The sequence below is a fragment of the Pyrus communis genome, chromosome 12 (assembly GCF_963583255.1).
Source record: "Pyrus communis chromosome 12, drPyrComm1.1, whole genome shotgun sequence".
Lineage (NCBI taxonomy): Eukaryota > Viridiplantae > Streptophyta > Magnoliopsida > Rosales > Rosaceae > Pyrus > Pyrus communis.
This window is the reverse complement of record NC_084814.1, coordinates 24,629,641-24,690,588: the sequence shown is the minus strand read 5'-3', so window position 1 is coordinate 24,690,588 and position 60,948 is coordinate 24,629,641. Positions and strand designations below refer to the sequence as shown.

Genomic DNA, 60,948 nt, shown 5'->3' with positions numbered 1-60,948 from the left:
AAATGAAATTTTTTAGATATTTTCCTTTGTAGGCTTGTGCTAAAACAAGAATATTATTATTTATTTATTTTCTAGTATTATTACAGAAGAAAGGGGGCTGGAGATCCCGACCACGTGGACCAAATCGGGCTCCTCCAACACCAACCTCAACCTCATCCAACGGTCCACAATCTAGATAATCCTCTGTTTCCTCTCTCTCTGTCCCCTGCTTCTTTGAATGATAAATACTCAGCCCACCGACTCGTTTCTCTCCCTCTCTCTCTCCCTCTCAGACGCCCCGGAAAATCTCTGTTTTGCAGACCCTTTCTCTTCTTCCCCTTAAATCTCCTCCTCCCTGAGGGGCCTCCTGTGGCTGCAGCTCAAGGTTCTTAGTTCCTCCCTGTCTTTTTTTCCTGGGGTTTCTGCAACTTTTCTATCGACAGATCTGCAAACTATATGTAAATCATGAAGAACAACTCTTAATTTCGCATCATTTTTCCTTCTGGGGTTGTTTTATTTTCATGCTTTGTTATATTTAACGTCTTTCAATTTATTTCTGTCTCGTGATTTTCTTTTGATTTAATTCGTTCAAAGGCCTGAAATTTTAATAAACAAGGTGTACGAAAATCACTCCCCCCCCACCACCCCCCAAAAAAAAAACAAAAATTATATTTTATATGAAATCTTCATGCAAAAGTTTGTATTATTTTATTTTTAGGGTTGATATTGATGAAATGAAATCTGGGTATGTGGGTGTGCAGGCTTTGTTGTTGGTGATATCACCCAACAGAGGAAGCAAGGATGATGAGCAGGTGCGGTTACGAGCAGAGCGCCACGGCAGGCTTCGAGGGGATGGATTCAGTTGTGTGCCCAAAACCACGTCGTTTCAGCCTTCTAAATCGTTCCTTCAACGACAACATCAGACCCTTCAGATACTTCAAGTACGTACCTTTTTTTCTTCTTCTCACACTTGTATTTTCTTTTAAGGTTTTAATTCGTAGGTAGAGTCAAAGGTTGTATTTTTTTTGGGTGTTTGATTTTTGTTGCTGCTGCTGCAACAGTCACAACCAATCGGAGAATGGAGATTCTGAAGCTGGGTCTGAGATTCTGGATATTATTCTCGCCAAGGTTCCTCTCTTCCCCTTAAATTTATAGTAAAACTAATGAAAAATAGCTTGAAAACGTTGAGCTTCAACGAAAATGACATAAAGGGTAAAATAAATAGTAACATGATTGAATTTTTTAGCGTAAAAATGTGATTTTTCGTTAAAATAAACAGTATTGGAAGCTTTCCGTTGAAGTTCCCTAAATTGATTGAGCTAATATTCGGAGAAATGATTTCCTCGCATCCGTTTTCGTCGAAGCATCCACTCGAATCAAGGGACATAAATAAACTGTGGTTTGTTGGTTTTGTAAAGAAAAGGGTGTGCGGAAATCATTTCATGTTTTCGTTTTATATTTTCTAATTTGGGGTTTCAAGTTTGTTTTTATTGGCATGAATTAGTTGATTTTTAATTTTGTTATCATGTTTTAGCTCACTCTTCCACTTATGAAAAAAATTCCAAGAACAAAGACTAATTATGTTCTCCTGTTTTGTGGTTAATTTATGAAAACAGGGGAATTATGATGATAGATTCAGTAATAAGCAATTGGCTTCATCGCCGCCCTTTTTCTGCGGGTCTCCGCCGAGCAGGGCATCAAATCCCGTAATCCAAGACGAGCATTTCGGCAACAGCGGCAATATAGCTCCATTTTTGCCGGCACAGCCTATGTTGTCATCGCGCAACGGAGGCTGTGTCCGGATGAAGTCTGGGGACAAGCCAGTTGCAGTGCGGATCGAAGGGTTTGATTGTCTTAGCAGGGACCGCAGGAACTGCAGCATCTCTGCTGTAGCTTAGACACAGAGTTAGGGTGTGGAACAGAGCCCTCTCTGTTTTGGAAGAAGCAGAGTTTTGTGAGAAAAGGAGAGGGCTTTGTGCTTTGGGAAAAATATCAAGAGGAGGAGGAAGATGATGTTTTTTGGGGGGTCTTTGAGATGGAGAATGTAATTTTTGTACATACAAGTCAAGTGAGTTGATCTTAATATGTTTAATTTATGGTGAGTCTTTTTGTGTAAACTCAAAAGATGTATATGTAAATTAAGGTGATGGAGATTTTCCATCTTGAGGAATAAAAGGGAAGAGGAGAGAGAGTGGGAGGCTTAAAGTCTGTCTGCCTGTCTCTCTCTCTCTCACTCTATGTGGATAGAAGTCTGTTTTCGTTTCCTTCATAGAAGTGGCCATCTCTATTAGGAGATGGTTTTGTGACATTGGGGGAGGAGGTTTCATGGGACAAGTATGTAATCTTCTACTAAAGACTTTGTTTGGATTCTCATAATCCTCCCTTTGTAATTGTATTTTGGAGGAAATGAGGATTGGATCTATTTGGAATTTGCTGTGTTATTGCACGATTTATGATGGACTTGGTATATTGTTACAATTCAATCTTCAGAATTTTTTTCTCGAAAAGTATGTGGATGTCAGTGTAGAATTGTGACAAGTCATTCACACATTGACATATGTTTTAACTTTCTCAAACAATAATTGCCATGGGTTTAGAATGTTGTCACATTTGCATCTTTAGAACTTCTTGAGATGTTATTGTGTTGTTATTAAACGTTAAAACTTTCTTACATAATAACGTGCTGACGTAACGAATATTTTTCATAAAATACACGTGGTGTTTTGATCCTACAGTCATAAGTATAACGTCTCAAATATTACAGAACAGCATGTAATACGACGAGAGAGAAAGTTTCAAATAAATTGATGGGTCCGTAGTTGAGTAAAACAAGTAACATAATTGAGAAGTGGTGGTCTTACGACCCCCTCTTAATCTAGATTAAGTTGAGATCTTAATCAAATCAGATTTCCAAGTTGTTTTGTGGAAAAAGCAGGATTAGGAAGGTAGGTGGGAGAAAGGTTGGAGGGACAAGTGTGGGGTACTGGGGTTTCTGTCTTTAGAAGCATCGCGGAACATGTGGTAGGATTTGGCCTCTTTTGTTTGTTTGTTATTGTTTGGCCTGCCTGGCTTCGGCTGACTTGGTGTTGGCGTGGAGGGTTGCTATTAGGGATTTGCACTTTTGAATGGGCCAACTCCAAAGGGTGACTAGTCAAATCCTTGGGCTCCTAGTTTTGGGAAAGGAATCATCTTCAGATCATTTCTACCAAATTCACCAAGTCAACGAATTCGGACTTTTAAATTTTGATCAAACAACAAAAAATAAGGGTTTCCTTAAAAAGTTATAATAACTTTAGTCATTAGATCAAATTTCAAAAGTCTGAATTCATTGACTTGGTGAATTTGGTGGAAATGAACTAGAGAAAATCCCTTTCCCTAGTTTTGTACGGACATGAGTTTCAGTGGTTGAAATGTCTGGTAGCAAACGCTGGCCTACGCACTTGTGAAGGATAAAATTTGTGAAAGGCACCCTAATCACGGATATTAACTTACATAGCACAGTTACACTGTTGCAACTCTTTTTAATTATGAAAGACTATGGTTTGTAGTTAGCGTATGTTTTCTCTATGTAGGCAGAGGGGGATATACCCCAACTCAAGATTTTGCTCCTCACTACGAGAAAATCTTAGGTATAGTCAATTTGATCAGAACGAGTACATTGAAAACCTTCATAGGATAAGATTGTGTACCTAAATATAACCCGTTCGTTTGTGGAGGATACATGACTATTTGGATTCTAGATGATTAGGTTGCTTTAAAGGTGTCAAATGGGTCGACCCATCACAACCCAACTCACGTGGACTTGACCGGTCATGGACTAGCCAACATATTCCACTTACATAAAATGTTAAGCTCATGTGCACATCAAAAGTGCACATTTAAGTTACACATCTGAATAAAAATCGTGGACCAAATCAACCTTTATCAATATCACCAAAATTAGTTGTGGACTAGGTCATGGAATAAGGTTAGTACATTGCTCTTATGTTAATTTCAATAAAATGATTTTTAACTCAAACAAATCAGTTGTATTAACGAAGTTCTTATCATTTTTTAAAAAATTTGCTGACTTCGACAGTGAGTGTGAGCGATGTGACATACAATGGTTTTCATGGAACTTCTGCAACCGAAGAAGCGATCGAGTTTGATTGCTCGGCGAATCCAGGTTGTGCCAACATTAATCTGCACCAGATAAAAATCACATCGGCAATTGCTGGGAAGGAGATCCGTGCCTCTTGCCCCAACCTAAGTAGCGGAACTTCTAATGCAAGTAATGTTCCTGATGTCCCTTGCCTGCAAAAGAAGAACATTGCTCAACCGATCAACTTCTTCAACAGCTTAGGATCCGATTAAAAATAAACAATGAGGGACACAACATATTGTCATGTTTCCTGATTAAACTTTGTTTCATTTCTTTTTCGTTTTCGATTTCAAAGATACAATTTGTGTATATAATTAAGTAGGGAAACTAATTATATTATTGGTTTTAAATTTTATATCTAAGTTGGATTATTGGTATCTTAAGGTGTAATTTTTGTAACATTATTGGTGTTGCATAACCTAAGTCATAAACTACACTGCACAAATCATGACAGAAAAATTTATCAGATGAAGGGGAAAAATTGTAAATTCATGAAGACATATAAAAATCTCTTAAACCTCTTAAAAGAATGAATTTTGAACCACCAATTTCTTGCAATTAAACACGATTGATTTTGTTCCATGTTTCCCAGCTTGAACATGCATTTACTGGGCTGCAATACATGACTTTTTAGCCAGAAATAGTCCTTAAATGACAAAAATACCTTTGATTTTTGTCAAATTACTTTGGCACATTGCTTATTAAATTGAGGGCATTTTGGACATTGTAAGGGATTTTTAAGACGAGCTAGACTTGGGCTTGCGAGTACCTTTTCATTCCCTTGGTTCACTTTCATTCCAAGTCCTGAAATATCTCGAAAGAATTAGCGGGTCTTAGGAAATATCCCGGTTGGATCAATGACTTAAAGATAGTATGATTAAGCAAATAATAACTTGCTTGAGTGAGGCGTGGTGTGGAAGCTAGAAGTTTACCAGTTTAGTGTGAGAGAGAACTTTGCATGATTGCATGATGTGTTTAGTTGGGTGATTTGGGTTTCCTACGGTTCTAAGAAGGCTCCCCTTGACTGAGCGGATTGAAGGAAGCTTAAAGAAACTACTAAGGTTGCAGGAAGGTGATCCTCTCAAAAGTTCAAGACTATTTGCACTTAGAAAGCGATTTCCCTTACTTGGTGCAGTACAACCTTGAATCTCTATCTCTCTAACGTTATGTCTTCCACTATTCAAAACCTTTGACCTCTCTTTTGTAGGTGAATGGTTCCTTTTTTAGGCTTCCTAGAAAAGCTCTAGTTATAGCTACGTCTTCCCTCCCATTTCTCCTAGCATAACTCTAACCTTCCCATTTAGTGTAAGACAGATGAACACCATTGCTCTCATGAAGACTGCATTGGTCTCTCTTTCCAAATAGCTCATTTCCTAGGTCAACTTCCACGTGCATTAATTCTAGTAATGCGTTTCATGACTTTCATTCATCATTCTTCTACATGAACTAGGAAGGGAAAGTCTGCCTCTCTTTTCATTAAATGCAAGCTTTATTTGGTTTTCACGTGATTTTTAAGGCCTTGAGTTTGACTTTTTTCTAACTGGCTTAGTTGTCTAGCTAGGGAAAAAAGAGAACTAGGTTTGTTCTCTCTCAAACTCACCTACGTAGACTTCAAGGATTGTGGGTTTGGATCTTTGGGCTCCTAAGCAGCCCAAAGTCTTTCATAATCTTGACTCTGCGTATGCCCGACAAACTTCCGTAACCATCCACACCACGATTCACTTGGCAAGCCCTAGACATATGGATTGGACATATTTTAGCATGAATGGTAATTAGCGAGATATAACATGGCATGATGAATGTGAATGGATTTGCATGGCGTTGCGTGATTAAACAAACGTCTGGTTCGTTCATCATTATATTAATGGCATGATTGTGAATGTTTTCCCTTCTTGATTCCGTACCTTGACATGTGTTTAGGCTTGACTCGAGGTTTTACAACAATTAGGCCTACTTGATTGGGTTTACATGTGACATTTTTGGGCCCCAACAATTATTATTTAACAGATATTTTGCATAGTAGGATGAAAATAATTAATGGTGGACAAACTCAGAGACCAGTTCTATTAATTTCAAACCTCAGGGACAAATAGATGAGTTATGTCAATCCCAGAGACCATTTTGGCTAAACTACCATTTATGTTTCAGGAAGAAAAGATTCAACCTTTGAAATTAAGACATGAAAGCAAGCTTTTTTATTCAAATGAAAAAAAAACCAACATGAATTAATTAAAAATATAATTAATTACAATATTTGTCTTTAAACTTAAATGTGTTATGTGACTCACGTTAACTTTGAACCATTTGCACGTGCTTGCCAAGCAGTTGTATGGTTTGGAGAGGCTTACTTGACATAATGACTGAAGCAGGATATATGATGCAATTATAAGGTCATAAAATTTAAAACTGAGGTTAAAACTAAAGTGAAAACACGAATTTAAATCTGAAGATCACTATCGTAATTAACCATACAATATTATCAATAAAAATAAAAGAGGTTGAATGCTATAAAATATCAAAAATAAATCATAAAACTTTTATCAATCCACAACGTTTAGAGTGTTATAAATAGATCAAAGTTAGAGAGATAACCTTTTAATAGTAGGTACGAGGTAGATGTAAAATGTCACACTTAAAACTATAGCACAAGAGGATAACAAATAAAAGACGGAGGAATAGATGATGTTATTGATCTTTTTCTCTTGTTCTCTTATTTTATATTTTTCTGTATCTTTTGATTGCAGTCGAGTGCTCTATTTATAGAGCAACTCGTATTACTATATTTGAAATTTACAACATACTTTTGACAATATGATATCCTGCATTCCCAAAGTCAGTTTTCAATTTGTTATAGGAATTGACAATGTGTGCGTGTAGTCATAAACAATAACAATGTTAAAAGCCAATATGTGAGGGCATTGAAAAACTCCACCAAAACACTGTGGGCATTCACTACCCATCAACATTTTCAACACTCCCCATTGGATGCCCACATATCAACATGAGTTGCCTCATTAAAACCTTGCTTGGAAACACCCAGTGGGAAAAAACTATAGTGAAGGAAAAAAAGTACAACTTTATCTGGATCGTTGATATAGTGTCAAGTATGCTTATGTTGCCTCGTTAAAACCTTGATAGGAAAAACCCGATGGGAAAAATCCTAATCGAAGGACAAAGAGTACAACAAGCATGTATCATGGGTGCTCCCCTTGATATGTATCTCCCTTGATTCCGCATTCTCCAAATTTAGCAGTTTGGTAAGTCGACGTAATCCGATACTTTGCACTAACTTCTGAAACGTGCACTTTGGTAGAGATTTGGTGAACAAGTCTGCTAGATTTTCATTCGAACGGATTTGTCTGACTTCAATAACTTTAGCCTTCTGAAGCTCATGTGCACTGAAAAACTTTGGAGATATGTATTTAGTCTTATCGCCCTTGATGAATCCTTCCTTCATTTGGGCAACACAGGCTGCATTATCTTCATGGATGACAGTTGGATTGTCTGTCTTCGAAGTTAGACCACATGAATTCCAGATATGATGGATCATTGATCTTAACTAAGAACATTCACGACTTGCTTCATGTAAAGCAAATATTTCTGAATGATTTGAAGATGTAGTAATTAATGTTTGCTTGGTTGAGCGCCATGAGATTGCTGTATCTCCATTCTTAAACACATATCCAGTTTGTGAGCGGGCTTTATACGGATCAGAGAGAAAACCAGCATCTGCATATCCAACAAGGACCTGGTCATTTGTGGAGTTTTTTTAGTAGAAGAGACCCATGTCTGTTGTCCCACGAAGGTATCGCAATACATCTTTGATACCCTTCTAATGGCGAATTGTTGAAGCAGAGCTATACCTTGCTAACAAGTTAACTGAAGCTATATCTGGTCTAGTACATTGTGCTAAATACAACAAAGCACCTACTGCACTCAGATATGATACTTCTGGACCAAGGACCAGTTCATCATCTTCTTTTGGAAGGAATGGATCTTTCTTAATGTCCAAAGAACGAACGACCATTGGCGTGCTGAGTGGATAAGCCTTGTCCATACCAAATCGCTTCAGAATTTTTTCAATGTAAGCTGATTGGTGGACCAAAATTCCACTATCACAATGCTCGATCTGCAGGCCAAGACAATATTTTGTTTTTCCAAGGTTTTTCATTTCAAATTCGCTTTTCAGATATTCAGCAGTTTTATTGAGCTCTTCAGGAGTTCCAACTAGATTTATATCATCAACATATGATGCCACTATAGTGAATCCAAAATTGGATTTCTTAATGAACACACAAGGGCAAATGACATTGTTGATATACCCTTCTTTAATCAAATATTCACTGAGACGATTATACCACATTCGTCCAGATTATTTCAGCCTATACAATGATCGCCTTAATTTGATCGAGAGCATACCTCGTGGGTTGTTACTTGTTTCAGGCAACTTAAGTCCTTCTGGGACTTTCATATAGATGTCAGTATCTAATTCTCCATATAGATACGCAGTAATGACATCCATAAGTCGCATGTCAAGTCTTTCTGAAACCACTAAACTTATTAAGTAACGGAACGTAATTGCGTCCATTATAGGAGAGTATGTCTCCTCATAATCAATTTCAGGTCTTTGAGAAAAGCCTTGTGCAATGAGTCGTGCTTTGTATCTTGCGATCTCGTTTTTCTCATTGTGTTTCCTTGTGAATACCTATTTGTAACCCACGGGGTTTACACTAGGCAGGGTTTGGACTACTGGTCCAAAAACATTCTGCCTTTCCAAGGAATTTAATTCTGCCTGGATTGCTTCTTTCCACTTAGGCTAATCTTATCTCTGTTTGCATTCATCAACAAAGCAGAGCTCAATATCATCATTTAAGATGATTTCAGTGGCTACTGCGAAAGCGAACATATCAACGATGATTATTTCATTTCAATCCCACAATTTATTTGTACATGCATAATTTGTAGAGATTTCTTTGCTTTTATGTACTTCTATCTCTTCAGGGGCATATGTCTCATTAAGGACATTTTCTTTTTCTGGAAGTCCAGAATCATGAATTATGAATTTATCATTCATTTTCTCTTCCTAAATGATTTCATTTGGATTCAGTTGTGCCCTCGACTTTCTCTTTCGAAGGGCTGAATCTTTTGAAACTGGGGGTCTACCATGCTTCAGGCGTGCACCAGATGAATCATTCGCTGCCACTTTATTTTGTCCAACAGGGACATCAATTCTTGCAGGTGCATTTGCAGCTGGTATATGTGATTTTGTCACTTTCATAGCATCATTAAATGTATCTGGCATTTGATTAGCAATGCCTTGAAGATGAACGATCATTCTCACTTCATTTTCACATTGAATGCTGCGAGGATCAAAATGAGACAAGGTGGGAACAACCCATGTCAGCTCTTTCCGTTCTTTTGGAACGGTCTTTTCTCTCCCTAATGACGGGAAGACTGTTTCATCAAAGTGACAATCAGCAAAACGAGCTGTAAACATATCACCTGTCAAGGGTTCTAAATATCTAATGATAAATGGTGAATCAAAATCCAAGTAAATTCCCAGTCTACGCTGAGGTCCCATTTTAGTGCGTTGCGGCGGTGCAATAGGCACATAAACAGCACAACCAAAAACTCGTAAATGTGAAATGTTTGGCTGATGTCCAAACATGAGTTGTACTGAAGAGTATTGATGGTTGGCTATAGGTCTCAATCGAATCAATGATGCAGCATGTAAGATGACATGTCCCTATGCAGAGATTGGCAATTTGGTTTTCATAAGCAGAGTGCGAGCTATTAACTGAAGCCGCTTGATCAATGCTTTTGCTAAACCATTTTGAGTGTGGACATGATAAACATGGTGTTCAACATCAATGCCCAATGTCATTCAATAATCATCAAAGGTTTGAGACGTAAATTCACCAGCATTATCAAGTCAGATTGACTTAATGGGATAGTCTAGGAATTGTGCTCGTAACTTAATTATTTGAGCAAGAAGTCTCACAAAGGTTACATTCCGAGTAGACAAGAGACAAACATGTGACCATCGGGTAGATGCATCAACCAAAACCATAAAATATCGAAATGGTCCACATGATGGTTGAATAGGCCCATAAATATCCTCTTGAATTCTTTGCAGAAATGATAGGGATTCAGCATCAACATTTAGTTGTGATGGTCTAATTACCAACTTCCCTTGAGAAAAAGTTTTGCAAGGGTTACCATTTGAGATAGCAATGTGCCTGCTCACTAATGGATGTCCATTAGAGTTGGTAATGATCCTACGTATCATGGTGGATCATGGATGACCTAGACGGTCATGCCAAAGCATGTAAACATTTGAATCAATGAACTTCTGGTTCATGACAGTATGTGATTCAATTGTCCTTATGTATGTATAATACAATCCACTCGACAAACCACGCAATTCTCCAATGTACGCTTCTGGGTATCATTGGAGGTAATGCATAAATATTCCACATTTTATGTACTTTTCGTTTTAATGTGGTATCCATTTAAATGTATGTCTTTGAAACTCAAAAAATTTCGAGTAGATCAAGTAGCATACAATGCATTCTGTATGAACAATATTGTTCCATTTGATAACATAATCTGGGCTTTCCCTGTGCTTTCAATTACATCTGAAGGTCAAGATATTGTTGTTACCCCTACTGTTTTAAGTATTAAGCTTGAGAAATACTTTCGATCACAAAGTATTGTATGTGTGGTTGCGCTGTTTGAAAGATAAATATCTCCGTCATTTCTCATGTTCTGAGAATAACCACAGTTTTTATCCATACTCTCTGAGTAAGAGAATTAGAGTTAAAATCAAGTTATAACAAGAAATTTACAAGCCACTTTTATTGAATCTGAAATACTACAAGTTCAGCATAATAAAAGTACATCAATGATTTAATCGGACCGGTATACTTCATTTCCCCTTTCCACAATAAAGTCTGGAACATCTAGGTGGGTTGTGTTCAACTGCCTTGATAAGTCAAACACTAAATCAGGTATATCCATTGGTCTAGCCTGGTCGAGAAAATTGGTCTCGACACCCTTCTCCTTGAGGGAGGCTTGATACAAATTCAACAGATGTTTTGGGGTACGACAAGTACGCGCCCAATGCCCATTGCCACCACATCTATGGCAGGCTCCTTCATTGTTCATGGGAGCATTGTTCATATGAGCTTTGCCTTTGTGGCGATTCACATTTTTGAAGCTCGGGCCTGAATTATGCCTCGGAACCTGGTTGTGAAACTAAACTCCATGGTTCTTGCCTTTCCTATTCCACCGACCTTGTTTGTGGCCACGTCCTTATTTATGATTATCACCACCAGAGGATGTGGCGTTCACTTCGAGGAAAGCAGCATTCACTTCTGGGAATGGTGCAGATTCAGTAGGTCGGGAATGATGGTTTTTCATCAGGAGCTCATTGTTCTGTTCAACTACTAAAAGCACAGATATCAGCTGGTTATACTCAGTGTAGCCTCGCGCTCTATACTGCTGCTGCAGGAGCACGTTGGAGGCATGAAATGTGCTGAGAGTCTTTTCCAGCATATGTTCCTCAGTAATAATATCCTCACAGAGCTTCATCTGAGAGGTAATTCTGAACAACGCAGAATTGTACTCTGCCACTGACTTGAAGTCCTGAATCCTCAGATGAGTCCACTCATAGCGGGCCCTTGGAAGAATCACCGTTGTCTGGTGATTGTATCTGTTTCTCAAGGCATTCCAGAGAGCTAACGGATCTTCAACCGTTAAGTATTCGCTCTTTAGCGCCTCATCAAGATGGCAACGAATGAAAATCATGGCCTTTGCCCGATCTTGAGAGGATGAGCTGCTCTCTTCCCTGATGGTATCTCCAAGATTCCCTGCTTCCAGATGGATCTTGGTATCCAGTACCTAGGTCAGGTAATTCTTCCCGATAATATCCAGGGCAACAAATTCAAGCTTCGCCAAGTTCGCCATTTTCTTTTCTGAAAGAAAATGAGATGTGTAAGAATTTGCAATAATATGTATTCCTGGAGGAATATGATGTTAGAACTTCTGATTCTTACAAATTTTTCATTTTGATCTTCAGGCCAAAATGATAAGCACTCGAAACTTCTGGCTCGAGATTTTCAGAGTGAATGAGGATGACGATTGTACCGCACCATTCTCATTGAAATAATGTAACATAGAATGGGTGAGTATTCCGCACCACTCAAGTAGCAGGAAAATTAAATACGCAGAGCATGATGGCTGATTATACCGCACCACCTAAAATTGCAATGAAATTAAACAGCAGACAAATTTAAATATGCAGGGTAGGGTGGGCGATTATACCGCTCCACCTAAAATTTGCAGTAAAATTAAATCTGCAGTCCAAGATAGGCGATGATACCGCACCGTCTTGGATCGCAGTAAGAATAAATTTGCAGTTCAAGATGGGCGATTGTACCGCACCATCTTGGATTGCAGTAAAATTAACATAAATAAATACTGGGTTAGTAATCGATCTCTAAACCAAACAAGAAATCAAAAATGTATGTAACCGTTAGGTTGAGAACTAAGAGCATGCATAAAGCAAACAGTTCGTCGCGAGGGTATACCGCGCAGTTGAGGCAAAGGAAGAAGATGAACAGTAAAAACTTTAGAGGAAACATTTTTTCTTTCTTTCGTTCGGCGAAGAGAGATGAGAGAATAATTATATTTAGAAACTCGTGCTGATAACGTGTTATAAATAGATTAAAGTTAGAGAGATAACCTTTTAATAGTAGGTACGAGGTAGATGTAAAATGTCACATTTAAAACTATAGCATAAGAGGATAACAAATAAAAGACGGATGAATATATGATGTTATTGATATTTTTCTCTCGTTCTCTTCTTTTATATTTTTTTGTATCTTTTGATTGTAGTCGAGTGCTCTATTTATAGAGCAACTCATATTACTACATTTGAAATTTACAACACACTTTTGACAATATGATATCCTGCATTCCTAAAGTCAGTTTTCAATCCGTTATGGGAATTGACAATGTGTGCGTGTAGTCATAAACAATGCAAATATTAAAAACCAATATGTGAGGGCATTGAAAAACTCCACCAAAACACTGTGGGCATTCACTACCCATCAGCATTTTCAACATAGAGTTCAAACTATCTTCCTCTCGTTTGAATAATTTAGAATAGGACCATCGAATGTATCAACAAAAATTTTAAATAATTTTGCTATGGCACACAATAACATGCCATAAAATACTAAAATATTCCACAAAATATTAAAATGTCTGCCTACTGTGTGAATCGAACCGGAACCCCGGGTTCGCAGACCAGCGCCTCGACCATTGGGGTGCAAAACTAAACCAAAAAGACCGCAACATTTAATGAATATAATAATTTCACTATTCATGAAAAAAAATTAAAAACATCAACACGACTCTGCTGGGGATCGAACCCAGAATCTCTGGTTTCGTAGACTAGCGCCTTATCCATTGGGCCACAGAGTCGTTGTTTGCTAAGAAGGCAACCTTTTTAGAAAATACATGAAAAAACCCTAAACCCTAAACCCTAAACCCTAAACCCTAAACCCTAATATTGTTATTAAAAAAAAAAAAAGATGAAGCACTTTCCAAGGCCAATGCTTTGAATTCTGAGACCACAAGCAATTCAAGAAATTAGCTCTCAAATTGATTTACGGTAAGAGGGTCTTCTAATGTTCAATCTAATATTGTTATTAAAAAAAAAAAGATGAAGCACTTTCCAAGGCCAATGCTTTGAATTCTGAGACCACAAGCAATTCAAGAAATTAGCTCTCAAATTGATTTACGGTAAGAGGGTCTTCTAATGTTCAATCTTTGTGATCAATTACCAGGTGGAGACTTGATACTTGAAACCATGGCAGATATGTCAACTTTAAGGAATTAGATAGGTCTAACGATTCTAAGCCCAGAGGTTGAATGTATTCGATCTCAGCCTTGGATACGATCTCTAACTTGGGATTTGCATTTGGAACAAGTTCTAATACTAGTGTTGAGGCTAGGCGAGAAATTTTTCATTGTAACGGGAATACAAATGGTACACCACATGTTTTAATAGAAGTGATGAAAAATTTTATTTTTTAAGTTATTAATATTTTAGCACACATATCCCACCATTTGTATAGTGACAAGTGGTGTATCACCTCGTGTACCGGCCACACTGAACAATCTCTCAAGGCTGGGCTTGCCGTGGGTGAGATAACTGTGGGAGAAGTTACTTTGCTGGAAAGTGCAATTAAGGAATCTATAAACATCTATGAAAAAGTGGCGCTAGCACAAGCAACAGTAGATGGAGTCAAAGTGGAACAATACAAATTTTGCAGTGATGAAGGTATGTGGTTATAATGTAAAATTATCAAAGAGAGCGTTGGCTTAAACATATTCTAACCCTAGTAAAATACGGAAAAATATAGCATGTGGAAAATAGTTACTGTATCAATTGGTGTTTTTGCTTTACAGTTACACTATTACATGGCTGTAAAGTGACACAATATAATGGGCTTTGAAATGCTTAAATGTGATGTTTCAGATGAAGATTTGTGCTTTGGATAAAGATTAATATGACCGTAATTTTAATGATACGAGTTGTGCTTCAAAGATTAATTTGACTGTAATTTAATGATAAGATTTGTGTCTCGGATAAGGATTATACACAAGGCTCGTTGGTTTAATTGTATACATTACATAATTGCATTAGAGCTCACACAACAAAAAGTTTGAGTAATTAGAAAGCTAGGGGTAGGAGCTGTTAAAATTTTCAGAAAATTGCAACTGAGAAAACTCTGTACATGTATATCAAAAAAATGAGAGGAGAAATTCTTGTAGTGACTGAGTTCTAATTATTTCCAACTGTTTGCAGCCGGCTTCAGCGACGAAGAACTGCTACTTTTTCTCATACCTGCACAAAGTGATTGTGAATTGTTGAGAGACGTAATACTGCTGATAAGTAGAAGGCAAACTGAAGTAATAATTGGTGCAGAGAGCTCTATTTTCACATACCTGATGGCACCTTCACAGCACTCGTTGATCCTGATGCCGAAGGTGAAGAAGTTGTTCCTGGTTTAAGCGAGGGTCGCGGAATCCTGCTAATCCTTTTAGGCCTGCAGAATATGAGTCATTAGCAGGTATTACCAATGCCATTACATATAGGCCTCGTTGCTGTGTCTGGATAACGCATTAGATTCAATGCAAGTAATGCTCACCTTTCCAAGGGATCGGATTTCATGCTTTCGGGATAATTCATGCTGTCAGCAGAGCCATCAGTTTCTGTTCCAGTGGAAAGACCACCGTCAGATAAGTCACTTAATTTCCCCTCAGAATCTGCATCTCCAGATGCCAAGTACTCAGCATATCTGCATGTTTATTCTGACCTATGTCATCACCTCCGGCAACCTTTGATGATTGCCGAAGAAAATAATTTTGTTGTTTAATGTCCTGCATGGAGTTTTGGAGCTTATGATACTGTACAAGAACACAGTTTTCAGGATCAGAAGCTGCCTTAAGCCCTAAGCCTTCATTCCGCCACTTAACGGTGTTTGGTTTCACTTTCCACCTCTAGAAACTCTGCTTGGCTGCGAAGATTCATACCTAAATGAGCTCGTCCCACGCTTCTCACTGTGGCCATCAAGTAATTGCAATCGCTCAATCTCGCCATCCTTCTTAGCAATCGTGTCTTTGAGAGATGCTACCTGCAGAGGCAAGAGAAATTTAGAAACAAAATTTTGTTTGTAGAACATTATTTGTACATATTTTCCCGAGCATATGTATACGTTGTATGTAATGAGAACCTGTTCCATTAATTCCCTTACATCCCGGCCCTCTTTGTTGCTTTTCGCAGCTCCCAACTCAACTCCGGCAACCCTCTCAGAGAACTTTAGAGTACTTAAACTTTCGGAAAATGAACTTGCATCCGGATTTAGCTGCACAAACATTAGCGTTTTCGCTTGCCCACCTGTTGTAAAACACCGTAAAAATTCTAGCATTGCTACATATCTTACAAAACTTCGCACAACAACAAAACTAACTAGCGAAGAAGTACCGAGAGAGCTTTGAAGGACTTGAGTGAGCTTGCTGTTTCTGTAAGGTACATGAGGGCTCTTTTGTGCGAGAGCAAATATGACGTCTCCGAGCGAAGACAATGATTTGTTTATATGTTGTGCTTCCTTGAGCCTGTCTCCTGTTACCTCTGAACGGTCTACTCTTTCACTTCCCGCGAGATCTACAAGATGAAGGTTACCAATCAACGCGGAACCAGTCTTCAAATCCTTTCCGCGTACATGAACTGTAACAACACTGTACATAGAGATTCACGCGTATATCAAACACACCAGAAAATGTGTAACATGTAGATATATATGAGATGAAGTTTTACGAAGATGAAATGTACAAACCTATGAGAGCGACTACTTCTTTCGTTTAACGCAGTGGCACCAACAGCTCGGTTCTTAAATCCGATTCCCATCAATCTTATTACATCTGAGGTTGCTTCCACGGGGTGCATGCTAGCATCTGGCACAGCTAGCCCGTTGGGTTGAGAGTGAGTCATAATCCCAAGTGTGTGCAAGTCAAGGCAAACAAAAGACTGTTACCAAAATTAACTCAGACAACACAATAGGAAGCGCATTTCATAACGACAAGGATATTTCTTCTGAGCACCATCGCTGGATAGCAAATCGCGCACTTGTTCGTTGTATATTTCAACAATTTGGACTTGAATTTCATACGTAATGGAGCTTTGTCTACGTTGAGATATGTCGAAAAGGTCATTCAAGGCACGGTAGTTGATCCCCCAGTTCTCTTTAGTTGATCCATTAGGACCAGTCTGAGAGGAAACAACGGACATAAAACATCAACAAATCAGCATCTTTTCAAATTATCGGTCTGTGCTGAAAAGGATATAAAGATGTTCCATACCATCGTGTATGTTTTCCCGGATCCAGTTTGGCCATAAGCAAAAATACATACATTATATCCATCAAGCACAGATCGTATAAGCGGTTGTGTGTCAGCATACACTTCAGCTGCCACAGTTAAATAAATTGCTCAAGTTCCGCATAGTAATGTATGTCACTGTACAATCATGTTCAAGGAGAATCAACAGATGAATCGAAAAATATCTATCCGACATTAAAGACACAAAATAGAGAACCTTGAGTTGCATCTGAACCATAGACCTCGTTAAACTTGAACAATCGATGACCCTCCTTCCCTGGTTTGGAGCGGTCTGCAACTACCAGTTCCCCATTTTCACCAATACGTTGTACCAACGTCTTCTTTTCTTTTTCTCCAGGAAGAAATGGTCTTATTCGACAGTAAACTCTGATGTTTCCTGTGCAAGAAAGTTAAGAAGTGAACTCTAACATTTTCGGCAAGATGTAACCACAGTAACGCTAATTTATTTTGTAGCACCTCTTAAATCCTGAATTTCGTTAAATAACTTCCTGTTTTCAGCGAGAAGTGCATGATAGTTCTCAGACGCGTCTGCTAATGCTTGAAGCTTCACTCCTGGAAAACAAAGTTGTAACTCATGAAACTCTTCTAGCAAAAACTGCACGAAACAGACGAATGCTTCCAATAGACAACCCTACCTAAGTGATTAAAGTCCACCGAGTAACTGTGTTCTGCCGTCAAAACTTCTCGCTTCATGGACTCCGAAGATAATCTTAATTCCTGAATATTTCATAAATTGATTTGAAATGCGTACTATTCATCATATACATTAAAGCTGAAAATACAATTTGATCTAAAGATACCTTTAGTGAACCAAGTTGAAGGTCCATAGAGTTCTCGTAAACACGCAGTTTCTTGCTCCAACTTTTATATTTTGACTCTGAATTCGTTGCAAGCTGCTTCGCCTCATTCCTTGAATCTGCCAAGAGGCGTTCGAGTTCTTTTATTCTCCCTTCAAGCTCTACTTTAGAAAACTGATATTTGGACTCGGAACTTGCCTCGAGTTCTTTCACTTTATTCCTTGATTCTGCCAAAGAACGTTCAAGTTCTTTTACTCTCTCTTCAAGTTTTGCTCTATTAGACTGATGTTTTGACTCAGAATTTGCCTGGAGCTCTTTCACCTTACTCCTCGACTCTGCCAAGAGACGTTCGAGTTCTTTTATCCTCTCTCCAAGCTCCGCTCTAGCACCTTTCGCTTCCATTTCCATTTGCAAGCAACGCAGGTCATATGTCTTTTTTGCTATATCCAACTCTTGCTTCAATCCTGAAATTTCAAGGTTGCTTTGATCCCTCTCTTTCATCAATCTGATCACATTCACATCCTCGTCATCGGTTTTCTTCTTTGCTTCCATTCGGGTTCTCTCATTCTGCCAATTATAAACTTTCCCACTTAATTATATTCATAAACTTATATAATGAGCAAATCCTCGTAAACGCAGTCTGCAAGTAAATTTATACGTATTCTTTGACTGCTTAAACACTTAAACACCGGCAATATGTCTTTTATTGTCTGCAAAATATACCTTTATTTGCTGAAGATGGTTCATCATAAGCTGTACGAGAAAATTCACACTTTGAAAATAAGACATCGGTACCACATTGAAACATGTTTACGAGAAGCTGTCAACTCCTGATCTAATCTTTCGAAAAATGTTTCATACCTCACTTTCCTCACTGGTTCCGGATGCAAGTGTTTCAAGCACTCTGATTCTGGACTGGTATTTCTCTTCACGAGCCTTAAAAAGGTTGTTTTGCTGCACAAAACCATAAAAAAAAAAAAAAAATTAACCCAATGCACTTCTTAATAAGGCTATCAGTGAAAAGTATTCATAAAAGCATATTACAGTTCTTAAATGCTCCGCCTGAGTTGATATTCGCCGCTCAATCTCCTGGACAACTCTTCGCAGAAGGCAAGACACGCGCTGTGCCACAAACGCAATGTGTAAGAGCAGATTTCAAACTCTATATTTCTAGAATATTGTACGTGATGAACTTATTTTTTAACAATCATGTGCTTTCGGATTTCCATACATGAGGTATTTCACCATTCTTTCTTTCAACACTTTCATCAAGGATTCCATTTACAACACTCAGAAGTGACTGCGTTGGAGCGTTCTGCAGCAAGAGATGCTGAAGTGCATTAAAAATACATTAAACTGAAGAGATCACAAAAGGAAAACCTGATTCAGTTTCAAGGTCCATTGATGACTTACATCTAAACTGTTCGGTTTCATCATTTCTGAAATTTTTGCAGCAGGAAGATCCGCGTAACCTCCTTGCTTCAACTGAAACACCTCGTGGAACTTATGCCCAACATGATGCATTCGTGAAGGCGATGTCTCTGCAGAAGATAAATTCGCGTCAAACACCCACTGTTTGAATGACGAAAACATCATGTAAAAGTTAATCAACTAAAACAAACAAAAGTACATTGTCAAAAATAAAGTTTGATCTGTACAAGGCAATGGCCAGACCTGCCATAACAGAACTATGCAATGCGCGCTGAAATTTTGATTCAGACAGGACCTTCCGCCTCTCATCCACGGATAATGGAGAAAGCTGGAAGCGGGAAGATTGGCTGCCAGATTTAGTCGTCGGACTAGTTATAGTAATACCATCTCCCATAACATTTGGCATAAATTTTTCTTTAAGTGTTAAAAGACAGTCGGTGACAGTCTTGATAGACCCCTGCATAATATTTGAATGTCAGCAAACGTATAGAAATTGTTTAATTTGATAGGGGAGCTGTATTCATACAAATTACATCGATAGATACCTTCTCTAGGTCGGACATATCAAACTTCGGCAGCCCTAATGCATCCATAGCTGCCAGAAACCTTGCAACATTTTCTGAGGTTGACCTCGAATTCTATGAACATTGAAGTTACAAAACCAGACATTCGATCACCAACTTGTCGAATAACTCTTCAAGTAAAAAAGGAGCCTATCAAGTTATCAACTAACCTCATTAACAAGACCGGGTCTAAGCCTGTTCAACATCCGACATAAAATGGTACCATCAATCAAGCAAGATCTCAAGTCCTCATACGAAGCATTTGTTGGTAAATCTAGATTAGGAACTAAAGTATTTAAACACTCCACTAAGCACGCTCTCCGCTTCCCTGCAAGATAAATTTCCATAACGCGAAAATTTTTAGATCGTTGACTCGCATTGGAGAAGTATGTCAGGAACAAATGGAGATGGCTAGATTTCCTTACCTTCAGTCTCACGATTACGATTTACAACTTGTTCGAAACCATTCCCGGTAGCAGGAACACTTGAGCTGCTGGTTCCTCCATTTCCTTTTCTGCTGTAATTCGATGTGGAATCCATGATCAGCTACTTGGGAGTGGCGTCTAGCTTCGGAGCTCAACTAAAACTCATGCTAAACAACATTATTCCTCTGTTTAAAAAGAGAAACCCTGCGCATTTGAAGCACATTAATGGTGTAAGGGTACTAACAATGAACTGCGCAAAGTGAACAAACAATCTCCACGTAGGAGAAATGCTATCGTGTTCCAAACGAAAGGTGATGAAGATTAAGGAGGGGTTGCACCAGCAATAATATACACACACAAACATATATATAAATATGTATTCATTTCATATTTCACTTCAAATTGTAGAGGTCATGCCCCAAGTCACTGCTTGCTGCATTCAAAAGAAACGAAAAACTTACGAACATCTGGTTAGAACTTCGAAAACCGGATATAAAAAAAAAAGCAAAAACAAAATGTGAGAGACAATTTGCCCGAGCTTCACACTAGCTACAAGAGAACGTATGTACGCATGTAAAGAGAAAGCGGAGAATGGAACAACCCAGAAGCATGGTTACGAAAATCAAAATGGTTATCAAACTGACGCTTTTAGCTTTACATATCGAAACCTAAAAACGAATTGGTTATCGAGCATGCTGCATGCCTTTAGCTGTTCATATGAAACGTAAAAACAAAATGGGCATCAAACGGCCGTAACTATTCATACACACATGAACAAATGTTGATCATCGTGATCAAAATGCAGCGAAGGAAATCCAGGAAAATGTGAATTAAAGAAAAGACATAGAATCCCACCTGAGAAAACTCAAAGAGACGTCAAGCGAATGCGGCGTTGATTAAGGTTAGACCAATTTTTTTTTATCATTTACTTTAATTATTTTTACTTTTAATCATGTTTTGTTCAGATGTTTATTGTTTGTAGTATTTTGCTTTCCTAGTAGTTTCCGTGCACGGTTGATCTTCCATGAGAGTTAAGAAAACAGTGCGCGAAATTAGGAGCACAACTCTCCACCCCTCCGTCTTCTGTGCTACCTATTGGTGGTCGTCAATGTCAGGTTGAAATTGGTCTTGAATTTTCAATTCCGTGGCCCAAATCCATCCTTGGCCCATGAAATTAGTTGGCCTATGAGTTAAGGATTTGTTTGGTATTGCGTTTGGAAGGGTTAAAAGTAAGGGCGGGCAAACGGGTCAAGGATCCGCGGGTCGGGATGAGTATACGCGGGTATGGGGCAGGTCTTTTTTTTTTTTTTATAGAAGAAACGGGTCGGGGCGGGCCCGGGTGGTGTTATTTATAGGGCGAAGCCGTGTCCAAATCCTTAGAATTACTGGGCCTCGAACTCGCCCGTTTCTAAAATGGAATGATCAACAATCATCGATCCAATCTCACTCGTTGGATTGGACTTGTTTCTCCAAGTGACCTAGTCTCTCCCTCATCTCCCAGACTCGCACTCGGCTCATCTTTTCCCACTCATCTCCTTGATGACATCACCAAACTTAGACCATCACCGATTCACCAAAACGACCTCTGGTCAACAAACCCCGTCTTCCCAACCTTCCTTAATCAACCATTTCAGTTACCAACTCGAAAGCCTCTTCCACTCCTTCTCCTTCCCTCCCAAGTCCCGAGTCCAAGATGTTGACAATATCTTAGATCCATCGCCTCTCAACACCTACAAGTCGAGAAACTATTAGATCCGACGAACTAAATACAAGAAAGTGTGAAGGAGTTAGAGATTGGGAAAAGGTGGAGACCTGTCACCAAATCATGAAGCGGCAGCGTTGAGGCCGATTAAAATTGCAAACAGAGAGACGATTGAAATTGCAGACAGAGAGACGATTAAAGTTGAAGACATCGACGATGGCAAAGCCCTAGGTGACACAATTATTGGGAAATGGTGATTGCTTCAATTTTTCATTTGGAATAGGGGAAGAGGAAGGAGAGAGATAGAGAGAGAGAGAGAGGAGAAAGAAAAAAGACACTGGCAGTATACCCAAAACCGGAAGAAAAAAAAAATTAAAAACAAAAAGTAATTGGTCTCGTGGACCTGCCCTGAACCAACCCGTTTCAAACAGTCAGGGTTAGGTCCGGTTCTCAAACTCAAAATCCCTCTACCCGGCCCATTACATTTTAAAATAGGTAGGTCTGGTTCCTCTAGATTTGGGCCCGATCCAGACCATGCCCAACCCTAGTTAAAAGTAGTTTTTTGACAACTAAAATTATTTTTGACTACATATTTTTATTTTTATTTTTTATCATATAAGTGTTTTTTGGTGAAGTACTCGTTCGAGGAGTTGCTTTAGGAAGCACTTGGATGCTAGATAAACAGCTCCGGCCATAACATTTTTGTGTATCGCAAATGTCGAAGAAATATATGAATAGTATATTGAGTTGCTCTCGAACCATCACATAAATTTTAAGCCTATTAGAAGGAGAAACAAATAATGATTGTCATACTCATTTCTTCTTTTGCACTTTTTTTTCCTCTGTTTCTCTTAATTAGGCAGTTGCATGTTAAACCAGTTGACTAAGGAAGTATACCTAATCACTTGCATTCAAGTTCAAATAAAAAGAGGTGTGTTTCCAAAAAAATAAAAAATAAAAAATAAAAAGAAAAAAGAAGAGGTGCTTAGGGATAAAAATAGAGTGGGCAAATCACTAACACGGAAATACACTTCAAAGTGAACATGTTTTTTTACCAATTATTCTTCAATGGTCCAGACTACTTACTAGCAAGAAATAGTTGGTCATGATTGAATTATTGAAACACTATTTTTTGTCAACTTGCTAATCTAATTAATAAAATGTCGGACTGCTGAAGACAAACCCGTCTTCTTACTACAAAAGTATCCCAAATGGGCCTAGTGCTTTCTCAAAGGAGATGAGCCCAAAACCAGAGCCTGATAAATCGTAAGCCCAAATACCCAAAAGCTCAACAACCTGAAGCAGCTGCAGAGCTGCGAAAATCAAAGCCAGAACACGGAGGGAGAGAGGGAGAGAGGGAGTGAGCAATCCAAAAGTGCGAGAGAAAAATGGGGCGGAAGAAGGGAGTGGTGGACTTCGACGAGTCGCCGCCGGACGACTTTGATCCGGCGAATCCGTACAAGGACCCGGTGGCGATGCTTGAGATGAGGGAGCACTTGGTGCGGGAGAAGTGGATCGACATCGAGAAGGCCAAGATCATCAGGGAGAAGCTCCGATGGTGCTACCGCATCGAAGGCGTCAACCACCTCCAGAAGTGCCGCCACCTCGTCCACCAGTACCTCGAGTCCACTCGCGGCATCGGTTGGGGGAAGGACCACCGTCCTTACGAGTTCCATGGTCCGCCACCGTACCCTATCTTTTCCCGTCGTTTGTCAGTTTTCTCAATTAATTGACATTTTGCTTTTGTTTTTGGGAATTTCAGGTCCGAAGCCGGAGCCCGTGGAGTCCGAGTGATCGGTTTCAGGTACTGTTTCTTGCGGATAATCTGATTGCAATTTTTGATTGTTTGGATTTGAAAGTTCAGTTTTTGGGGTGAAATTTTGTTCAAGTTTGGGGCTTTTCGATTCCATTTGCTCGTTTTCGCTGTGAATTAAGACTCGGGTTCTCGTTTTTTAATTCTGGTGAGGCATATGATTTAGGGCTTTAGGTTGGAGTTTTATTCAGACAGAAAACACTAGGAAACAGCTCAATTTCTGAAATGTGAAACCTAATAGGTGTAGGTGTAGCTATGGTCTTTAGTTTCTTAGTTTGAGGCTTGAGTCAAATCGGGACTGTCAGCTGGAACAATTGCTTATCAGTATTTGAGTTTTTGAAAATTGATAGAATGCTTAATCCAATTCTGATGTATATTTGCTACCTGGTGAGGGTTACTTCGATTTAGGTAGTAAACATGTATATACCAAACCAAAGACATTAATCAACAAACTTCGGAAGATTTACCCCTGCAACTTCCTTTATTGCCTTATGGGGATTTTTTCCATTATGATTTTTCGCATATAATGTCTTTTATCCATTTTGCACGGCTTTCTATGTCATGTTGGATTTGCTAGCTTCTAAGTTTTTGGACAGTTCATTGAAAGGTCTGAGCAAGTTGAGTCATCTTTGACTTGGTAGATCTACAGTAACTTTCGGAAACAGAATTATCGTAAACAAATTGGTAATGGTTCAACTTGAGAAAGCATAGAGCATGAGAATATTGTGTATAAATGCATTCTGGTGTTCGGTCCTCTTGGTATGATCTTGAAGTCTGTCAATCTCCTCAATCTACTCAGTTGATTTTGAGTTTGGATTTGGGTTATGGAGCTAAGAAGGTTGCTTGCGCAGTCTTGCCGAAACCTTCATTTTGTTTTGAACATTTAAGTCGAATCTGTTGAATGACATGAATACTGAGCTTTGCTAGCATCACTCTTGATGCAGATTTAACATGGATTGTTAAATTTTTTGCTTGACTTGGAATCCAAAGTTTCTGTGTCGTGATATGTTCAATGTTGCATGTAAATGAAGAGGGTCTGCAGTTATAATTGGTGCACTTATTATGTTTTCTTCGCGCAGGTGAGTAAGTTTGGGCTGCAGTGAAATGCAGAAATTGGAGGGAAGTTGGGGATCAAATACATCACGATTTCGTTGCATTGTTGATATTCTGTTATCATCTCTAGACTTTGTGAAACCAGTCTTATCTTTTCTTTGTTGTTACAGATTTCCGGCGACATTTCAGGCTTCGACTTTTCACTAGATTATCTTGCTTGTTAGCTTCCAAAAATTGACGCTGATTTGAACTAGGCCTCTGCCTAGATAAAAGAATAAGTTTCTTGTCTTTGGTTATGTATGAATGATGTATCATAAACCTTTTGCATTGCTCAAGTGCTAAGGAAAAATAGTTGCTAATTCTCCAAGGCATTACAATTTGTGTTTTTATTGCGGTCCTCTCGGTAATTGTTGCTTCTCTAACTCGAAGACTGGAACTCGACACATACCAAGAAAAATGTTCAATCTCGTCCGGAGCACACGTTCTTGTTTTCCTGGATTTTGCATCACCGTTTGGATTTCTGTTGTAGTAAAACCACGTCATCCACGCTAGCTCGAAGTCTCCAACTTGATTTTCTTCTTTCCTGTCAAGCAGATTCATCAAACCTTAAAGAAAATTATGATAGTAAAATAGGCATCCGATGATTATTAGCGACGAGGATATGACAGTGATGAGAATGGTTATAGTCTTAAGAGCAGACAACAGAAAGAAAAGAAAATCATGCACTTGACTCGGTTTACGCGACGTGATGAAACCGGTGGTGGCCTGAGCTCCCTTCAGTCCAATGGGCGGGCTAAGCGCGCGGAAGGAGTTGCTCCCACACCATGCACCAGGCCAAACCCTTTATATTCAGTATATCTATCATCTCTCATGCAACAGCTAATTGAATAGAGTTGCACAGCTCCGCAGGCAGCAGGCTACTAGGGTTGGAAAATAATATTAAGGGAGCAGCCAAATGCATGAGATGACAGCTCTAGCCACTCCTCAGCCCTCTGAATTGGACCGAAGGTAGCTCCCCTCTCCATCGATCCCTCATATTCACATATCGACATCAGCTCCTCAAGATCGCTTGTAATGCAAGTAGTCTAGCTCTTCCCCTCTCTCTCTCTCTCTCTCTCTCTCTCTCTCTCTCTCTCTCTCCCCTTCCTTCCCCTTCTTGCTTCCTTATATAGTACACAAAGAACTTTTAACTCCCAGAAGATGATCACAGTACGTTTAACTAGCTAGTTCAGGGGTTATGATTCATGGGATTATTCTCAATTATGATATATTATATAGGGTGGTGCTGTTCACGTACCCATTTTTACTTCCTACACACCTCTCATTAATTTATGTCATTTGATATTTTTCAATTCATACGATCCGACGGCTGGAAATTAATAGGAGGTGAAGAAAGTAAAATAGGGTCTGTGAATAACACATCTCATTATATAACATATGAAAGAGTGATAGGTTTGTCCTCATTGCTTTGTTGATGACATTCCAAACGAGTCATTTTACATTGATCAATTGTTATGAAAACGTAATTTAGGAATTGTATTTTGAAGATTGCATGGTGGCTTTCTTGTCACCTTAACCTTCTTCGGGCACGGCACGTTACATTTCTTTGTTAATGAAGCGTTGATCATCATTTGATTAGTCATGTTAATTTTGATTAAATAAAAAAATAAACAAAAACAGCGCTATCAAAACCTTTTTCAAGAATCAATCATGCATGCATACGTACGTACACATATGGAATCTTTGGAACTGGAAGAGATTGAACCGTATGGCAATATTCCCACCATGAGATCACAAGGTTTCACTCAAAAACAAACATACCAAGGAAAGGAGCAATAATCTTTTTGTGTCTGCAGTTAAAAGCAAGACAGCCAGTGAACCCAACAGTTATACAACACTACTTCTCTGCACCCCAACTGTTGGATTTCTTTTCATCGTTTATTAACGGCACTAGACAGTTTAGAAAGTGATTTCCGCACTATCTTTTGACTTTATGTACTCTCTACTGAGTTATGTCTCTTAATTTTTCTTAAGTAAAGGTAAAAAGAAGAGTGTAGTACCCGCTCATCAAAACTACCCCATGTCCTTGAGTGGGAGCAGAATCAAAAGTACTAATCTGGACTCGAACAACTTTGTTGTATGATCGCTCTTAACAAATTGATTAGCTAGTTAATATTCTAAGTTATACAAGTCTGTAAATTGAATCGCATGTGGTCCAATATCCTAGCGGAAGATGTTGGATTTCCATCCATGCTTCTCGGGTTCGAAACTGCCTATTTTCCTAAATTATTGTAATAGTTTCAAATCATCCCTTAATAATAATATACAAACCTTCGTGTACTTGTCGATGTCAATTTAAGATATATAATCATTACAAATTTTTTATGGAAGACGTCTAAGAAGAAGACGTAATGGAAATAATTGAATACCTTTTACATAAATTAGTCTAAAATCTTGATAAGCTCTATTTTAAACTATACTAGTAGTACACATCCCATCCCATGTATGCAAAACTATAATAAATTGTACAGATATTTTTATTTTATTGTTATTTTTGGATACTACTTGACTTGAGAAAAGGATTGGTGGTTGATTCGATTGCTTTGAGAGTCCTTGCTCATAGAGGACTGAACTACTAAAATGGTAACCGATGTATGATTTCTGCTTAAGATGTTTCAATTGCTTTCACTAGAGTGAGTTATCTATGGTTGGGCACTGCAAATACTACAGATGCTCGAATTAATTATTCAAAATCTTAGAACCCATTTGATAATTATCTCATTTTTAGTTTTTTATTCTCTTTTTTCGTTTTATATAGTGAAAAGGAGGGATCATGAAAAGTGATGGAAGAGGGGAAAAAATGAAGAAGAATGAATAAAAACAATTTTTTTTTGAGAGAATAAAAACAAAATCTTAAAAAGTGAAAACAATGTAATATAGTTTTTTTAATTTACATTTTATTTTGTCTTTCTTTGTATCATCCTCTATATTCACTCTTCTTCATCCATCATTTTATCTATGTATTTCAATTTTTATTACTGACACAACAAATGAAAACCAAAAACAAAAAACCAAATGATTTTTTTTTTTTTTTTGTTTTTGAGGTAAAGACTAAATGATTATTAAACAAGCCTAAATTTCTTCTTTTTTTTTTTCTTTCGAAAATTTAAATCAAAGAACGAATCCAAAGGGGTATCATATATAGATAGGTGAATTGCTGATTTAGTCTTTGAATTATTACTCGTGACAATAAGAGTTTCAGAGTAAGAAATGAAATTGATAATTTTTAAGAGTTTAAGGGCTTTTTTTTTTTTTTTTTGAAATAAATAATTTAGAGACTTAATTTTGTCTGGTGGTCCTAACCCACGGGCAATACCACTCTCTCCTCTCCTGAAAAACACAACCACGTTTTTTCTTTTTTCCAGAAGACTCTACTGATGCAGTATATCTGACAAAAAAAGATCGTCTTCCTATTGGCATTGCTTAGCCAGAAGGAAGAAACCCTAATTCTTATTCCTAGATATGTATTTGCATTAACCGAATCTACCAACAACTGCATGAAATTTATAGTGGTGAATGCCAAATTCTGGAACCTGTTGATCAACTTGGGCAGGTTTTGTCCATCTTTCTTCCCTTTTCTCTCTTCAAAGTTAACTTTTGTTGGCAGTAAAATGAATCAAAATTAACCGTGCCCCCAAAGAATGTGTATAAAAAAAATCATTGTACTGTGAGTTGGTTTCTGAATCGTGATTTCTCTTTTTCAACTTATGTGATGGATGTGGAACATGTTGCCCTAATCAAAATAGTACCAGTGACACAACAGCTTTTTAATGTACTTACCCACGAAATTGACTTATCAATATATAGTACAATCATATTCATAGATATACGTGATTGTACGTGTATTACCATGTCATGCATCAAGTGTTTGAAAAAGATTTTCGTGTCTCCATGCATCAAGTGTTTGAAAGATATTTTTGTGTCTCTGTAACCATTACGAATTTGTTTTGGTTGAATGCTTACATTCAGGCATGCTTATAATCCACTTTTAATTACGAAATTTGATTAAACGTGGATGTAAGGAAGTTAACTACAATATCATTATCAACAAGAAGAGTATTGTTAAGTAAATTGCCAAAATACTCCATGAACTTGTATTTGCCTTCTGGTTTACTCTTTGAACTTTTGTTTTTAGTAAGCTAAGGACTCAAATGAATGATTGTAGCCAATTTCCCCATACTGTCTATTTTCTTCACATTTCATCCAAATTGCCATTATATCAAGGCAAGTGCACACCGCCACGTAAGGGCAATAAGAAGTTAAGTTCGTATAACTTCGGGGGGATTTCTAAAATTTTACTCTTCCGTAAATTAAGAAAACATGAATATTGTTACTCAAGTCTAAGATAGTAGTAGCTATTGCCAACCAGTTGTTAGCTATACATGCATCAATTAGCACACACAATTTCAAAGTCGATATTGGTTAATGTGTTTTTCTGAGTGTTTGAGAGAGAGAGAGAGAGAGAGAGAGAGAGAGAGAGAGAGAGAGAGAGAGAGAGAGAGAGAGAGAGAGAGAGAGAGAGAGAGCTCTTCTGACTTTGTTCAGTAAAGCTTCGAATTTGAAAGTAGTAGCTAGTTATGAGTAGTAGTGAGCAGTGTTTTAAAAAACTCGGTTCGAGGCGCGCTTAGGCGGTCTTGGAGGCTGGGCGGTTGGGTTTTCGCCTCTGTTTTGTGGGGGTGGGCATAGGGTGGCATTTGGGGCGCGCCTAGGCGGCTAAGGCATGCCCAGGCATTCAACTTGGGCATTTTTTTTCCTTCAAAATCTATGGCTATTTCTAAAATGTTGGAGACTTCAAGTTTGAACGAACAAGAAAGACTCTCCAAATCTTATTTTTAATTAGCATAGTTTTATTTCTCTTCAAATTCCCTATAACTACTCCATTCAGCCTTTATTTTCCTTTAAATTCCCTATACTAATAATTGTTCCACTAAGGATTTATTTCCTTTTAAAGTCCCTGTAATTCCCACCACATTCCGGGCTCGACTTCACCATAGTACGATATTGTCCGCTTTGGGCTTCGACCACGCCCTCACGGCTTTGTTTCTGGGAACTCACACGAGAACTTCCCAGTGGATCACCAATTCTGGGATTGCTCTCACGCGATCTAGCTTAACTTCGGAGTTCCGATGGAACCTGAAACCAGTGAGCTCCCAAAAGGCCTCGTGCTAGGTAGAGATGAGAATATACATATAAGGCTTACAGGATCCACTCCCTTGGACGATGTGGGATGTTACAATTGCTCACTCAGCCTTTATTTCATTTTAAATTCCCTATAATTGTTCCATCCAACCTTTATTTCCTTTTGAATTTCCCTGTAATTGTGACATTTAGCCTTTATTTTCCTTAAAATTCTCTATAATTGTGGTCACTCACCCTTATTTCTTTTGAAGTTTTCTATAATTACTTATAATAAAATAAATAATTATAACATTTCAAGACTTTATGACATAGTTCCTAAGTACAACTAGACTTAGTAATGAGGAAGACGATATTATCTTTGATTTAGTTATAATTATATTTGTTTTACAAAGTATTATATTTTATAAAGGTGTGTGTATATATATATGTTAAAATTTTAGGTACTATCAATGGCGGAGCCAAAAAAATTTTTATGGGTGGGCTAGCCAAAAAAATTACCCTAAAATCAAATGATTTTTTTTATTGCATGCAAAAATTTAAGTTTAACATATTTGTATACCTAAAATTTACTTGGCATGAACTCAAAAATCTTCACATTTGCAAACCACAAATATTACAATAAATCATCAAATTTACATATATTTAGATGCAAACACAAGAAGAAAATAAAAAGTTTGACATCTCAATTACAATCACACAACTAGCACAAATCAAAACAGGGAAAGTAGATGTAAAGGCAATCTTAAAAAAATTGATTGAAACTAATATAAAGCCCGCTGAATCAAAACAAAATAATCTTGAACAAAATGGCATCACAATTTCCATGATGAGTTTTATATTTCTAATTGTGCTAAATACTCGTCGGGCTAGTTTCATTAAAAAATAATTCTTGTAGTTTTTTTTGTCTATTATATTAGATTATGCACTAAAATACACACAAACACACGTATGCCATAAACTCTTCTTGGCCTACAGCCCACCGTAGCCTTTGGTGTGGCTACGCCATTGGGCACCATGAGGCTTTCCCTCACATCTCACACCTAGGTGGGGCTATCCATGGGACGCCTCACCTACACCTTTGCCTTTTAATACATTGGTAGTGAGAGAGATGGACTAACTGTGTTAGTTATAAGCTACCAAGTTACTTCATTTATCGTAAAAATGCAGGCTATATGTATGGCACATTGCATATACATCAATGTCAGTCCAATTTTGCCATGAAATTAAACAAGCAAAATTGGGATGTTCATGAAAATCAATACGAGAGCTACAGCTACGTACGGTTATTTATTGATCATGAGGTAGGGAAATGCAGCCGCAGGAGCATTACTACTACTACTTCCCACCCCACCAAAGCTGGACGTTGTCCTCTTAACGAATCGACCTTTCATTCTAGGCCGCTTCTCCGCGTTCAGCTTCCTAACTTCGTATCTTATCTTCTTCGAAAACAATCGTGTCCTTCGCTTCTCTCTGTACCTAGAAACTCTTGCTTCTCTTCGCGGGTCATCTCCCCTTCCACTTACACATCCTGCTGAATCTCCATGTGCTTGATGAATTTCTGTAGGCCACATACCCTGCAATAACCATTTAATACATAACCCTAATTAGGTTTGATCGAAAGAAAAAAAACCTAATTAGGTTTTGTAAAAATTGTGCCAGCTTAATAGACTTACTTAAGTAACACAAGTTAGATAGATAGATTTTAATTATATAGGCAATCATCCTTACAGAGTTAATTAAAAATGTATAGCGGATTTGATGTAATTATATATATGTAATCATAATTTTTGTTTTTACTCTTTTCAGTAGACAGTAATCACATGCAGAAGAGTACACCTGAGTGATTCGAATGAATGAGTATGCTTTTGTTGTCCAGTAGTCTAGTAGATCAGTAGGACCAGAAAATGGAGAGAGAGAGAGAGAGAGAGAGAGTAGTATTGTTACCATGCAGTCTAGCCAGCCTTCGTCAGGGTTGAGCTCCGGTCGAGTTCCGGTCGTCCATGGAGAGCCTTGGCTTGCCCAGGCAGTGATGACTGCCTCATAATCTAGCTTCAAACATATGTTCTTCCTCTTCATCAATATTTGCTTGTTCTCCATGAATCCAATCTCATCACTACTCTGAGCCCCCATGAACAGGACTACCTTCCCCTCTTCCTCCTTGTCCTCCTCACTTCCCATTAGTACCGGTACAGCTGATGACTGATCGTAATACAAGTTCCAATCCAAGATCGAAGGATTAAATTCTATCCCTTCAACTTCCTCTTCAACCTTCACTTCTTTACCCTCGTCCAATAGCCCCAGGACTCCTTTGATGTCACTACAATCCTCATCTAGTCCCCCTCCAAGCAGGTTCTCCACATCAGCAGCAAACTCCGCCAGCTCCATTTCCGACCGTAGAAACCCTCCCAAATTGTCCAAGTCATTTCCCGTATTTCTGATCTCAATCTCTTCGTCATCGAGATCAATAGCACCAGTATTGTTCCCAACCTGATCACTTGACGAAATATTGCAAAGCTCGGCCGCAAAAGGGTCATAAATTGGAACCCTATAAAGAAGCCGCTCTAAATCTTCATTTTCCTCATCCTCCATCAAATTTGCTTCTTGGCACCCGATTTCCGGAACAAAAGGTAGAGGAGGGTGTAGCCCTACTTTCTCTTGCTCATCTTTGGCTGCGAATCCAGGCTTCTTGTTGTGGCGAGGGGTTCGTGCCTTGCGCTTGAACCCCTTGTGCCAAGCCGGTGCAGCTTGCTCCACAATCAGCTGCACCGACGCATTGGCCTTGACAGATGAACCTTGGAGCCGAACCCTCTGGTGTCTGCTTGCTAACTGGTTCGCCGAGTGCACCGAGGCATCACATCTTTGGCAAAGAAAAGCATCATCAGCAGCACAAAACCATCGTGCCCGTTTCACCAAACAGCTATCGCAAGCTCGAGCCGTGTTGCCTCCCATTGCATTTGCAGCTTTCTTATCCGTGATCATACTGCAGCAGCAAACAGCAAAATGTTTGATAAAATCTAGCAAGAATCAAACCGATGAACAATTGCTTTTGTTATAAGTCACAACTGAATTCAGGAAGAGTAATGTTGAGGTGAACAAAGTGCTTTTGTTGTAAGTAGTCACAACTCATGAACAAGGAATATTGAGGTGGCTTCACATATTTATTTAGAGGCCCAAATGGTTCAATAATTATAGTGTGGGGTGTGGGAGAAGAGTGTGAGAGTGAAAGGAAGACCCACTGCAGCGCTTTTACTCTTACCTTCGTTGCCATGCAGTTGTTTTGGTGGTTTGCTTTGCTTTGCTTTGTTACATTAGGAAGAGAGGAGGGGATGTTGCTAAAGCTTCTTGGGACCCACAGGGAGGTCGTATCTCACTGCTCATTGGCTAAGCCTCTCAACTTGATCTTTTTCTCTGAATTCTTATTGGTTGCAAGTCAAACTGAGGGATCCATGTGGGCCAAACTAGAGTTAGGGAAGGCCACAATTGCTTGTGTAGCAGGTGTGTTGTGGGAGAAAAAATGAGAGAGACTATTTTGTTCGTTTATGTAGAAACTTGTTTTTGGTCCCCCCACCCGCCCCTCCTCTTAGGTTTCTTTCAACTCTCTTGTGGCTCCCATCTCTCACTCTCACCCTAAACCACTATGTGAATGCGATTCTTTCCAAATGATGAATTTACTGCGGAACCATTTGCTAAATTTAGATATCTAGGTTTTTACTTCTATTGGTAAACGAATCTGAGTCATAAAAACAGTAATATTACAATCTCTCATGTGATAAATACAAAAATATCTTTTTCTAGTTAAGAACTTAAGACTTAAGAGAGAATTAAAGCTCTTGTTAATTTTTCACCCATAAGTCATGATCAAGTCATTATTCTCATTGGACTTATGTCCATGCATAAGCTAAGTCTCACTGCGTGCTATGTGCGCTAACTAAAGAGTAGGTTAAGCACTAACGAACGGCTATATGCGCTAAGGAGCAGCTTTAGCACTAACGAGTAGGCTATGAGAACTCCAAACTACGAATCAAGAGATAAATTCGAAGGTATTACCCACTAAACCAACCATTTTTTCGCAAATTTCATCCACCTTATTGTGTCACCACCCACAATCGTTGATTAGCAGCAAGTTGATTGACTTTGGTTCCTTGAGTATGTTTCACACGCAAAAGTGCACAAAAATAGGAAGGTAACATGTACACATCTACATTTACTACTTGTGTGCGATAATTTCGTAATAAGAAGAAAATTTTTTTTGTCAATATTTAGCTGAAAAATTGCTATCAAGACAAGTTTACAGTTGGAGCCAAGCCAGGACGAAATTTCATTAAACTTCTGTGCAAACCCAATCTTGTTATGGGCTGGAATGCTACCAAAGTTGTACAAAACCATAAATTAAAACAAACAAACAAAAAATTGCCCATGCCATATCCAAACTTTGCTATTGTAGCATTTATGGTTTTCATTGTAAAAGCTTAAACTTAACTCGAGTCTCACTTAATCTCTTAAAACTCAACTTGAGTCTTAATTCTCTAAAACTCAAATTGTGCCGGCCACTGAGCCCTATAAATTGGATTTCCATAGATGTAATCAAACTTATTATGAAAGATTGGTATTGATCGATTTGATATCACGAGGGAAGAAGAGTGACAGGTTCGACACATATTAAACATACTGTCCTGCTAGTTTATCATCCATACATGATACATAAATCATATCCAACAAACGCAGCATAATGTAATTGTCAGTTCGACCATGATGGCTTGAAATCTAGGCAACTGATGAAATGGTGGGATCGAGTTCGCTTTCGACACCTGTGTGCTCTAAGAAGAGATAGGTGCCACGTTAGCTAGCCTTCGGCTGGGGATAAGAATGAATAACCAGTACTGGTGAGGGAACTGAACTCCACATACATATGTTCATTGTGGAGATTTATAACGTCTCTAACACACTGCAGCCTGCAGGAACAATCAGTCCCTAATTTGGTTTGGGATAGGTTTGATATGTTGATTATATAACAACCCAGGTTTGGTTAAAAGAGAAAAACTGAAATTTAAAAAAAAAGAAAAAGAAATTGTGCTGTGAAAAGGGCAGATTTTTGTGGTACAATCAGTAATATTATTTCACATTAGTATTTCTCTATCGCATGACGTGATAAAAAAAATTACTAATACTAATGGCTGTGGACAATACACATAGTTACAAGCCATATTTTCTCATGAAGAAGAAGCAGTCGATGATCAGATGAACCATTGGACTTTGTGGACAGAGTTTGGGCTGAAGTTTATGTGTAAGTTTTCCTAGCGGAATGGCTCAGACGACCCCAACGCATACCAATTTATAATGGGTCAAGCTCGTGTAGATTTCTGATTTGTGAGCATAACTCGCTGACAACTCTGAGCTACTACCATACGTACACGGATTAGGGTAACTATGATCCGTAGTAAAATCCTAATATGCACAAACAGAAATTGACATGTGCGTGGAAACTTAAGGAGCCTGAGAATGTTCCAAACAAATGTAACTATTAGGTTACAAGTTGAAACCATAAGAATGAGAAGGGGCAGTAACCTAATACATTGCAAATGTTGCTGCTTCTGACATTTTATGTCATTTCATTGGTTGGATTGAGCATCTAATTGAAAAATATGAATCAAAAGAACAAAAAGTTTACATGGGGACATTTAGAATTGGCATCGATTAATTTTATCACAAGAAAAAGTAGAGGGCAAGGACAACCAACAAAATGTAGTATGAAGATTGAGTAAGCAATCTGCTGTGATTAGGGGTATTGGGGTTGTGTGTACTCGTAGGTCCGTAAGCACCAATTCCCATGGGTGGATAAGAAGATGGTGATGCTGACGGAGGTAAAGATATATATGGGATTACAGGATTAGAAGATGGCTCTGGTGACACTGCGCCGTAATCCTGTACATCTGCACAGCCAGGTTTTTACAGTAAACAGAAACAAAATAATAATAATCATCAAAGAAAAAGAATACGTTTTAGTAATTGTCACCTGAGCAATTGGCATGAGAAGAATTTTCCAAACTGCGCAAGAAAAGGATATAGTTAAAAAGTAATACAAGGTAATTGTTAAATTGGCTCTAGAATCTTGTTCTTGTGTGTTAATAAATAGGGTGGTGCTATTAACACTTCTATTTTTATCTCTCATACAGTCTTTGTTATTTTTCTATTATTTGATTTATCTTCAAATCATTCGATCCAATGACCGAAAATTGAAAGGGGTGTGTGAGAGATAAAAATGAGTGTTTGGATAGAGAACCACCCTAATAAATATCCAATTGCAATGGTTTGTCTTACTAGTGCATGTGAGTTGCAGCTGGATCTACTTTTTGTGTAAATGGTGCCCCAGACAAGCGTTATTAGGTAAGGCTTTCTCCTTGCTCTTACCTCCTGAAAATCTTGCCGCCACTGTGGCCTCGGTACACACATGTGCTGACATTACAACCGAATGCTGTTGGTTTGGTTAACACATCGCCGATGAAGACATCGGAGTCTTTGCATTGCAGGTGAGAGCATGAGGGGACAATGCCAGATGGGGAACACTGCAAGCTGATGACCAAGCAAGATAGTCAGCTAAGTACAAATTAATGTACAATATGCCAGGCTTTTAACATGTAGAAAAATTGTGAGCATGATATATTGGTAATGACAGTAAGCTAAGTAGCTAGTAAAATGGAATTTAAACATGCTTACTTGAGAGTGGTTGATCTGCAAAAGCACTTTATGCAGTTGTTGGCAGTTAAGGCGTATGAACCATTTGGAACTATTAAGCTCTCATTGTACCAGTTCAAATTTGCTGATGAACATGCTGCATATACCGTGGCACTAAATTAATTTAACTAATAAGCTAATCTATCTATATGTTTGGTATGTACGTACATATGTGCAGCTTCGATTATGTTGCATATATAAATCCGACGCTCTTTTTTTATACAAACGAAGAAGGAGGATAAATACTCTTCACACCGATCATTCTATAAACTTAAAATAATTCATGACCAGCCCAAATCAATTCTATAGGTTAATTTGGTGAACATATCTAAGCACTGTTGGTATAGGGAGTACCAAAATTTATTCATTCATTTCTTTAACTTATTGTACTATGCCACATTAACCAAAAACATAGATTCTCCTCTTGATAGCTTCAAAACCAAACACATGCAGAACTACAAGAACGTCTTTGACCAGTAAGTGCATAATTACATTACTCGCCAAATTAATTATGTATAAATTCACCAACCTACCTTTCTTCCTTATAAATTAATTAAGAGGTATTCATCAATTTCCCCCCTGAACTTGTGACCATTGGCCAATTTCCCCCCTGAACTTTAATTTTGGCCAATTTCCCCCCTCAACTCTCATAATTAGTCAATTTCCCCCCTCAACTTTAATTTGGCCAATTTCCCCCCTCAACTCTCATAATTAGTCAATTTCCCCCCTCAACTTTAATTTGGCCAATTTCCCCCCTCAACTCTCAAAATTAGTCAATTTGCACCCTACTGTTAATTTTTTTTTTTTTTTTAATTTTCCATCTATTCTTTTCTTAATTTTCAATCTTTCTAATAGCTTCCAACAAAGTACTAAAATTAACATAAACTCACCTGCATAATATAGGGTAAAATGTACAAAAACATAATACAGTTAGTATGTGACATGGGTTGATTATAAGAAAAAGTTATGAATCGGGTTTAAAGCATGTAGAAGAAGAAATAATAACAAAAAGAAATAATAATCCTAAACTCATGGATCAAACCTATTTCAATAAAATGGGTTATTCTTAATAAGGAGTCGAAAATTATGAATAGACTAGCCATTTTTTCACTAAAGCTCGATTCTCCGAAATTTACTTGAACTTAGCTTTCACTTTTATAAAGAAAATTGTATTCACATACAAAAATTTACACATCAATCCTTTTTGTTATCAATTTTGTATAGTAAAAAATCAAATAAAATTACTCCATACTGATTTATTATGACTAATAATACTATCTATGATAAATTGTCAAATTCTAAATTTTAATCTATTTGTAATAGGATAAAGATATAGGAACATGATTAACATACATCTTATTTAGTTTCTTACACACACTTGTTTAATTATGATCAAATTAAAAAATTAACAGTAGGGTGCAAATTGACTAATTATAAGAGTTGAGGGGGGAAATTGGCTAAATTAAAATTGAGGGGGGAAATTGACTAATCATGAGAGTTCAAGGGGGAAATTGGCCAAAATTAAAGTTGAGGGGGGAAATTGGCTAATGGTCACAAGTTCAGGGGGGAAATTGATGAATAACTCATTAATTAAATCTTAAAAACCAACCAACACACATTAAATTTCAATAAAAACTGGAATGACGACATTGTAACAATTATTTCTGCAGTTGAAGTTTTAAGTTCGATTCTCCGTATTATATATGATCGCTTGTATTAAAAACCAATTTCATTGAAATTCTACCAACCTGAAATTGGAATAGCCAATATGTCACCAGGATCAACCGTTGGTTGACCGAGCCCATTGATGCTCACCAACTCCATCACAGTCGCCCCAAACTCTCCGCCAATGCCCCTCAAGCTCTCCCCGCTCTGCACCACATACGACATGTACACAGAAGCAACCCCGTTGTTACTATTATTAAAGCATGTGCATGGCAACTGCACCAAAACGCTCTGCCCACCCGTCAACGGATTCTTGGCGCCAATCCCGTTCACACTCCTAATCTGCTCGGCGCTCACGAGCCCGCCGTACCCTTCCGCTATCAGATCCAACGTGTCCACCGCGTGAACGGTGTACGTTAAAACGGACTTCCTGATGCCGTCCACGCATGGACACGAAATGGGAATCTTTAGTTGGGTTTTCGCTTTCAGAATTTGGTTTCCAGGGAACGGAATGGTTAAGTTGATGGAGTTGGCGGCCAGGACGTCGAAGACGTTTAGTTGGAAGCGGAAGGCGATTTCGGAGAGTTTCGAGTCCCATGGGAGGATGTAGGAGAGGAGGGAGGAGCAGGAGTCTGCGGAGGAACATGGTTCTATGGTGGACTTGGCATTTGCTAGATTAATGGAGAAGATGAATAAAAGTTGCAGAAGTACTAGTACTAGTTGATTTGATCTCATCTTGTAAATCTGCTTGGGTGGGTTTGTTGAAAATGGTAGGAAAGATCATATCTCTGTCCAATTTTTCAAAAAAATTTGGACGATTAATTTAATTTCGAGTGGAGTGAAGTTGTTGGGAGTACACATCATAAATTAATGAGAGTGAGCGAGAGTTGGTGTTGCGCAGACCAATGTGTGATTCTTTAATTATTTCTTAGGCTGTTGGACATTTGGACCAACCAGTCTTTGGCCCTTGGGTGCCACCATGAGTAACAGCCGTTGAAATGAGTTCTTCTTCCATTGTACGAACTCAAACGGATTAGTTGATTCCATTTTAATTTAGTTTTGGATAATATTTTTGCCCGTCACGTTTAAGTGATGGTGAAATTCATTACACTATTTTTTACTATTAAATAAATTTAAATTTTAAAATCTGTATAGTGGATAGATATAAATCTTAAAATTTAAACTCATTCAATGGTAATAAATAATGTGATGAACATTGCTACCACATAAGAGTGGTGAGCAAAAATGCACCCTTAGCTTTGAGCTCTTTTAACTTTCAAAATATGTCAATTTTTTGCAAACAATCAAAAGTATCACATATTTTGTTAGTTTCATGGGTTTGTCTTTGGTAGTCTAGACTATTAAATACTTCGATTTTTTAAAGTCAATCGTTTTATTTGTTAGAGTCAATTTCACCGTCTATTTTCAAAACTACTTAGTAGTCCAGATTACGGAAGAAAATTGTAGTTCCACACTTTATACTTCAATGCAGGAATATAAATTGAGACTTACAGATTTGACGGTAGGAGAAATCATACGATTGAAAAAGTCTATAATTTTACAGCTAAGTTAAAAGTGGAGGGATACAATTGGAAAGAAGAAAGTAGTAAGTTCAGGACGTACTGCTAAATTTATCTCGTTCCATATAAAATTGGGTGAAACTAACTAGTAAATGCTAAGGAAATTTTCTCAAAAGCGAGACTATTCATGGAGTCGTTGTCATCTTATGTTTTGGCATAATATTTTATAATATTAGCACAAAAATTAACGTTAAACAGTAAAATAACAAAAAATAAAAAAATTTAATTAGAAAATCTTTTTAGCATTTCTCTCGTTTACTTTGTAAAAGTCTTTGTCAATGTCTAATGAATTGTCATAAAAATTGGGCATAAAAATTGGGCTGAGATCTTGAACATTTTATTGGGCCATTTAACTTCATTGGACATCTATCCCTTTCTCCTCCTCTTAAACGCCGTTGACTGAATTTCGGAGCAACCACCCCCATTCTCACCATGGCAGCGCGTACCACAAATTGAGCGCGTTCCTACTTCCCGCCACCGCTTCTAAAACTAAAAAGTCAGGCAGAATGGAAGAAACCGGCGATGTACGGCGGCGTAAGCGCAAGCAACATTCACACAACACAGAAGCCGCAGAGAACCACCCTCGCTCTCCGCCTCACAAAAGGCGGCGGCGCAGAAGAGTGAAGTCCGAATCTAAAACCCTAACCCGAGAATCCGACCCGCCACCGCCGCCGTCGTCATCCAGGTTCCAATTATTATCGCCTTCGTATCGGAAGCACACGAAGCGGCAACCGAGTCGAACCGAGACAGAGAGCTCCCGGGAGTGGGCTTCCTCTCCCTGCAGCTCTTCTGCTTCCACCTATGGAGGTAAATAAACATCCAAATTTCAGATTCCCTGTTTGGCTAATTTGAATTTGATTGGGTTTGCTTAGGATTTTTTTTGTTACTGCAATTAGCTGTTTGGATTGCTCACCCAAACCAGGCATTGTGCTAAATTTTTTGAATTTTGTGGTATGCAGAGAAATTTGTGGTTGTTTCTTATAACATTCTGGGTGTGGAAAATGCATCCAAGCACCCAGAGTTGTACTACAAAGTCCCACCCATGTTCTTGGAGTGGAACCGCCGCAGGAAGCTTATTCGGAAGGAGATCAATCGCTACAATGCTAGCATCATGTGCTTGCAGGTAAGGTCGAAGAATTTGGCAATGTAGATATGATGTGTAGGCTAAAGTGTGAATCTTTATTATTTAACTTACTTTTAAGTTAATACTAAGTTACTTGTATGGCTGTAGGAGGTTGATCGTTTTGATGATTTAGCTCATCTTTTCCGGAAAGATGGGTTCGAAGGTGTTTATAAGGTAGCCTTGAATTTTCTTTTCCAAGTATGTAATCACTTACCATTGTCAAGTACCTTCTTATTGGCATACATTCTGATTAATGATTACCAACTATCCCTAGGCACGCACGGGTGAAGCAAATGATGGATGCGCCATATTTTGGAAAAAGGAAATGTGAGGTTTCGTTGAACTTTTGAAAATTGTAAATTTTCTGCACCTTGCTTTGACTTCTAAGTTCAAATGACAGATCAGTTCATATCCAATCTTGTTTCTCCTCAAAATCAAATATGTTGTTACCTCTTTACAACTAGCTAGATGGTTTTTCCTTTGATATTTATTATAGTAGTTGTGGTTTTATAGTTTCTTGAGAAACACGTTTGATGACTGCATTTGAATTATATATCCTATCTAATTTTCATTAGTTACGGTCATGTTGGTATTGTATGTTTGGTATAACTTGTCATTTCTTGTTTATTATCAATTTAGTCACTCTCTATTCCAGCTTTTAGCCAATGATTTTCTGAATGCAGGTTTAGCCTTTTACATGAAGAAAATATAGAGTTCCAAAGTTTTGGACTTCGTAACAATGTTGCTCAACTTTGTGTATTAAAGGTATAGGGGGCATTAGCCACGTAAAACATGCGTTGTCACACAGTAAAATTATGATTTCCAGTGTGATCTTGTAAAATCTATGGCTTATTGTGACATCCCCTGTTAAAATACCAGCCATTGCTGATGTCGACGAACCCCTTTGTGCTGCCAATTGTTTTGTTTCCATTTTACTATTGTTGCTTAGCTACACTAGACATTTTTCTTGTCTGTTGAAAATGCAGAGTAACGAAAATCAATTAGAGTCAGACATACCTCCTGGAACGTGAGTATAAGTTTTCTTTCTGTCCTGTTTGCATATTTTGTATAGGATTTGGTTTTACTTCACATATTGGTGGGTTATTTCACCGACTGATATGCATCGTACAGGAGTCCATACACCCAAAGTAGAAGCTTAGTGATTGGGAATACACATCTACTATTCAACCCAAAACGTGGAGATATCAAGCTAGGGCAGGTATTCTCTACTATGTTTTTTCAGAAATGGGACTGTATAGCATAGTTTGTAATATATCTCAAATGTGATCATGCATTAGGTCCGACTGTTTCTTAAAAAAGCTTACGAGCTATCACAAGAGTGGGGCATCATCCCTGTTATAATTTCCGGAGATCTAAATAGCATCCCACAGGTGACCTCCTACAATGATATCATTTATTAAGCATGTTTGATTCAGATGGTCCACGTCACTTACACCGAATTTTTTGGTTCGTCAAATGTTCAGAGTCCTATGTACCATTTCCTAGCTTCTTCTGAGGTGATTCCATTTTGGCTTCTCCTGCTTTCCCCCTCTGTTTCTTCGTCGTCTTTTTTTTTTCCCCTCCTTTTTGTATGGGTTTCAGTTTATGTTATGCTGTTCTTGCTGTTGTTTATTGCAGTTGGACATCCGACTACATGACCGCAGAGGTATATCCGGACAGTTTGTCCTGAACTCGAATCACAGAGGCTTCAGATTTCAGAATGAGCAAGCAAGCAGGTACTTCAGTGTATGAATAGTTACCTCAAATGTCGCATTAGAACATGTACAAGCAATATTACTAGTGCATTTATCACCTAAAATTAGATATAATTGGTTTATAACTTTATGGAATTCAGTACTGGCTTCTTTTTCTCTTTATTTTATTTTAAACTCCCTTTGGTTTAGTGAGAACCAGGAGATCCATTTTTTTGAAATTTCCGGTTAACTTCTCAAGTGAAAGCAGGATGACATGAGTTATTGTTTCCTTGACCTCTCATATGACATGCACTGCAGTTAAAGAACTATTTTTTTTCTTTTTAAAAAAAAAAAAAAAAGTTCTAACTGAATTCTGTATTGTGGATGCGGTGTTACGAAATATTTTATTAGGCCATTTTCATATATATGGAGCGAGGAAGAAGTAAGGCTTGCAACTGGCAGTGAAGTGGTCACTTGTCTTCGGCACGATTTGAAGCTTTGCAGTGCATACCTGGGAGTACCTGTAAGTCTTAAATCATTTCTACTTTAAAAAAATTTTATGCTTAAATCCAATTATCTTTTTCCCAATGCTGTATGTATGTGCCTTTCTGCAGGGTAGTTGTAGAACCAGAGATAGGTCTGGAGAACCCTTGGCAACGTCATACCACTCCGAGTTTATGGGAACTGTTGATTATATTTGGTATGCCTTATTGTTTTTCGGTCGGTCCATTGTCCGGAATTTCATTAAATTATAACAGGCTGAGTGTTACTGTTTTGCGCTTTGTACTTAAATACTTTTGGTCGCTGAGTGACAGGCATACTGGGGAACTTGTTCCTGTCAGAGTTCTTGAAACCTTACCAGTCAATGCTTTAAGAAGAGATGGAGGACTCCCCAGCAAGGTAACTTTCTATCTCCAATTATTTATGCTTTATCAGTCGCATAGCGTGCTTTAAAGGAGAATTAAAATAATAGTTTGAGTTAGAGCATCATAAGCTTCTTCACTATGTTCAGTACTGTAGAAAAGTGAACAGACCGATAAATAACAAGTGAACTAATCATAGAAATTGACCTGAAAACTTGGATGTGTGATAAGGTAGTAAGGTGTTGTGTATTTCTCTAAGTTTCGGTTTTGCTTTGCAGCAATGGGGCAGCGATCATCTTGCCGTTGTATGCGAACTGGCTTTTCGTAGATAATAGCAGTACTGAAGCTCCAACTCAAGCTGTAGCCCAGGGAAGTTACGTTCTAATCGTTTTGTTCCGCGTCAAGTTCCGATGGCTGTAATGTTTACGGGGCGGGGCTTCTGCACATTTACGGTGCTCCTAGTTTTTTCGGGGAGTTTAAAAACCATTCGGATTTTGAGTCCAGCTAATCTCGGGCTTGAAGTTTTTCTTATAACTTGTAAAGTTACCGAGGACTTGTAGCAAAGCAGGACATTCTTAATTGCATTTTCTTTTGAATCCAACAATTCCTTTTCGGTACCAATTTTTTTTTTCCAATTTTCACAGTGTACTTGGTCAGCTTTGTGGGTTCGGACCCATCGAAATTGAACCGGGCCGGCGAGATGATGGTTAGTCAATTGAAAGTGAAAGCTTATCTTCAATTAGCCGCCTTTCCTGGCCATATAAGCAACCCTTAATTATCCTTAAACGACACGCCTCCTAAGACTCACACTGGTATTATCGTCTCTTCAAAATTTGGCAAAGCAACGTTACATTTGAGAATCGACATCAATTCGCTCCGTGTTTATAGGACGGAGTCGTTCCTACTTACCTGAAAATCATAATTTGACGCATTTGACTAAACTGACTTGTCATTAATACTAATAGAAAAGGAGTACACAAAGGTTCAGTTTACAATAGCTTACTCAAACATATTACCACTCCGAGTCTGAGAGTTGGAAAAATCTTGGACGGCCCGAAAAGCACAGTGAAAACCCAAGAACTCTCTCCGAACATAGAAAACGATAACGCTAAACACCGCTGCTCAAACATTTCTTGAGCATTTTATTGTGCAACATGTACTAGATAAACTACTGGTAATTCCTAACTACAAAACTTCATGGCTTACTGTGTTCCAGTTTCTGATCAATCCAAGAGAAATCCTGCTGACCAAAATTGAAGTCGAGAGGGGGAAGACACGTAGCCTCGCCTTTTTTATCCTTGCACACGGGATAATCAACTGTGTCTGTCATACCATCATCAACAATATCACACATGCCATCAAAGAACTGATCCAAGCTAGAAAACACGTAATTGTCCCCGCATCCCAAATTCAACTGTTCGACATCTAATGGTGGCAACATTGGAATGGATTCCTCTTCTTCAAAAACTGGTTGCTGCAGAGTGCCTTCTCCCCCAGAAACTTCCACCCCAGATTCTTCTTTCAACCTTTCGAGTCCAATACAAAGCGCAGCTGAACCAGACATTTCAAGCACAGATGATGGTGATGGATGGCAAAACGATGAATCCTGACTCTCCTCTGATAAAGGAACGCTTTGAAGCTCATGCTTGGCTCCCTCCGTTAATTGCATACTCTCAAACTCATGCTTATCAGATAATGGCATGTTTTCACAGTGGCTCTTAGTCCTTTGCTGTGACTGTATGGTCTCAAACTCACGCTTCTTTTGCTGATAAGCAGCAGCAGCCTCCTCTGCTGTATTAAAAGTGCCAAGCCATTTTCGAATTCCTTGAAATGGATCTCGAATCTCCGCTGCATATTTTCCCCATTTTCTGCGTCGAACTCCCTTAGGGAGCACTCTATTACTTTTCTTAGAGTCATAAAAGTCCGTACTATGACCAATTCTGCCTCCATTGGTCCCTGCAGATGATTCACGTTCTGTTTCCACAACCAAAATCTCCGAAACAAAGCGCTTACCATGCTGAAATAGGTTTCCCTCAATATCATAATCCTCATCATCTTCACTCGAAGAGTCGGTGGCATCAGGATCATTGTATATAATCCGAATTCTCTTCATGTAACCTGCATTCTCTTCTACGGTAGGTTGCTTTTTCTTCAATTTGTTCCAGCTCACATGTTGATTCAAGATTACGGTTTTCATCCCCGGCATTTTGAACTTAAAACCCCTAAACCCCCTATAACCGAAAACAAGAAAAAGAAAACAAAAATTCTCTCAAAAGTTCAAAACTCAGTATCAAGAAAAACCCAAAACCCTCAAAAACCCGAGTCCAGAAATCGAAATCGAAAATTGTATTCTGAAACAATCCTTAAAGCACTTCACTCCAGAACAACTCCTGCACCAATTTCATCAACGAAAACAAAAATTACCACAAATCAAAGACCTTAAACCCATCAAAAACCCCTACAACAGAAAACCCATCAACAAAATTCCACAAAGCACTAATATTGATGTTCATACATACATTAAATATCATAAAAACATTAAATATCATAAAAATTGAAAACTGAACACACATAATATTAAACGCAAGAGAGTAATAAATTAATAATTAATAAATGAAACCCACATACCTTTGTGATCTTAATGGCATGGAAAAAACAGATGCAATCTGTTTGTGCATGCAAAAGAGAGGCTGATATGATTTCCAGAGCTTCTTCGGAGCTCCAGTCGACAGATAAAATCTAGAAGACATAAATCCTCTGTGCCAACCTCCTCTGTTTTCTCCAAAAAAACCTTATCTTTTGCAAACTTGCAAGCAGAGAGAGCTAGAACAAGAGAGAATCTGGAGAAATAACACAAGATATCGAAGCCCAGATCAAAAATAGATCCCAGAATATAAAACAAACAGAGGATTTGGAATCAACGGCCGAGAAAATTCAGAGAGTTTTTTTGTTACCAAAAAGAAAGCCTCAAGATTTTTACGAAAAATCAGAAAAAAAAAAATCGATGGAATCAAACAGGGAAATGGGAAAGCTTGATTCTTACTCAAGGTGGTGTGATGATTCTGATTTCTTGGTGTTATCTCTGAAGAAGAACACACAAGAAAAAACTCGGTCTCTCTCTCTCTCTCTCTCTCTCTCTCTCTCTACTTTCTCTCTCCTCAGTCCCCACCCTCTGTGTTTTTTTTTTGGAGGACGAAATTGGGAAACAGCTCGTCACTGCTTCGGTTTTGCGTTACAATTACAATTCAGCCTTTTTCCTACATAGGACAAGAGTGGGCCCTCCACCATTAACAAAGGGTTGTTTTGTCATTTTGCAACGCTCAGTATATCTGGATGTTTAGGCTATTTCAAGTTCAAATAAACCAACGTGTCTTTTCTTTTTTTTTCAGTATTCAGTTTTAATGTGTTTATTTATTTAGAACGAGGAAATTCATAAACTAGGAAAAGAAAGTAAGGAATATGAATGAGATCAACTACTATCGGATTGCAGATTTGTAAGTGGAACTTGTGGTAAATGAATAGAATTAGAATGATTTGAATATAGATTGAAAAATGTTAAAAGTGTTTGTAGTTGAAACATACATTTGAAGTGCATTTTGAAAAGAAAAAAATAACTAATGTGCAGTTTCTAAAGACAGCACTAAATGGTTTCTAAAGAGAGTTCGGTTAAGTTATATAATGGACAACTTAATTTAGTATTGAATTCTCCATCCACGATATTCGAACTTAAAACCTCTCACTTTCAAATGAAGAGTCATACTACTAGACCGTAGTACTGAGTGGCCATTAAAAGCACTTTTAAGTATAAGCATTTTTTTTTTTGGAGCTTTTAGATCTAGGTCCAAAAACATAGATGGTTTTTAGGAGTGAGTCAAATTATCTAATTACATGTTTTTATTTCTTTTATACTCATTTTATATTTTTTTTAAATATTAAAAACCAATTAAAATCTTCTAATATTATGCATTTTTCAACTCCAAAAAATCTAATTAATATCTTACAAAAAAAAAAAAACACTAATATGCTAACATAAATTATCTACAAAACAACCTTAACTCAAGTAACAAATATATGAATATATATTATACATGTAAGCGAGATATGAAACCTAACTAAAAGGTAGGAAAAAAAACATAATACACCTACAAGCAAGACACATGAATTTGTGACATGTTGATTATAAAAAAGAACTTGTCATATAGATACATAAAAATAATTACCTTGTGATATAGGTTGATTATAAAAATTAAAAATAAAATCTATAAATGGGGTTTAAAGCAAGAGGAAGAACAAGAAATAACAAAAAAATAAAAATAAAAGAAATAATCAAAGAGATAATTAGAAAGAAATTTGATATTTATAATAAATCTTATCATTGAATAGATAATTATTGATAATTAAATAATTAAATTTAAGAAATTTAACTTATTTTAATAAATTGGACTATTCCTATTATTGGTTAAAAATATTGAACTTATATAAAGTTTTTTCCTTTTTTTCTTTAAAGCTGTAGCGTTTTGTACATGAGCATTTCAAACTGGCCCATTAGTTTTAGTTCTAGTTGTTGGGTGCTTTTTCCTATTGCAAAGTAGGCCCAAAAAGTTTTTTCAAGAGTAGTAAAGTCACGTGGTTGCCACCGGTGACCAGTGACCACGTGGCAGTCGCGGTGGTGGTGACGACGGCAATAGAACAGTGGTGGTAGGAGGTTGTGGTACAGTGGTGATGGGTTGTCGGTGATGGTCATGGCAATTTGTTGCAGCATCCAGACAATGCAAAATAGTTTGATCGGCATCCTTTGTTGTTTGAGTTGTTATAATTGAAGGATTTGGGATTGAAGGATTTGGATTTGAATTGTTTTTTGAGATTGAAGGATTTGGATTTGAATTGTTTTTTGAGTTGTTATAATTTGAAGTTTCACTGTGTGACTATTTAGTTATATCATGATTACAAGACAAGAGTATGAAAGGCAATCCAGTATGAATGGTCTGTATATAAATTGATCATACTATCCAGTGACACAATGTCATAGATTTCTGATGTAACGATAACTACGTAAGCTCGCATACGTGGTTGTTAGGTTAACTCTGAATACTGCATGCATATGCACATTTGTTCACCTATACGATTTCTCTAAGTAACTATCATATTATAAATGGGCGTAAACTATAAATATCTAATTTTTTTTTGTTGGTGTGACTGGGAAGCTGCTGATATAGGGTGAACCTGGTGTAGGTTCAAAACAAACAACCACCATTTTTGGAAAAATGTGTGTAAACTATTAACTCCTGACCCATCTTTTCCCATTGCTATGTTTAGTTAAACATTTGCAAGAACTTTTTTTCGTAGGTGGAAGCTGTTTTAGAAGAGAATGGAAGTTCTGCCCAAGTCGAATTCTAGTTTTTAATGTGCGTACTTATTTCGATTATTGGAAAAAACTGATTTCCTAATTCATGATGGACTTGTTATTTCTCTCCTGAGTCATGTTTTCTAATTATTCTTTTGGCCAAGGTTACGAGGATTGTATCAGTAGGGAGACCATGGCCATCTAAATGCTGCACAGATACCAATTATACCATTGTCACCTTGGTGTATTCAATTGGAAATTTAAGAGATTTTTATGGAGTTTAACTGATTTGTAGAGATTCCGTGTAAAATTTTGATTCAATTCCCTCGAAATCTCATAGGGAGATGTGAGATTTGTGGATGCTTAAAATACACTACAAAATCTCTCCAATTCCCTCCAATTCCTCAACTTTTCCAAATTCTTTAAATTCAAATTCTAATTGAATACACATGTAATGTTATAAACTTATTTAAAATTCTAATTGAATACACTTGTATTTCTAAAGATTTTAATAAACTATCTTAAAATCCTGATTAAATACGCCTTGAATTTTAGAGAATCGCTTAAAATCCAGATTGAATACCCCTAGATTCATTAAAATAATTAAAATCCCTCAAAATCTCAATTGAATACACCCCCTAAATTATGAATTTTTATGAAGTCGCCCTATCACCCTGACGAATTGGTTGGGTCTCAATTGTTTCCCTTTCCTTGAACCCTTTGTTAACGACAAGGGCATCCTTCCTCTCCTTTCGTTGTTCTTCTTTGTTTGTTAGTCTGCTTCATCCATACTATTCTGTTTGGATGATCATATCCGCCCTTGTCCTTGTATGTCCTTGCCATATTTTATATAACGATTATATTCAACACGGTCGTCTTATGGCAGAGGATCCTATGTTTGTTATTGGAATTGTTTCGTCCTGTTTATTTGTCCCATGATCATTACATTTTTCTTCAGAAAAACTAAGGAGATATGCTTTTATATATATATATATATAGGAAAGAACAGTTACAAAGAGAAGCCCCTTGGGCAAGAATTACAACATAAGCCCCAAAACCAAGCGGCACGGGAGAGTGTACCACCAGGACTAACACTCATGAGATAGATGCCCAATTCTAGCTAACACATCGGCAACTAAATGAATTAGCTTCCAGATAGATATGACGAAAGTATATATTCTGGAAGTTACAAGCGGTCCTCTAAATATTGAACGCCATGGTAGTGAGATGCCAAGGAATAGAACATGTCCCGTTAATTATTGCATCAATTAGAATCTTCAAACCACCTTTCACCTCCGGACTACTAACTCCAAGTGAAAGAGCAGCGTTATGGCCAAGCATGCACACGTGATATAAGATGTATCCATCGGTGTATGTTTTTAGAAATTGAACTATCTGATGTGAACATTATTCTGCGAGTGGCAGCGACAAATGAATTCGAATGTTATCCGCATTTTACTTTTATCTTTTTTTGTTTAAATTTATTCCGAGACGCTTGTTTACCACTTTACAAATTCAAATTATAATGAATTTCTTCACCACTCTCTCATGCCTTGGATGTGGCACTTCAGCACCTAAGCTACCAGTCAAGCCTCGTCACGGCTGGCATAGCTGTATTTGTTTTGAGAACCTAAAATTACAACGGTTAAATTTGGCATTGGCTTTTCTGTAGGGGAAGCAAAACGCTAATCGAAAATGTAACCTCTCTGAAAGTGCCAGCCATGCGCCAAACTTAGTGATGCTTCCATGTAAATTAGGCAGAGGCTGAAGAAAGTTCATAAAGTAGTAGCCCGGGTCGTGCTGGATATTATTTTAGATAAGCAATTTTTAGTCTTTCTTAAAATCTCGACTGAGTCCTGTAAAGCTTCTTTTACAGACTTTGTCCTTTGGCATCCCCCTCCACTGCTTCTTTTACAGACCTTGTCCCTTGGCATCCCCCTCCATTTTCTTGTGTCAAAGGGAATATTAATGGCCTTGCTAAAGGTAACCTGAGTCCTGCAGGATGTGGTAGGATTTTTCGAGATTCTGCATGTTATTTTCTTGGTGGTTTTTCCTAAGCTTGGGGCATCGTACCTCTTTTTATGCGGAGTTTCATGCTGTTATCCTTGCTGTGGAGTTGGCTCACGCGTAGGGTTGGCAAAATTTATGGCTAGAAAGTGATTCTTCTAGCGTGATATCTTGTTTTGCTTATGGTTCTTTTTCTCCTCCTTGGTCGCTCTACACACATTGGAAAAATGTATTTTCCGATTGCATAAATGGTATTTTGTTGCTCTCATACATTTCAAGAAGGGAATGCAGTTGCTGACAAATTAGCCAATTTAGGGCTTCTATCGTCTTCACTTTTTTGGAATGCTGCTCCTCCTACAGAGATTCTTCCTTTTCTACAATCAGATTTCTTGAGCATGTCGGCCTACAAGTTTGTCTCCCCTTCTTGATGTGTGATTTTTTTTTTTTTACCAAATCTTTTTGGATTTTCCTTTCATTATGCAGCTTGTCTTGCAGATGCTTACCTTTTAGGTTTTATAGAGGGGTTTGGTCCTATGTCTACCCCATCTTTTTTCATGTATTTTATTTTTTAAGATACGGAAGGTCTAGTCTCTCTCTTTTTCTTGTATTTTCTTTTTCAAGAGGGTAAGGTGTATGCCCCTTTTTTCTTGTATTTGTTTTTCTTGTTCTATGAGGGGTAAAGTTTATGTCCCCCTTGACTAGGTGTAACTTTTTTTTTTTTCATATCAATAAATTTCCCTTGTACAGTTGAGATATTCCAAAAAAAAAGTTCATAAAGTAGTAAACTAGCTAGTTACAGTCCATGATTTGAGGTAAATTTATGATGGTAATGCTAGGGGGACTAAATGTGTTGACTAGATTTTGTAAACTAAATAACATGGAAGCTAATGATTGGATTATTACTTAATTGTTAATAAACGTGCTTATTTTTTTATTAGTGACACATCATTTAGTTTGCAAATTTAACGTACAAATTTAGTTTGCCTAGCATTACTCTTTTACCTTTAAGCGATCAATGTTCTCCTCCACATCGATGTTGCACTTGCCATGTAATTCCGTTTAAAGTTCAAATAGAGTGATGATGTGACACTTAGGTTATCATAGCACCAAAGATTTTCAGAGGGAAAATGTTAAGGAGACCAAATTTTTAAACTACATTTGCAAACAAAATGACGTGTCATCAATAGAAAATAAGCACGTTAATCAACACTTAAATAATAATCCAATTATCAACATTCACATCATTTGGTTTACAAAATTTGGTTTAGAAATTTAGTCTCTGCATTACCCTTTTTCATAGTGATGTCAACTCATCATTAGTAAGAAATGTAAACTTTTACAATATATACGCATTTCCATGTAATGGCGTGCATTATCGTCGCTCATCGTTGGTATCATTTAATTGAGAGTTTTTTAAATGCATTGAGAACATGACTCGATACATCAAGTGTCATAATACAAGTGGTTAGATACTTGAAAATAATAAAAAATTCAACTAATTGTATTATGACACTTAGCGTACCTGGCCATGTTTTCAGCACACAGAAAAATCTCTCCATTTAATTTATGTATTAGTCTCATGTATTAATTTTTCTTTAGCTAAAATTGTTAATTAATTAAAGATTTTTTGGTTTCATGAGTTATTCGTGCAACAGATCAACTTCAAGGACATAGGCAGAAAAAAGTTCCTTGGTCTGTAGTGTAGTCTACCTTTCGAGAAACTTCCGGCAAAGACTAATTAATTAAGGAGAAGACTTGAACATCGTTTCTAAACGACTCGATCAAATTTGGCACTCACCAATCACCATCACGTTTTGATTCAACTGTTTGAACTGCCAACGAATAACAATTTAATTAAAAAGAAGAGGAAGCTTCGTATCGGATTTGGATCCTCTCTTGTGCCTAAGGAGAATATCTGTCTGATCAAGATATGTGGATCGTTAGATTTTTATCTAACGGTTATAAATAAAAAAATTCTTTTAAAGTTATAATAATTATAATCATTAGATAAAAATCTAACGACTCACGTGTCTTGATCAGAAAAATCATTCCCTAGGATTTAAAAGAGATCCAAATCCCTTCTTATCCACCTACCCCACCGACAGATCTGTACTCTATGTTTTATTATTTATTTATTTATTACAAAAGATTCGTCTCTTCAAACAAGGAAACACATGAACTATGAAAGATTCATTCGACTGAGTCGTTTTTTAAGTTAGCCAGACTTTCTTCGATTATATGTCTCGTTATGAAATTTGTATCAATTGGTTATTGAAATTAATACGTGGAAATGCATATTTCAACGGTTATGTTTCCTACTGTTAATGAGTTGAACATGACTACCAACAATCTTTGTATAGTGGTTCCCACTCTCAGGGCTAGCCTTGAGAATTTTGAGGTCCTAGGCGAGTGTTAGAAATCGGGCCTTAGAGTTCTCTGACTTCCGATCCTTTGTACATTGACATGTGTAAAAAAAAAAAAAATTCACTAAATTCATGAAAAGTCTATTTCTATATTAAATATCATTAAAAATTAATATCAAAAGAAAAAAGACATACAAATATTACCCATCTCGTATTTTTAGATGCAAATGCACTTATTAAGTTTACATAATCTAATTTTTCAACATATTCAAACCAAAAGAGAAGTCCCTACCCAGTACGCCAAATTCCAATCATTTTTCTGTTGTTACAATGTTACTTATCACATTCAATAAATGAATGAATGGTTGGATACAGAGACAACATCTTACAACTAGGAAAAATACTAGGGTGAATAGGATAGTAATTTTTGTATACATGCCTAGCGGACAAAGCGGATTTGCATAATTTATTATATATTATATACTAATTAATTTGAACATTAAATAATGTCATTTTTTCAAAAAGGTGAGAGTTTTAGCCTTTTAGGTACATAATAAAGATATATATAGTGTGACCTTAAAATAGGGTAATAAAACCCCATAAAAGTGATATTTAAGAGAGAAGCAAAACAGTAAAAATAAGATGGTGGGACTATTTAAAAGGGAGAAAATGTGTATCTATAAAAAAAGATGGTGGGACCATCTTAAGTAAAATCGTGCAATTAAAATGATGTTGAGAATAGATTTGTCTTCTTCCTTGATCGAGGCCGACCTTACAACAAAAGATTTCCAAGTTCTGGCGTTTACATATAAGCCCGCATAGCCCCGCCCATCCCCATCCAAACCTGCCTAGCTTCACCTAAAAAGTGGGGATCCTTCCGAAGTGGGGGCCCTAGGCGGGCGCCTACTCTGGCTACCCTCAAGGCTGGCTCTGCCCCCTCTATCTCAACAAATTGAGAATGACTTATATAGAACGTCAGTATCGTCATTGTGACGTCTTATACTATTGATATAATGATTAATGTTGTATCATTGATATAAAACACCACAATAATAATGTACCTGTAATGTATAAGTTACTCTCCTGTATCTATTGTTTAAGATCTAGCAAACATTTAAAGGGATGCACGGACATAGCACATGAATTGAACGAGCTGCTTTTTAGCAACTGGTATCATAGCATGAGGAAGGTGTTGAATCTAGTCATGGCAAACTTCTCTTAATGGCCCCGCTAGTCTTGCATACTAAACCCCACTGCTCACATGGCTACACAAGAATCACATAAAACGAGAATACTAACACCTAACATGGACAGATATTTTCTTTGAATTCACTGTTCAGGGCTTAAAGAGTAAGTAATTCAGACTGCTCAAATTGAATATGCCCCAATAACTCATTCTGTTAGCTCACCTCACACAAATCAGGGTTCAAATCTCTTTTTCTCTTTCTTGAACAGTCCAAATTTCTTGATCCTTGAGCCCCGAACTATGAGGTCCATAGATGATCAAATTTTACCTAAACACCCATTACACAACAAAGTTAAAAATAAATAAATGAATATCGAGGCATGATAGACTTAGAACACCAAAATAATAGTGCTCTTGCTTCATATAAGTCTCACTCCACAATAATAGACTTAGAATACATATTAAAATTTTATCATAAATTTATATGTGGTGGTGAACATCATGCGACCAACAGAGGTTTTTATGTATATATTATGATAATTATTATTAACACTCCAAAAATCTCATTTTGCATTCCAAATTTTCTATAATTAGAAAAACAAATACATTTATGATGAATGTATAATGAGATTTTTAGAATGCTAATAACAGTTCCCTATCTTATAATTATTTTTAATTTAATGGTGCCATCTTATTTCAATTGTTTTTAGGGCATGTGTTCATATTCCGAGTGCGCTATATTAATATATTCTTAATAAAACATTTTCTCTGTAAAATAGAGTATTGTGTGTACTTGAGATAAAAATATTATTTTCGAAACCTTTTCTCTCTAAAACAGAGTATTGTGTTTACTTGAGATAATAATATTCTTTTCGAAGACAAAATTAAGTATATTTTACAAAGTGGAAATTACTTAGGAAAGGTCACCACCCTAAAATAATAAGGGACGTTTTGATATGGGTCCAAAGTAACTAAAAATTGGACCTATTTCAAAAGTCAAAAGTCACTAAAAATTGGACCTATTTCAAAATGTAGTCCATAAAATTGGACCTATTTCAAATTTTCCCAAATAATATTAAAGGACTCACATTTTACGTATTTCTCTTAATTATTTGTCGTCGAATTAAATGTATTGAAAAGATCAAAAGACAAAAATTAAACAAAATATGTGAAAGATATAAAAAGTATGTGAATAGCACAACAACAAAAAAAATGATTAGAATAATTAATCACATAACCACCCGAACAATGTTTGGTTACATAAGGATGAATAGGAACTCCCGTTCAACACTCTTCTTGTTAGAATCATAAAGTTTTGTGTTTATGATCAGAACTGTTCATATTATGAATTACTCTGTAAAAATCATCACTGCTTAAAACTAAGGTCATTTAGTTACCTGTTGTAACAAACACATAAACGGTTATAGATTGTTAGTAATATTTTTATCCATTATGTTCATTTGTTTTTACAGTTAGAAGACTAATCGATCTTAATTTAATTTTTGCTAAGGTGATTTTGATAAATTAATTTATATTATGAACGGTTTTAATTATAAACATAAAATTTTATTAATCAACAAAGAATAATTTTAAATACAAACTCGTACTTATCTTTGAATAGTGAAATGTTATTCTACCCACCAACAATAATCAAACGTTTATTTTTGAATAGTAAAATATTGTTCTACCCACCCCACAATAATCAAACTACAATGGGACCCAGTAAAGCGCTATCTGTTAAAGAGAAGGGGATAGATAAAGAGGGGTTTGGTTGGTTATGGGTTTGCATCAATCAATCAAAACTCAATCACGTGACATGTCATTGTGCGGGTGCACGATATTATTTTGGTTTTAAGGAATAGCATAGTGGCGCCCAAAAGCCAATGCCTTGTCATGGATGAAAATGTTGACTTATAAGTGGTGAGTCATGCTGTAGTCTACTCGAAGCAACGAGGTAGGAGGCCAAGTAAGTTGCTTTGTCCGTCCACCATCCCTACCCAACCTCCACGCGCCTCATGCCTCACTGGCTCATTAATAATATGACATGTTTCGATAAATAAAAAAAGTAATATGACATTTTTATTTATTCAAAACGGATTCTTATCACGTATTTGTATTGTTAGTTGTAAAATTACTATATGAGAGATGGAATTTACATACGTTGGTGAGTTTTATTTTTATTAGAAAATTGGTATAACTGACAGTACAAATATATAATAAGTGTAATATTACTCTTAATTAAATACTGTATTGGGAACAATATGAGTGCTATATATTGGAAAGGAATCCATACCTAATCATTCTCATCAAACAATTCTGACATGTGAAATTTATTCAAACGGCTAAAATTATTATAACTTTTAAAGTGAACCCGTATTTTTAGCCGTTAAATCAAATTTTAAGGGTTCAAATTGTTTGATGAGGAATATTATGTGGAATGGATCCAAAGAGAATCTCTTTTCCTATATATACGTCCGCCCGCATACCTACATGTTAAAAAAGTAGATGGGTTAGAAATTAGAATAGTTCTAATACTTATAATATTCTCGTAAATTTTGAACAAACTATACACAATAAGTTAACAACGCTAATCGTGGCTAATTGCGAGTCACAGAAATATGTATTGTTCACGGTACGTTGCTCGGGAGTGAGAGAAAAACACCGCTATACTATGAATTGTGATGCGCGCGTAGGATAGATGCGGTCGTTATGGCAAACCAATTGGGCGTCGGCAGCATGACGAAATGGAATGACATCACGTGCCTAGGCTAATCCAACGGCTGAAAATGCTCAAAGTCCAATAATATAGAGATTGGACAGAAAAAGTCACGATCATGACCACCACAAGGTCCACAAACCCAACCACCAAGGAGAGAATATTGAGAGAACTTGTGCCTCGGTAGTTCTATTAAACTGCTCCAACGAGAAAGCTGCATTAAAACTCGCAAATCAAAAAGAAAAATGGTTTAAGGAGTTCGTAGATTGGGATTAGTTGGTAGTTATATACGGTGGGGTTGAGTGAAAAAATGGAGAGAAGAAAAAGGGTAGAGAAAGATGATGAAATTGATAAGTGTCATGGGAGGAGAGCGAAGAAGGTGCATCAGAAGCAGCAGCAGCAGCGGCGGGAGGAGGAGAAGGGGGTTGCCGGTGACGTGGCGGCGGAGGACGAGGAGGTGGAGGAGTTTTTTGCAATAGTGAGGAGGATGCAGGCGGCGATCAAGTACTTTGAGAAAGCTGGCGGGGTTAGTGTCAAGGGACAAAATAGTAATTGCAGAGCTGCGTTGGAGGCGACGGAGCAGGTAGTTGTGGAAGCGTCGGCGGCGGATCATATCCAGGTGGTGGAAGATAATGAAGAGATTAATATTAATGAAGCTGATGAGGAGGAGACTAATGGGGTTCTAGACTTGAACGAGGCACCTAATTAATTGCTAATTAATTGAGTATGTGCTGTACGACGTCGTATCTGGTTTTTGCCTGCAGGTGGGTTCTTCTTCTGACTGTAGTCAGTTCGTGCATGCACGTTCCCTGGTTTTTCGTTTTTGTTGTTTTGTTTTTTGTTCTTTAAATTTGCTTTTAATTTTTAAATGGATATGTTGTTGCTAATAGTAATGCCAATGATTAAAAGCAAAGGTTGTCTTTGTTCGTCAGCTGGCTTTAATCATTTGTGATCTTTTTATTTTATTTCTAATTTCTAAATTCGACTTTCTCTTCCACGACGCTAGTTTTTTTGTTTGCCGGCACATTTGGATTTGATTAATTGATTAATCTATTTTATTGTTGTAATTAAAGATGATATGTTTCTGTTAATTTGTCTTGTGTGTTGATTTTATCTTAGTAGATGATAATATATGAGCCTGCAATCGTTCGAAGTTCAGATAGGTGGCAGTCTTCATGTTTGTTGTTGAACTTTGAAGCACCACTGTTTCTAAAGTCTTAATTTGCAAAATAAGTGATATGTCGTCAATAGGAATGGCACGTTTATAACATTTAAATAATAATTTAATTATTAATTATCATGTCATTTAATTTTTAAAATTTTATCTATAAATTTAATATTCTTTAACATTACTCTAAACGAAATTAGCATCGTCTGCTTGTCAAGTCTTGCAAAGATATTTTTGCATTGAGGATGACTAGCTCGTTTTGTATTGAGGACTCACATCAAACTAAATTACTTATCTTTCAGTACGAGTTTTTCTAGTTAGAAGGACGTAAGAATTGAAAAATCTTCATGCATATTCCATTTTGAGTGCATTTTTGTTCAGAATGAATCTCGCATTCATGAATAGAGAGACCTTACATGGGTTTATAATTAAATTGAACTATTTCTTATATTGTTAATTGATTTTGTGATAAAATCTTAACTTTTTTCAATACTACTTAGCCTAATCCACATTTACGGTCATATATTGTTAATTTGTGTGCGGTTTACATATAGGTCCTAATTAATAAATTTCTTCTAATAATGGGTAACCAAGGAATCAGAATGACAAGAAACAATAAAACTAGTGAAAGAATGTGCGATGTAGAAGAGAATAAGCAGATCGTGATGCAAATTTCAACGAGGAATTATGAGCAATTATTAGGAATCCTTTAACACCCCAACCAATTAAGTTGGTTAGAACATTATGCTTTCTTTTTTAACTCAAATTTGAATCCCCTTTTTCTTATTTATTTATTAATTTTGTGTAGAGTAATGCTCGAATAAAAAAAGCAAACAATTGAAAAGTTTGGCATTTTTTTAGGTGTATTTGGGGTCAAGAACCAAACGTTAAAAGATTCCAATGAAGTGCTTATGTTCTAAGACAAATATTGAAGATGCTTCAAGCATCTTCATATGTAAGTCTCTATTTAGGTCTATGACTGTATTATACTATAAGGTAAGTACTATTGGAAACTGCCCTTGGGACATTTAGCATCTCTGATCTCCCAAATTCAAAAGGCCAATGTAGCAAAAGCCATTATATATTCTCCGCTATATATTCCATTTCTGGGATAAACAAGCCTTTTGGCTTTAGGCAAAGGCCGTACATAGGTTTCGTGCAAGTGCAACTGTAAACAAATTCTCTTCTTTCCGCAAACAAAGACTAAAAAGAGAGAATTCGATACTACCAGAAATAAATCTTCTTGTAAATGCAATCTATCTGCACACATAATAAGTTTAAGTGACAACAAATGCATAAAAAAGGAGATATGTTATTAAAATTCTAAGAAATGGGACAAGTTTCAAGTAGGTTTGCACATACTGGCTCATGGCAATTAAGGCCTTTTCATTGGAACAAATGAACTTGAATTTGAGACAAATTCAAATATTCAAAATGTTAATTATTTATCAAGATAAGAAGAAGATGATCCTTTATAAAGTCTGAGTTAAATTCGTCGTACACGTAGACGTAGTTTTATTTCCTCTTTGAAAATTGGGACGGATTTGGCTAGTGATGTTGAAACTCTTCGATACCATGTGGTTGAGCATTTCTCCAATATTTTTCGATACCATGTGATGGGTCTACACGGTTTTGGTCTCGCTTTTTATTCTTCGATGGATGATGATGATGATAATTCTTGGCTTTTAGCTATTCCTTCTTTTGATGAGGTGACTTTCTCTTTTTTCTATGCACCCGGATGGTACTGCTGGCCGTGGTGGTCATAGAGAGACTTTTCAACAGGGCAAAAACACGTTTGGTATAAAAAAAGTGTTATATACGAGTGATTGGATACATAAAAAAAAAAATTAACAGTATATTATGATACAGTGTATCAGATTGTATTCCTAAACACTAAAAAATTTCTCAATTATGGGTTTTTTTTGGAGAGCTTGTTGGAATTTTATTGGCCATGATGTTTATCGAAAGAGAAATGCTAAGCAGATTCTCTCAAAGTGAGATTCTTCATAAACTCTCCGTCACCACTTGTTTTTCTTATAATATTTTATAATATTTGAATGAGAATTGTACAAAAAATATAAGGTGGCGGAGAGTCCATCTTTTAAGAGAGTTTCCTAATCATTTCCCTTAGACCTACTCCAACCTTTAGAGTAACACTTTAATTTTAAGTTCTAAACTTACCCCAACTTTCTCCAACCCTTGGGGGCAAATATGAATTAAAGCCTAAAACTCATTTTCTAGAGCAAATTTAGCCCAGGATTTTCTCCTGAGTTAGTGAGGCTAGCCCACCATATATGTGTATTTTTTTAGTTTTATATTTATAAATTCATTAAGTCCAACGTTAAGATCTAATTTGATTAAATCCAACAGTAAAAAAAATATCTAATGATCCAAATTTAAATCTAACGGCTAAAGTAATTAAAAAAATTTAT

General features: G+C 37.2%; 7 protein-coding genes and 1 non-coding gene across 10 annotated transcripts; 3 read left to right on the top strand and 5 right to left on the bottom strand.

Moving 5' to 3' along the window:
• The first annotated feature begins 213 nt into the window (after positions 1-213).
• Positions 214-2,408, top strand: LOC137710307 (uncharacterized). 2 transcript variants are annotated; one of them, XM_068449236.1, is made up of 4 exons: positions 214-364; positions 741-920; positions 1,041-1,107; positions 1,596-2,408. In XM_068449236.1, the coding sequence occupies exons 2-4, from the start codon at positions 781-783 to the stop codon at positions 1,875-1,877; spliced, it is 489 nt and encodes a 162-aa protein (XP_068305337.1). In that variant the 5' UTR covers positions 214-364; positions 741-780; the 3' UTR covers positions 1,878-2,408. The 2 variants fall into 2 exon arrangements, with proteins under 2 accessions (XP_068305337.1, XP_068305338.1); XM_068449237.1 differs by having other exon boundaries at positions 283-437.
• An 11,128-nt stretch (positions 2,409-13,536) lies between these two features.
• On the bottom strand, positions 13,537-13,609 carry TRNAR-ACG (transfer RNA arginine (anticodon ACG)). The gene has a single exon. It is a non-coding gene; the product is annotated as a tRNA-Arg (tRNA).
• Positions 13,610-15,516: 1,907 nt separating this feature from the next.
• Positions 15,517-20,423, bottom strand: LOC137711347 (kinesin-like protein KIN-14P). Its single transcript, XM_068450574.1, has 19 exons — positions 20,309-20,423; positions 20,054-20,211; positions 19,866-19,958; positions 19,564-19,777; positions 19,303-19,430; positions 19,121-19,219; positions 18,934-19,011; positions 18,751-18,843; positions 18,613-18,642; positions 17,893-18,456; positions 17,728-17,809; positions 17,549-17,644; positions 17,289-17,468; positions 17,054-17,160; positions 16,783-16,961; positions 16,531-16,695; positions 16,179-16,432; positions 15,928-16,091; positions 15,517-15,828 (listed from the first exon to the last, which is right to left on the bottom strand). Exons 1-19 carry the CDS (start codon positions 20,421-20,423, stop codon positions 15,682-15,684), a joined length of 2,946 nt encoding a protein of 981 aa, XP_068306675.1. The 3' UTR covers positions 15,517-15,681.
• A 2,886-nt stretch (positions 20,424-23,309) lies between these two features.
• LOC137710926 (NADH dehydrogenase [ubiquinone] 1 beta subcomplex subunit 10-B-like) lies at positions 23,310-25,265 on the top strand. 2 transcript variants are annotated; one of them, XM_068450092.1, is made up of 3 exons: positions 23,310-23,687; positions 23,773-23,814; positions 25,047-25,265. In XM_068450092.1, the coding sequence occupies exons 1-2, from the start codon at positions 23,399-23,401 to the stop codon at positions 23,802-23,804; spliced, it is 321 nt and encodes a 106-aa protein (XP_068306193.1). In that variant the 5' UTR covers positions 23,310-23,398; the 3' UTR covers positions 23,805-23,814; positions 25,047-25,265. The 2 variants fall into 2 exon arrangements, with proteins under 2 accessions (XP_068306193.1, XP_068306192.1); XM_068450091.1 differs by having other exon boundaries at positions 23,311-23,687; positions 24,903-25,265.
• A 5,932-nt stretch (positions 25,266-31,197) lies between these two features.
• LOC137711536 (zinc finger protein CONSTANS-LIKE 6-like) lies at positions 31,198-33,192 on the bottom strand. The gene is made up of 2 exons (XM_068450783.1): positions 32,020-33,192; positions 31,198-31,649 (listed from the first exon to the last, which is right to left on the bottom strand). The coding sequence occupies exons 1-2, from the start codon at positions 33,052-33,054 to the stop codon at positions 31,359-31,361; spliced, it is 1,326 nt and encodes a 441-aa protein (XP_068306884.1). The 5' UTR covers positions 33,055-33,192; the 3' UTR covers positions 31,198-31,358.
• A 2,444-nt stretch (positions 33,193-35,636) lies between these two features.
• LOC137711709 (lysM domain-containing GPI-anchored protein 1-like) lies at positions 35,637-39,383 on the bottom strand. Its single transcript, XM_068450970.1, has 5 exons — positions 38,556-39,383; positions 36,790-36,904; positions 36,484-36,645; positions 36,089-36,120; positions 35,637-36,005 (listed from the first exon to the last, which is right to left on the bottom strand). The coding sequence occupies exons 1-5, from the start codon at positions 39,205-39,207 to the stop codon at positions 35,779-35,781; spliced, it is 1,188 nt and encodes a 395-aa protein (XP_068307071.1). The 5' UTR covers positions 39,208-39,383; the 3' UTR covers positions 35,637-35,778.
• A 1,028-nt stretch (positions 39,384-40,411) lies between these two features.
• LOC137710553 (carbon catabolite repressor protein 4 homolog 5) lies at positions 40,412-44,598 on the top strand. The gene is made up of 14 exons (XM_068449616.1): positions 40,412-40,859; positions 41,012-41,175; positions 41,284-41,349; positions 41,450-41,502; positions 41,859-41,940; positions 42,162-42,202; positions 42,307-42,394; positions 42,474-42,566; positions 42,660-42,692; positions 42,814-42,911; positions 43,281-43,392; positions 43,484-43,569; positions 43,685-43,769; positions 44,011-44,598. Exons 1-14 carry the CDS (start codon positions 40,559-40,561, stop codon positions 44,062-44,064), a joined length of 1,356 nt encoding a protein of 451 aa, XP_068305717.1. The 5' UTR covers positions 40,412-40,558; the 3' UTR covers positions 44,065-44,598.
• Positions 44,599-44,705: 107 nt separating this feature from the next.
• Positions 44,706-46,911, bottom strand: LOC137710554 (ethylene-responsive transcription factor CRF3-like). Its single transcript, XM_068449617.1, has 3 exons — positions 46,776-46,911; positions 46,361-46,572; positions 44,706-46,122 (listed from the first exon to the last, which is right to left on the bottom strand). The coding sequence occupies exon 3, from the start codon at positions 45,936-45,938 to the stop codon at positions 44,928-44,930; it is 1,011 nt and encodes a 336-aa protein (XP_068305718.1). The 5' UTR covers positions 45,939-46,122; positions 46,361-46,572; positions 46,776-46,911; the 3' UTR covers positions 44,706-44,927.
• Between the last annotated feature and the right edge of the window lie 14,037 nt (positions 46,912-60,948).

Coding starts and splice junctions, on each gene's coding strand:
- LOC137710926 (XM_068450092.1), top strand. CDS start 23,399: ATGGGGCGGAAGAAGGGAGTGGTGGACTTCGACGAGTCGCCGCCGGAC. Junction 23,688..23,772: donor CCGTCCTTACGAGTTCCATG/GTCCGCCACCGT, acceptor TGGGAATTTCAG/GTCCGAAGCCGGAGCCCGTG.
- LOC137711347 (XM_068450574.1), bottom strand. CDS start 20,423: ATGGATTCCACATCGAATTACAGCAGAAAAGGAAATGGAGGAACCAGC. Junction 19,959..20,053: donor GACCCGGTCTTGTTAATGAG/GTTAGTTGATAA, acceptor CAATGTTCATAG/AATTCGAGGTCAACCTCAGA. Junction 16,433..16,530: donor AGAAGTAGTCGCTCTCATAG/GTTTGTACATTT, acceptor CTCTATGTACAG/TGTTGTTACAGTTCATGTAC.
- LOC137711709 (XM_068450970.1), bottom strand. CDS start 39,207: ATGAGATCAAATCAACTAGTACTAGTACTTCTGCAACTTTTATTCATC. Junction 36,905..38,555: donor ATTGGCTATTCCAATTTCAG/GTTGGTAGAATT, acceptor CGGTATATGCAG/CATGTTCATCAGCAAATTTG. Junction 36,121..36,483: donor GGCGGCAAGATTTTCAGGAG/GTAAGAGCAAGG, acceptor TTTCTTGCGCAG/TTTGGAAAATTCTTCTCATG.
- LOC137710554 (XM_068449617.1), bottom strand. CDS start 45,938: ATGCCGGGGATGAAAACCGTAATCTTGAATCAACATGTGAGCTGGAAC.
- LOC137710553 (XM_068449616.1), top strand. CDS start 40,559: ATGGAAGAAACCGGCGATGTACGGCGGCGTAAGCGCAAGCAACATTCA. Junction 41,503..41,858: donor ATATTTTGGAAAAAGGAAAT/GTGAGGTTTCGT, acceptor TTCTGAATGCAG/GTTTAGCCTTTTACATGAAG. Junction 42,567..42,659: donor ATCTAAATAGCATCCCACAG/GTGACCTCCTAC, acceptor TCAAATGTTCAG/AGTCCTATGTACCATTTCCT.
- LOC137710307 (XM_068449236.1), top strand. CDS start 781: ATGATGAGCAGGTGCGGTTACGAGCAGAGCGCCACGGCAGGCTTCGAG. Junction 921..1,040: donor AGACCCTTCAGATACTTCAA/GTACGTACCTTT, acceptor CTGCTGCAACAG/TCACAACCAATCGGAGAATG. Junction 1,108..1,595: donor TGGATATTATTCTCGCCAAG/GTTCCTCTCTTC, acceptor TTATGAAAACAG/GGGAATTATGATGATAGATT.
- LOC137711536 (XM_068450783.1), bottom strand. CDS start 33,054: ATGATCACGGATAAGAAAGCTGCAAATGCAATGGGAGGCAACACGGCT. Junction 31,650..32,019: donor AAGGCTGGCTAGACTGCATG/GTAACAATACTA, acceptor TGGTTATTGCAG/GGTATGTGGCCTACAGAAAT.